Source organism: Brachyistius frenatus, unplaced genomic scaffold, assembly GCF_029030835.1.
Source record: "Brachyistius frenatus isolate BFR_SWC_R1_liver_20210118 unplaced genomic scaffold, ASM2903083v1 Contig_26, whole genome shotgun sequence".
Classification (NCBI taxonomy): domain Eukaryota; kingdom Metazoa; phylum Chordata; class Actinopteri; family Embiotocidae; genus Brachyistius; species Brachyistius frenatus.
In genome coordinates, this window is record NW_027210625.1 from 516346 (window position 1) to 588434 (window position 72089).

General features: G+C 43.2%; 1 protein-coding gene across 1 annotated transcript; it reads right to left on the reverse strand.

Annotated features, from left to right (window-relative positions):
* Positions 1 to 28879: 28879 nt before the first annotated feature.
* Positions 28880 to 44200, reverse strand: slitrk6 (SLIT and NTRK-like family, member 6). Its single transcript, XM_069698129.1, is given in 3 exon segments — positions 28880 to 31260; positions 31262 to 32299; positions 43659 to 44200. Coding segments are annotated over 2 exon segments (2541 nt in total). The 5' UTR covers positions 32285 to 32299; positions 43659 to 44200; the 3' UTR covers positions 28880 to 29742.
* Between the last annotated feature and the right edge of the window lie 27889 nt (positions 44201 to 72089).

Genomic DNA, 72089 nt, shown 5'->3' on the forward strand with positions numbered 1-72089 from the left:
TTTAAAAATGTGCAGCTTGGATACAAAAACCAGCTGAAAACAGGTGTTTTACTGACTCGGCTTTCTGTTTTTTTTTTTTTTTTTCAAAAAAAAAAAAAAAAAAAAAAAAAAAAAAAAAAAAAAAAAAAAAAAAAAAAAAAAAAAAAAAAAAAAAAAAAAAAAAAAAAAAAAAAAAAAAAAAAAAAACACATCATCTCATAAACAAACCGACTGATAGCTGAACTGCTTTGGTTTCCTTCCCGACACACAACAGATGGCTTCAATGGGAAGACGTTTACATGACGAGGAAGCTCATTGTTTGCCTGTCTTCTGTCTCTATCTCAGAGCATTTGATCGTAAAATCCTTGATTCTCTTATTTTTTTTTCCGTGCTGCTCTCAACATGTCTTGACTTTTATTTGCTAAGAGTTTAAGTTGTATAACTTGCCTGCTCATGGGACGGAAATAACCTCATTGGCGGAGTGTAAACTCACTGGGTCAAGCTAAACAACCACATTTTTTCCAAGCTAAGTATCTCTCAGCTTGGAGCCAGTGAAACATGAATTGGGGCTGCGGTAATGTGACGCTTCTCATCTTCCTATTCTGGTCTCTTTTTTGCTTTTGAATGCATCAGTTATTTTGAAATTGATCCAGTGTTTTGTGTCTAAACACGACAATTGTCACATCAGGAAGGTCTCCAGGCAACATCACCTGACTCGACACCGACATTCATGAGGGAACCTCTCGTGGTAATCCGATCCAAATACCGAAGTCTGACGCAACACCTGCAATATCATCACTTTACTGTTTTTTAGAACTACAAACAGCCTTAGAAATTAACTTGACAAACAATCTCTGGCATCAAAAAAGACGCCCGCATTTACATTTGTTTAAATAATCAAGGTTAGGTCTGCTTCGTGCTTGGCTCACCCACCAGGCGAGTCATCGTTCTGCTGAACGCGTGTATAGGAATCATCTTTTGAAAAAAAAAAAATAAAGAAAAAAGAAGCTTGCAGGAGTTCACATTTACATTAAACGATGGAAATTTATTCTCGAGAGCGGCCTGTGATAAAGCCATATGAAGGCTTTCGTATGAGGTTTTTCCACAACGACCATAAGTGGGTCATAGGATTATGGCAAAGTTTTTCACAAACAATTGTCTTCTTAATGCCTCAAATCTGGACTGCCCTGCAGGATTATATGAAGAAAAGAGGCACACGTTATAAACACAGGCGGTGAATAAACATATTTGGTCAAGATGGAGCCCTGCTTGAACCCATAGGAGCCACATTTCCTCCAGTCAGAGGCACTTCTGTAGGATGTTACACACATTTAAAAACTCTGGTTCAAGTTAAATGCTTTCTGTTTTTTGAACAGCTGTTTGTGGAGCTGTACTTTTCCACAACCCCGCCCCCGCTTGAATGCAGCGCCAAGGTCAAAGGTCATTAGCTCATATGTCACACCTTGACAGCCTCACTCTCTCGTTACGGCAACGAGATACCTGGGCCGCGTCCCCGTGGTCATCCTCCCATCAGCCCCCCCCAGACAAAACGCCTTTAGGTCAAAAGCAATCTGCTCGTCAAGAGCCAAGACATGAGCGGAAGTTCATCACCGTGGCCGCTTGCCAGTGATCAACCGTTTGAAGTTGCAACATGACCAAGTGCATTTGACGAATTTCAAAGGGTGTGAGGAAAGGTTTGTTTAAATATGTATTAGGAAAGTGGTGGCAGTGTGCCAGTGGTTTAATTTACCGCAGGAAAATACAGTATGTGGGAGATAGTCATCCTTGCATTGAAATGTGTTCATTATTTATATCAAACGATGCAACATTATAGAGCGGATGAATCAATGGTGTGTGTGTTCAAAGAGGAAGTGCAAACTAAAGCTACCTTTGAAGTGGGAAACGTCAAATAATGTATGTTTAAGGTACAATCCTTCATGTTTCAATGACATCAAATCCATCCATGTTAATGCCATTTATGGTCAATTTCTAGCCTTTCAATGTATTTCCAGTTAGCAATTATCTTTCCATATAATAGGTGTAATTGGTGGTGGCGGAGTTCGGTATTGTTGCCCTGGATTCTACCAATACTGAACTTGTCGTTACCATGGTATTCCTGGGTGTTGCACATATACTGTGTATCAAAATGAATGGATCACACCATGGGTGTCCTCTTGATGTTGCCAAGTCAACCATAACATGAGGTTATTTGACACTTTGTCTGTCCAGTACAGATAAGACAGATATTCCCCATTGTTCGCCTGCTTTCCTTGAAGTTTGGTGTAACCCCGGCAGTGATCGCAGATCAATGTCACTGTGACAAGCTTTGTGACAAGAGACCTCAGAGTGTGAATCTGCATGTACCGAGAGCCCTGCTCGAGTTGTTTTACAAGGTTAACAGTCCCACCTGAAACTACAAATGACAGGGACAAGTAGTTCAAGGACTCTCGTCAGCATCTGAGAATAAATGAAAAGCCTTGTCCCATATTCAGAAAGCCATCAGGGGACCGACGAGGTCAATAATATCGAGTGGGGAAACAGCGGTGTGCGGGCGAAGACAACGTGGCCTTTTATGCTTCACTGAAAAATTAAGAGGGTCGTTGACTTGTGCCAAATCTTTACACAGTTCTCTCGCTTGTGTTATGACTTTGTTTGTCATCTTCTGCAGCTCGGATGCCCTTTGCACCTCAATGTGTTCCACTGCAAGTGAGCTATGAACATAAACACTTCGAGGCAAGGATGTCCAGATGGAAAGCTGTATTCTCACTGCAAAACATGCTGCATGCTTGGAAGGGGAGAGGATCAGTTTGAGGGGGAAGGGGCCTCTTTGCATATTGTTAGGTACAAACTAAGTAATGCAAACTCTTCGGAGATGTGGGTTAAGCATGTGGAATAGCTCTTAAGAGCTTGGATTATGTGCAACCTAATCAGATTGACCTCATAATCTTGGACCTTAATTTACACTATCTTTGCCTCTAAAGTAGTCACCATTTGCATTTAAAAACACCGGCAGAATAGGGACACTAAAACTAGGAGTATCTAATTCTCTCTTCCATTCCCAAAGGGGAAGGATTGTTGCTCCAACCACTTGCAGCCACCCATCTTCACTCCCCTTAAATCACCCTCCTGTGCACCACTGTTTATCCTCTGGACAAAAACAGTTACCACACGCAGACTTTTTCCCCTAGCAGCTCATATTTAGATTGCCGTGACAGCCTACCTGAGCTATTTGGGCCATGGTAAACCTCGTCTCTGGCCCCGCGATTACTCCTCTGGCTCCAATAATCATCACAAGAGACTGTAGCCTCCTGCGACGGAGAAATTATTTACCCTTCCCTCAGCCGGCGTACAAACAGGACATGCTCGCTCGGAGTCACAAATAAAGCCAATTTGGATTCTGCGCTGCTTGTTTTCATCTTTCTATATTGTTTGTTGCATGACTGCTAGATAATACTCAAAATGAGAAAATCATGATTTGCATTTGGAACAGGCTTTGCAGGTAAAATCTGTTCCTGAGGCGAAGACTGTTATTTTTGGACTCATTGAACAGGATTTACCTCTCACCCAGGACCAAATGTTGATTTACCCTTGTTTTTATTGCTCAAATGAATATTTAAAGCAGCAGAATGACAATTACAAAACACAATTGAACAATAATAAAATCCAAGTGGGAAGATCACTTATGTCAAATAAACACTTCTACAACCGAGTATTTACACTTAACTCTGAAACGGGCACTGTGATTAAATTAAATTGTCTTTGTTTGCGTTTGTCATAGGATGAGTCAGCAATAAATGCTGGGCGGCAATTTTTTACTTCAATATGATTAGTTCTCATTGTAACAAGTAGTGGAAGGGTTTACGTTCTGTATTGCTGGAAGTTGGATTCATTAGGGTAAGAGGAGGGGTGGAAGCATGGCATCATCTCGGCTAAATGTTTCATTAAGGAAGCTCCTCGACGAGCGATCGATTACCAGATATGCACAAACAAATTCCACTTCAGAATAAGAGTCTCATGATATAAGGTGAGCTCAGATACATAGCTTTTCATTTGACCGCTAGCCTGTGTGTGCAGTCGGTAATATCCCTCCCCTAAAACAGCCACAGCACTGCGATGGAAACACACTGAGTGTGTGTGTGTTCAGATCGGCTTCTGACTCATCTCAGAACTCCACTTCTGTCATCTTCCTCCAGTCCCTTTCCTCCCGAGTCCTCTCGTCTCTCGTGTATTTATCCAGTAACAATAGATCTAGAAAGCACGGGGATATTTTTCATTGGAATTGAAACATTTCAAACGGCCACATGCGCCTCAGCTCCCTCTACGCTCAGCCAAATTTGCTTCTATTCATGCCTTTATTATTACATTTATTTTGTCGGGGATAATGTACGGAACACATTCAACTCATGCAAAGAGATTTTTTTTTTTTGGTGGGGCAAAATGTGCACCCACTTTGACAACCGCGTGTAACATTAAATGAAAAAGTAAATAAATAAATGAATGCACGATTGTGTTTCTCAACCACAATTATATTTGTGTCATTTGGCAGTTTTAGAATAGAATCGAATTTATAGAGGACATATTTTATAGTTAAACATCTCTTCCTCCCGATGTATTTATTAAATTTTAATAAGGGGGCCGAGTTAAGGAAATTAGGCCTCATTAAAGTCCGAACTGAAGCCTGGCGGCATTTTTCAAAAAGTGACTTGTCAGCCCATTTAAAGATGATTGTAAATCACATATTTTTGTGAGTTCTGCAATCCTCTTATTCGTGTTGCATGTGTGTCCAAATTAACACAAACTTAATCTGATGATTTCACGTTACAACCTGCTAACCAATAGCATGTTAAATAAGCCACAAACACGATTATTGATTGACTAAGACTGTTCAGAAGCGCACAATCAGTTGCATGATGATTTATGCTGCACAATCTCAATACGTGCAAGGTGATGATCTTCGGGGAAACAAAATATTTGAATAGCAAATAGGCTCTGCTGCTGCTGTTGGCGCACAGGGAGGAGGTGATGTTTTGACATGACTGAAAGCAGCACAAAAAGAAGACGACAAGGGAGGGGAGGTAAACAAGGTAAACAAGGTGGCCACTATTCAGCAGAGAGAGAGAAAAATACAGAGACTGTACATATACAATATGCAGGGATGGTGGAACAGGAAGGATGACGGTAGAATGCATCTGTTGAGGCATGGGCGCTGTACAGGAAGGAATAGAGGAATGAATATATGCATGGGAAAGGAGAGAGCAGCAAAAAAAAACAACAAGACTGTCTGTACAGCTTTGTGTTGTCTCCGTACGCAGAAAAGGGAGAACGGAAAAGCAAGAAACGGACTTAAGGTAGAGGATAACGATGAAAAGACAATAAAAGGCCGAAGGGGAAAAAAGTGAGCTGGAGTTTGCTCATTGTGTTTATAGGTCCCAGATGTCCGGAGGTAATTGTGCAGAGGGATTGCTCTGGAGACATCTGGTTGCGGAGTGCTCAGTATTCTGTCACACGAGACACACACCCACACACTCTCTCGCACAAATCCATCTCAAGAGCTCCACATAATCCCATTGGATGCGTTGCTTAAAGCAAGTAACCTGAGTTAATTTAAATCATTCAGGTTTTCTCCTCTCCGATGGAATCCACCGAAATGTAGGGGATTCTTTCGAGAGTTGGCGAGAATCCCCTTTAAAATTGACTTCTTATTCTTGAGGTCCAAAAGTTTCTTTATAAGGAGCGTAACTTTGATAGAAACTCTGAATTTATTAAGTAGAAATTACGATCTATACGGCTGCACTGTTTCAACAGGAAACGGGTAAAGAAAAGGATCAAGTGAACCAACTGTGTCTGACGGCTGAATTGAAACTTTTGGTTTTGATATGTTAGGTTGGATGCCCACCTTTGTTAGCTCTGTAAATAATAAAAAAATTTAAAAAAAGCACCAGTCTTTTTCTCCAGGCATCACTTTTGTCTACGGGCTCAGGTGGACTGGGATTTGGTTATCGAGACTGTTTGATGCTGTTGCCATGTTTTCCGTTTCTCTTGAAAAGTCTGCAGTGATGCTTGCAGTCCACCTTTAGGACCCAGACTTGAAGCTCTTTCTCTTCCAAATCCTTCGTCTTTCAAGTCTGCCGGTCCGTGTGCGCCTCTGGGAGGTGATGTCGAAATCCGCACACCTTTGAAACTATCCGAAATGTATGTATAATGCATTATTGAATTTTGGTTATCGTGACAACTCCGATTCCTTACATGCTGCGAAACTGTGTCTGCAGCTCCCCTTGAGGCCGACACATTCTGGCCCATTTGGTTCCGTTTTTCCCGCAATTAACCAATCACAAGTGATGAGCACCATTAGCTGCACCGCTACCTGTAATCCTAATTACATTTTTTAATTAAGGGCAGTCCAATTACCGCATTTACGGCCAACAGAGTGTGCATAGGTCACGCTGTCTGAGAAAGCCTGAAGCTTCTCCATCACAGCTTCCATCAAGTAAGTTGTGGGTGGTGCAACTGTTTGGTGTTCTGAGTAGTTTGCATTTTATTATCCAACCCGCCTCCGTCTGTTGTCATGTCAACCTTAGACCTGTCCATGTATAAATAAAAAAAGAAGTCGGCATCCAATAAAAAAGTGCTATTACTCATATCACCCTGTCTTGGTGTGATGGTTCTAAAATAGATGTTCTTTATATAGACAGATATCTCTGCAGCATCAGTAACTACAATACTAATGCAATGTGGAGAAATCCTGACAAAGCTTATGGCGAACACTTCTAGGAAGTCGAACTTGCCTTCCGGGCTGCCTTTTAAAAAGTGCTGCCTTAAAGGCATGAGGTACAAAGTGATAGTAGCTACAGGCTGCTAAACATGCAAGCAGTCTGTCATAGGCAGCACAATGCCATGTTTAAGCCTCGCAGGAAGCCGAGCTCGAGTTGGTAGCTGCCAGACAATACCAGATGTCTGACAGGAAGCAAAGCCATACAGGGTGCACTCTGTCAGGCAGTTAGATATGAATTTAGCCTCCCAGGCAGCCAGGGATACCAGATTGCCTTAAGAGTGCCATATGCCTGACAGAAAGCGAAAAATGCCACGGGGACAGGTTATTGAGTTATCTAGTATTTCATGGTTTTCTTTCTTTGCTAAGTGACCGGTGCTGTTGTGCTGCACTTCACTGTGATCTGTGGCTACTGTACCGTGTCGGTCCTTGGATTCTCTGCAGGCTGTACTCGTGATCAGTTGCTTTACTCCGAGTAGCTCACCAGAGCTTTTACTGTAAATGGTAAAGCTTATCAGTTCCTTCAAACCTTTACTATATTTGGAACTGGAGTCACATCCTGCACATCTGCTTTAAAGATGTGTTGGCAACCAGTTATCATTTGAAAGTAGTGCTTGATGAAAACAAGATTTAGAAAGCAGCCATTTCTACACATATTCTACAGAAGACACAGATAACCTGACTAAGGAACATCAATATGGGATCACGCTGCAGTTCATCATTTTTAGAACCGGTTTAGAAACATAAGTGTGTACTGACTCATTGCTATAAGGCTGTTATTTAGTGCCCATAGTAATTATGACAGGAGCAAAAGAGGAAGTCAGGTGACTTACAATAAGGAGTGGCAAAGTTTGTGTAGGGCGGAGGTCAGTGGTTAGATGGATGTTTGTTGAAAACTTAAGTCAACATTGACTTATTTTGAACTTCATGTGCAAGTTAATTTACATTTAAGGCCTTTACACAGTGGGGGTGACTTTTTTTTCCTCGTGCATTTAATGTATTTTATCGAACTGTTCTTTTTGTCACGAGTACTTCGAGTACAGAATGTGTTCACTGTGGGGATTTTTCATTCATAAGCTGCACTTGAAGCACATATGCGGAAATATGTGCTTTTCCTGAACGCAACCAAGTAGTTTTGGTGCCTCATCGTAACCAAACAGCCATCACTTCACAGCATCGTCCGAGTGCCCATTATCGTCACCATGACGACGAAGGTTCAGTATACTTTTAGCTTCCAACAGTTACATACGTCGTTTTGGAAAATGCCCTTTTCTGTTTTCAGGTACGAAGATGTGTTGGCCTTGTAGAAGGCGTTGAAAACCCTCGTGTCATTTTGGGAGTCGTTGAAAAAATGATTTTATCATGAGGACATGTCTCTTATCCTTAGAGCTCAAGGTCATCCATTTAACTGTACAGTTTTGAAGCTGTTATTGACTGGACATCAGGATATTTTTCTGTCCACATTTTTTTTTTTTTAAGTGGTCTCGTCTTTCAAGGAAGCGATGATTGGGAAGAAGGAATGGAAAGGGAAAAGGTACTTTTTGTCAATTCATGTTCCAGTTTTACAATCACACTTCTGTCGGCAGAAACATCTCAGACTAATGTTCAAACTCTGACGGGTTCCTCACATCATTTGTAGCTCTCGCTCTCCTCTTGTCGTTTTTCTTTAGCGGGTGACGCTTTTAAACCACCTCTCTTTGACAGACTGGACATCACACAGACAGCTTTCAAACTTCAACGATTCAGAGCCGGAGGACCGTTCAGTGCTTAGTGAGCAAAATGTCTTCCTCAGTTCTCCCAAACGAATCTTTCCTTCTGCAAATGCTCAACACAGAATATTGAAAACACACCTCTAACTTTTAAAAAATACTAGGAGAAGACTTTTTTTTTTTTTTTTTTTTTTAAATAAGACTTGAAAAACAATGTGGTTTGTAGATGCCTGCACAAAGAGGCTGTTGTGACGCTGGTGCAGCCGGGCGACCAGTAGTAACGGCCCACCCTGGAAAGTCATATCAAAAGAGCTTCAAAGAAACACACACAGACGCAAGAAAGAAGATTTAAAAATTAATTACTTTACATCTTATCTTTACATATTAGGCTGCTGCGATGATATCAGTTCTGCTGTAATGAAAAAGCATACAGTATCTTGTTCTTGATAGAATCCTTGTCGAGGGCAATTCAAGGAGGGGAGAAACTAATTGGGCATAGATATTAGAATCGTCTGTGGAATATAAACACGTTGGGACTCAAAATATTGACATTGCTCGCAAATTCAAAAGGATGATTCCGCTGATTGGACACCTTTTCCTGCTCTCCGAATATTCAAAATGCTCCAACGGTACAAACGGGAAATGACACAATTTCCTGAACAACGCGAGCCGTTCTGTTTACTTTCATGTCGGACGTTAATAATTCAAACTCCTGGAAGTTCCCAGACAGTCGGAGCCAATGTGTGTGTGTGTGTGTGTGTGTGTGCACACGTACATCAATGCCACCAGCACACCGTCTCCGCACGAGACGCCGAGAGGTGATGGAGGGAGACACCGTCCTGAAATATTGAACGTCTTCCTCCTTTTGTTGCCTGTGTCAGAGTTATAGGGAAGGACAGCGAGCGTGAGCTGGTCTTCCCGAGAAGTCGTGACTAAACTGGAAGAAACAGTGGAGGCAGACAAAACGCTCCCTCCCACCTCTGTAACCCGCTGTTCAGCCGAAAGGTACACAGTGTGAATGAGTCTTAAAATGGATTATGCACAGTGGACCTGGGAGCGCTTCAAGTTTGAGTGGAAAAACAAAATTATGTACTTTCTTTGATCTGAGGCACATTTAGGAGGCAAAAACGGATGTGTCACCCAGAATGTATTTTTACATTACAGTTGCTTGCTACTCGCTTGCAACGATCAAGCGACCACATCAAAAGGAAATACGGCGGGCTGCTGAAAAACTTTTATTTATTTATTTATTTTTTCTGTTGGTTGCTATTTTATGGTCCAGAGCTGTAACATTGGAACTCATCCTAATTTCAATTTATGAAGTTAGAAAATGAACTCTCACTGTGACATCACTTGTGCTTATAGGAAGCTGAAGACATCAGTTTCATCTTTTTTTTTCCTCACATCCTTCCTTTACTGTGCGCGCCTCTCCTCTTCATTCCTCTTGATCAGTGGAGCGGGAAATAGATCCCACGGAAACAGTGATGTAACCGAGTTATCTAATAGCCAATTGAAAACGGTCCAATTTACATCAAGTGCAACTTTATGTAAATGACCTTCGTGATGGCACACTCGGCGCCGTCAAACATCCTGGTGGCCGTACACCCGCAATCAGCTTTGCACTTCGTAGTGTCACATCGATATGGCTCACTGTGTCTGAGGAGGTGATGCACGCACACACGCACACACACACACACACACACACACACACACACACACACACACGTGCGAGCACAATTCTGACCATTCAGGCCGCGGGTTGTGACAAGGTGTCGAGACAGTGCTACTTGGCCAATGGCTCTCTGGTCCTTTGGGGATAACTGGGTGAAAAATACTGTGAGCAACTGTGTGTGTGTGTGTGTGTGTGTGTGTGTGTGTGTGTGTGTGTGTGTGTGTGTGTACACGTGTGTCCTTAACTTGTGGCACTTTTTAGCAACAGGGTGAGACAGTGGCTTGAGGACCATTACTGATATAGCCCGTGACAGCCATGGAACAACACAAGGTCATTATAGCCAAAATGCAGGCTTAATGATAGCTGGATGTACAGTAGAAAGAGTGAAGATTGCCGGATAGTAATGAGTTCTTTTAGAGTGTTATTTCACGACTGGAGCTGCTCTTTTTTTTTTTTTTTTTTTTTTTTTAAAAGCCAGAGATCTTGAGTCATTAACAGTTCGCCTTCGATGTTAATTCAATGCAGTTCAGTTAGATATTTCTGATTGAGTTGAAAGCGGTGAGCTGACTGAGGGCTCCCACCCCCCCACAGTCTCCTATTGCACTCAAAAGGAAACTAACTTCTAAAGGTGGCGGTTCCGGTGTCCCATTTCCTTATTTTTCGTATATTCACCGAGGCCACTTCCTTTCCCAGATTAAATTGTGCATTATGACGGTTGACAGCGCATTACTACCGTTTGTGTTTTTTTTTTTCTTCCCGAAGGAGCAGAACGTTTTGGGAAACGTTTGCAGATGTCGATTTGAAAAAAAAAACCAAAAAAAACCAAAACTAGTAGATTTATGCGTGTGGACATTTGGAATGGAAATCCAATCAGTTTAGCGTGTAAGCTAACTGTATAATTGGCAGTAACACTTACTTATCCGGCAAAATGCTTTCATCGTCTGCATCTGATATTCAAAGCTGTATTGGCCGCTGCTCGTTCAAAGGGTGTTTTGTTTACGTTTATGGAACATAAATGATCTTCCCAAGATCACACGAATGCTATTAGTGTAATTTGGTTACAGAAACGGATCTAAACTGAAAGCTGGAGAGTTGTTTTATTATTTAAACATAATGTACATGAACTCAGCCCGGATCCCTCAGATGCCTTCCCTCTCCCTTCGGGCTGTGTTGCTCTCCTCTCTGCAGTGTACAGCAGACCGGCTGAATCACGTGTTAACGGTCCGCTGCCATTTCTCCCGGCGATAAAGAGCACGTTTGGAAATCTCTATTGAGAAGCAGCACATCGTCGCTACGCTGGCGTGAAGCTTTGTTGTTGTTGTTGTTGTTGTTGTTGTTGTGGGCTCTCAGTGTGAACTGTTAAGCCGCAGTTAAACGCCCTGCTACGAGAAAACACATTCTGAAGCTCAAGTAATAGCACGATTTCGAACTTCATTGGGTTTTCTTTGAAAGGACAATCGCTACTTAAAATATAGAAATCAATGTACTTTTTGTTGTTGTTTGACGTAGATTGTAGAGCTCTTAGGTGAGGGGTGGGGGGGGTGGGCAGTTGAGCACAAATATGCTTAACAATAAAGACAGCGTTTCATAGAGAAAGTGAGAAAAAAACAAAGACTAATTCAACTGTGTGGTGGATGTGAAAACTAATTTAGTAAGGGAAAAAAAAAAATCACCCTGCAGAATAAAAACTAAAAAAAAAAAAAAAAAAAACTTGACAAAACCTCCAATTCTTCAAAAAAGAAAATACACAATAATTTAATGCACAAGACCTCAGAAATGAAAAACTAATTTGGGTTCCTTTTTAGTCACAGAAACACACCTTTATCTTTTGTTTAACACTGAACCAGAACCTGAAAACCTGTGATGGCAGCTGGCGAGTGGCCTCTAGCCATTATGGCAGATGGGAAAGCCACTGAACACGGTTATCTGCGAGGCCCGATCAATACCCACAACCAAATGTTTACTCCGGCAGGTGCTCGGTTTTCAGGCAGTCTGAACTAACTTTCCAACTTGGAGACGACAACAACAACAACAACAACAACAACAAAAAAGTAGTTTGTGTCGACTGTAATGCAGCGTGAAGAGCAGTGAAAGCATGACATACCAGAAAGTGTCCCCTGTAAAGACAATGTTGGTCATGCTCAGCGTCTTGAAGCCACACCGAGAATATTTAACACCTAAATGTGCCCCCGACGTTGTTTTATCCATGTGGAGCCTTGACATCTGCAGATCTTGTTTAAGTCAAAAAGCCCCTTCCTCTGGAGGGGGGAGGGGGGGGGGAGTCACTGAGGCCACACAGGCCGGGAGCCAGATGATCCGTCAGTTGATTGGAAGTGGGTGATGGTGGGTTGGGGCGAAGGGGGAATTATGTCCTCGGAAAACCCTCCTTCACAGGTCTAAGATAAATCTGGACAACAAGACTAATCTCCTCTTATGGATGTTTCAAGTCTTTAAATTAAGACTTCATATCGAAGAAGAACATCTTAAGGAAGGAGCTCACTGTCAAAGGAGTAATTGTCCTCTTTCCACCTCACTTTACTCTCTTTTAAAGGATCCTTTGTGGACGTCATTGATGAGTTATGACTTCCATCAATACGTGAGGCTTCATTTTACTCCTACTTTTCAGAATGTTCGTATTTCTGAATCTAAATCGTTCACCTCTGACGGTGGGATGCAGCCTTTCTGGGGAACAGAGCATGTGGAATGAAGGAAAAAAAAAAAAAAAAATCAATCATTGAGTTTGCAGGCTTATTTAAAGGATTTTTTTTCTGTCCCAGATATTGCGGCTTGTTTTCATCTCGTCAGAATAAGCTATTTCGCTGCCACTCAATTCTATACTTGAAACAACTTGAAAATCGTCGCGGCTCCAGCCAGGTAATCCATCATGGCAAACATGAAGCCTTAATTTGGGCTTTGTCGGAGTCTGCTTAATCGTTATTTCATTGTGCCACAGCCGAGCGTCCTCGTATCAGCGCTGCATTACGTTACACTCTGCTTACTGCCAATCACCTGACACCCACAGGGAAGGGATGGAGTGGAAGTCGCTCGCTGGGAATGAGCCCTCAAAACGTATCAACTTTGTCACGTCCATGTTTTCCCTTTTGAAGCCAGGACGGTACTCGAACTTTATCTTTAAAAATGGTAAACGACAACAACAGCAAAAAGAAGTTAATTAAATGTGGGTTTGTAGTGCAGGTTTTGTTTTTTTTTTTTTTCTTCTAGAAATTAGACTCGGCTTGCGTGAAACTGTTCACCTTCATGATGTGCACGCATGCTGTGATGGAAATTATTCAAATCTGGCATTACAGAACGAGTTTGTTGAAGCACCACTGAGCTGGCATTTACAGCTGCAGTTAAAGCACTTCATAATAAATAACTAAACTAACAAATCAAGTCTGTTCATGCAGTTTAACTTATTTGCTACTGGTGATATGTAATAACTAGCTAAAAGGAATAATAAAGTCGACTTTGGCCAAGTCTTACAAACTGCACAGTGGTTCTTTTTTTTCTCTTCTTCTAGCATCCGTTTGATGTTTCTGCTGCACATTCAGCATGTTCTGACTGAGTTCATACACTATAAATAAGATTATCATCACTGGATAAGTTCACATCTTTTGTGATCTTTGATATTTTTTTATTTTTTTATCTTGTAGGCCCGTGGCTTTTTGTTTGATGTGAACACTGCTAAGCTTAACCACAAACAATGTCTCTGTTATGAAGCCAAAACTGATTGGGGAGAGCATTAAAAAATGACCACAAATTATGTGCATATTATGAGTTTTCGCAGAACAAGGGGGTGAATCAACAAACAGAGTAATGAATACAAATCATAAATCAAATGATGTTTGTGCAAAATTTGAGTATGTACTAGTTTCAAAATGGGATTTCTAGGGTGAATTTAGTGACCAAGATGCAATAACAACAAAGACCGCTGTGCCTCTGACAATACCAATCATGTTGCAAGCTTTTTCATAATTTACCACACGTTTAAGAATCATATCGAAGTACAGCAGTTTGTCTCAGTATGTCTGAACACCTGTATGCATTTACAGTATGTGTGCAAGGTTGGTCCAAGTTATTCCTTTGAACTGAACTCTATCATTGACAACACTTGATAAGCATACAGTAGTGAGTGGGCCCATTTACACACGTAATAGAAATAGACAGCAACACCTGCGACTGAGCTGTTGCGTAAGCCTGTATGAAGCCAGTTCATAGACATTAAAAAAAAAAAAAAAAAAAAAAATTAAATAGCAGCACTCCTGTTGTGTGACAACTAAAAAAAAAAAAAAAAAAAAAATGGTGGCTGGGTTGTAAAATAAGCACAGCCTCAGAGAAGTAACATTAGAGCCAGGACACCGCGGCTCACACACTTTGCAATTGCATTAAATCTTTCATTTCATAGTTTGGCACTGAGCACTGCAGCTCTTAATTGTATATTACATTGCAGCTGGCATCCCTCTCTCTTCATCTCACTGCCTAACTGTGTATTGAGGGCAAGGTGAGGAAACCGGGTAATACCAATATTTCATTCATTTGTCTGTAATTGACAGCTGACTTTTTCATGCACCTCGTGCAAAGTTTTGTAGCCCTTGAAAGACAAAACCAAGAGTCCTTACTGTACATGAATATCACAGCTTTCTGTGGAGACCCGAATGATGTGAAAACTCCATCGGTGTTATTAAAGTAATCCTATGCATAACCTTGCAGTAGCTCATTATCCTGACACGAAAGGGAATGGGGCTTGTCACTGTATTCCATATTTTATCCATGATTTAGCACAAAGCTACCCTCAAGTCACAGTGACTGCTCCCTACCTGTAGCCTGCGTTATGTACAATAAACTTTAAATTTATGTAATCCTCCTCATGCCTTTGTGCTGAACTGCAAAGTCCTTGAGGAACATGATAAAGACAAAAAAAAACAAGTAATGGCATTTTTGCATGTTGTACACCGCGCTGGAAAACACCCATTAAGGGCGAATATCCCTTTTCCTCAAAGTCATTACCCACGGACAACTTTATATTCCGTGCAATATCTTGGTTATTGGGATGTAAGGCCAGACACTTTTATGAGGTCGTCTATCACTTTTGTCCACAATCAAACTGCTTAAAGAAGCATTTGGCTGGTGAAGCTCTGAAGACTCATTTAAAGTTCTCTAGCTTCTTGAGGTTAGTTCCTGCTGTGTTCCCAGAGTCCTTTGTTCCCCAGACTAATACAGAACTTAAAGGGAGCATGGCAAAGCCATCTTTGTTTGTTTTTTTTGGAGCCGGAAGTGACCATATTTGGGAAGAGTGACGGGGGGGGGGACATAAGACCCAGGGAATATAGACTTATGTTTAAAACCCTGATTTGTTCATTTAGCTGTAAATTTAAGATTGCCTTTTTATTGATAGGAGCTAAATCAGCTTCAGACCAACCACGGGGGGAAAAAAAAACACAGAAAAACACAGCTAAGATCCTCCCTTGCCCAAAATAAATATATCAAATATAACACAAAAAACCCCACCTCCTGGGAGTTAATGAAACAGACCAACCTGTTTTCTGTCTTCCAAACCCTTGTATAGCGTGTCACCGTCTGTCTGTGGCCAATCAGAGAAGGCCTCCAGAATTAGTGCCACTTTGACCCAGGTGGAATCAATCTCTGCTCGTGAAGAGCAGCACGCTTCTCAGCTGTACTTTCACACCAATGTGAACTAAATTCAGCTTCTCACAAGGTACAACAAACAAACAAATAACATCACGCCACAAAGACATATTGAAGGGGTAGTAGCAGTTTCTTAAGGGGTCAGGCAGGTTAAAACAACAACAAAAATGTAATAACCTGTATGGGCAGAACAGAACTGAGCACAAGTCAACAAGGATTTCCCATCACAAGCTCTCCACTCAAATTAATGTTTATAAAATGAGGACGCTACATATTAGGAATGAAGGATGATGGCTTCATGATACTTAGAAAATGTTTGTGTGCAACAAAACATGTCAAAGTTTGCCAGTTTGATAGTTATTCTGTTCCAGTTATGTTCCTACTTTCTCTACCACTGGCAGCTCAACACTATATGAAGTTTGTCTTCAGGGCAACTCTCTTTGATTTGCACCAAAAATAGCAGCTGCTATTGTCATTTCAGGTACGCCCGTGAAAATTAACCCTGTTGGCACAGCTGACACCTTTTACGTCATCATTCCTGAGAAAATACGTCAAACAAATATGTTGCTGGGCCGGCGTCGACCCCGGAAAAAAAAAAACACCTCGCTTCTCATGATCTGAGTACGGCATGAACAGAATGTTATTGTCAGCTTTGTTCACCCTGCTTGTTTGTGCGCTATGCGGTGGTTCTCGGCCACAGGATTCACACACTGAAATCCACCAGTGAAGTCGGCCTGTGCAAATGAAAGCGTGCACGCCTCCTCCTCCAGCGTGAGGTTCATATTTTTCCGAGGCAAATATCCAAAAGTGCACAAAGCGGAAGAGCTTGGGAAACATTAAATAAGAAGTGGGACAGCAACAAAAGGTCACCCTTCTCGTTTGTGTCCGCAGGTACCGGCACCCCTGTGTCGCATGTTACAAACAGACCGGTGCCTGCTGACAAAAAGAAGCATAATGTTTGAGAAAAAGAAAAGAGAAGCCCTCTATGTTTACAAGTACACTCTCTACAAGTGATCGACAGCAAAGAGCTAAGAGGACATACTTTAGATGGCTGAGTGAGTTTGGTGTCTTGATGCACAAAGGAAAAAAAAAAAAAAAACAAGCTGGAACCAAATAAGAGGGAAGAGAGACCGGAAGAAGCACCGCAGTCACATCTGTATTATCTTGTCGAGTATTTGGGGATCTGCTCTGCGACATAAGCCGACTGTATCAAAGAGATTTAATCTTTTGCAGATTCGCACCTCTCGTCTAACTTTCCAAGGGGTGGTGCACGCAGCATGATCAGAATCCCGTTAAGTCGGCGGAGGCTCTGGCTCATTTATGTAGGTGCTGCAAGGCGGCTAAAAATAGCCCAGAGAGCTGATAGAGCCGAAGAGGTTGCCTGTGAGGGTGCTGGTGGAGCTCGAGGAGCACGGGACAGATAATGGCATGTCGCCGCATTTTGTGTTAAGATGGAAGGCGGAGGATGAAGAGGGATGCCGTGTGGGAGCGGGGTGGGGGTGGGGAGAGGGCGGGGGGGGGGGAAGGAGACATGGGGAAATGGTGGCGGAAGTAGCGGGATTGAGAGTATGAAAAGGCGGAGGGGAAGGGAGAGGTGAGGTGAGGAGAATCGGGGGAGAATCCGGCGAAGAGAGAGGGAAGAAGAGGCCGAACTCCAGGGGTTCGCAGCCTCTTTTCTCTAAACTGACAGCAGGCTCGAGCTCCTGCCGAGAAGAAGTCTGTGTATCTCTTTCAAAAAAAAAATCCCTGTACTCTTGCACACCTTTAGTGTGTGTGTGTGTGTGTGTGTGTGTGTGTGTGTGTGTGTGTGTGTGTGTGTGTGTGTTGTGGGAGAGGGGGGTGGGACTCCTGCTGAAGTGCGTGACCCGGCTCCCAGCGGATATGACTGGAGCTGGAACCCACTAGCACCAGGGTGGATGACAATGCAGTCAAAAGCCTGAACAGTGTCCTGCTCACCCCTTGAACACATCACATATATATATACCGCTAAAAAGAAGGGGGAAAAAAATGCTCAAAGGGATTTTGGGCATGATTCATCATGTCGGTTACACTCACATTTGTGTGTTGGTGTGTGCAGCGCTGGGGAGGGAGAGGCGTCTGCATGCAAAGCGTGCGAAGTTCACACGTGTCCGTCGGACCGGTTGCGGAGGTGGCATAGTTCTGAATTTACATCAATTATCAATCAACAGCGGCTGAAGTTTTGACTGAGAGTACGTGCATGACCACGTCGCCATGAGACGCGCCGATTCACAGGAACGCTCCCTCAGCCTCGGCCAAGCGGGTTCATTCGTGAATGCGGGCGTGTGGGAGTGTGTGACGACGTCATCGGGAACAAATTAGCGGGGGGCTACGTACAGACCGACACACACACACACACACACACACGCATTCAAACAGACACAGATACACGTAAGCCTCCATCACCACCCCCACTATAGGCAGCCATGTGCACTGGCCCATGTAGCGTTAAGTCCGGGCGATCATTCCTAAGCGAGCCGAGGCGCACATGCGAGTGTGTGTGTAGTTTCATATGTGCATTCTGTGGTACGCAAATCTGCAGCATGCACGTGCGTCTGAGTTTCAGCTGAGCAACAGCATCATAAACCAAACCAACGATGTCCCTCGAGTTCCTGATTGTGTTTATATTTGTGTGTGTGTGTGTGTGTGTGTGTGTGTGTGGGTGGGTGTTCCCTCCATCCGGAGCCACCAGCATTTACTGTGCTTGCCTGAAGACGCTTGACATTTATTACAGGTGTAAGACTAACAATCACAGCGCGGTATAAAACTTGTCTTTGATTACATCCTGCTGAAACCCCCTCGGTGGAGTGGAAATGAAAAATAAAATGGAATACGAGCGTGCGTTCTCGTCAAAGGACTCAAATGGAACAACTTGCGCCGTCATATTTTATGTACCGCTGCTTAAAACTAGCGCTAATTAGGGATTTATTATATTTTTTTACTAAGTGGAATATGGATTGTAAAACCACAGTAGGAATAAATATTTAATATGGGCCAGATCTTTGCAAAGGGGAAAAAAAGGCTATAAAAAAAAATGTTTGCCCGTGTTCCTTTTCCGTGTGGAGAAATGTGCGTGCGTGAGTTTAAAAAAAAATGTGCCTCCTCTGTAAGCTTTTGCAGCCTCTATACCACACAGGCCTATGGGTGAAAAATGACTTAATTGTTTTGACTTCTAACGTCAAGAATACAACTGCAGGAACGCATGGAGCCTAAAGCGAAGGATGCTCAAATATTCTTGTATGGATTTAAAAACCTTGCCGAAGTCAAAAAAAGATTGAAAAAAAAAAAAAAAGAGGCAAATTCGGCATTGCACTGCTGCGCTCTCTCTCAAGATGGATGAAAGTGGTTCAAGTTCAAAGATGGCAGGTGAAAGCTAGGGCTGGCTGTTGTAGCAGATATTGTAGACTATATAACTTATTTGTAAAAAAAAACAAAAACCTAAGGCTTGAAAAAATAACTGGAACATTGTGGGAAACATGTTTCATAATTAAAAGGAGTAGCCCATACGTTCACTTTTATGTCAGTTGTACAGAAATAAAAGTTGTTGTTTTTTTCTCCTGTTAAATCCAATATTTTCCTTTTCTTTGAGAGCAATCCGCTTCTCTTAAATCCACAAGATTAAGCACAGGCTCTAATTCCAAATAAGAGGCTTCAAAAATCCACATAAGAGACTTTGGGGATTTCACCAGGGGACGGTCCTAAGCCCCAAACACAGTGGAAGTGTGTCTCTAAGACGGAGACAGCGGGGAACTCCGGACCGTTGGGGGATGTGGCTCATTGAGTCACGTCTGATTCATGGGCTGGATGCACTTTAGGGACAGGTCTGTTGATTTCCACCAGAAACCTTTGAATCGTTCACTTTTCTGAAAACATAAACATGCATTTTAACTAGCAGGCGCATTTTGGAGACTGGGAATCAGACAGCAGCTTACTGCCAGATTTAACAGATTATGATGACACGCAGCAGCTTTGTTGCACCACATCAACGTTTTAGTGCTTATCTTAATTGTTGATCATTTTATAGCTGATTTAACACACCCATTTACCGTATATCTGTTAATACAACACATTTGAATCACATTTTATCATAATATCCAACTCGGGGCTGGCTCAAGACTTTTGGGGGCACAAATTAGGCCTCACATTGGCCCACACAGAAATCAATAGTTCCCTCATTAGTGTTAAATCTTGCAACATTTGAGATTTTGAAATGTCAGCTTGGACTGGATGGTAATTAATGCAGAAATGTTTGATTCCCACGAGACAAATTGAAACAACTTCGGTTTTCCCTTCATTATTTTCCTCCAACATCGTCACCAGCTCAAACTTTGAATCCATAAGCCTGCAAGAAGCATCTGCGCTTTGGTGGAACGGGCGCATCAAGCTGTTGCCTCCAAACCGAGGCCTGCCTAAGTCCTTTGGTGGCCCCCAAAAGCCCAAACAAAACATGTAGCGATAATCTGACAGACACTTTTTACTTGTATATTTGGAAACCTTTCAGCAGCCCTGGGACAAAAAAACAACAACCCTATGATGTGGGTCTTCTTTCAAAGAAAAGGAATCTGTTGCCCAGATGTGCAGAAATGCTTTTTATGGCTGCCAGTTGTCACCCTACAGCAAAGCTTTAGCATCTGTTGGTTTGTATAACTTTGTGTCTTGTCCCATCACAACACATTTCAGTTTCTACGGCTGATATTCTTTTTATGGAGGGAAAAAAAAACAGTTTGATTTGACATCTTTTAAACACAACAATTGGCTACATTTTGAGTCAGAGTCAGCAATAACGGATTCACCACCATATCTATCCAAACCGGTGTAGACTATCGCCATATTTACCCTGCATAACGTTTGGTAATCTCGTCTTAATCTCCCTTTCAGATAAACATTTTAATAAAAGTCCCTCAGGCTAAACGTCACACCATTTCATGAAAGTGGATGTCAAAATAGGACTAACTGCTTCCTGGTGACATGACATATGATTACTAAAGGAAGACGGTTGTGGCCTGGTGGCCCTTAAGGCAGCATGTCATAATGAGTCTAGCGCACTCGCTCCACTATTAACAGTGAGTGTTGCACTTTGTTTCAGGTCCATCGTAGTAGTGGCAAGACATTCTGAGGAGTTCATGAGTCAGGTCAAATTTACAGCCATGCCTTTATAATTACAAATAGCAGTTAAAGGCAACAGGTTTATCCATGCACACGGCACATTGCAAACAGGAAAACAGACTCCTAAGCCTAATCTTCTCATGCATTGTCCACAGTACTGTGTTTACCCTCCTCTTATTTAGCTTTCAGATTTGTGCATTTCAGAATATATTTTCTGCCTCAGTTTTTCCTTGCCACTTTACTTAAAATCCCCCTTTTGATCACTGCCTCTCGTTCCGCGCACCTCTTGTCTCAGAATTCTTCAAAAGGACCAAAAAGGAGAACATTCGTACATTTGTGATTTCAGCAAAAACTTTGTCATTTCTGAAGTGCAGATGCTTTGCAGCACACTCGAAAACATCACGCTGTGCAAAGAAACACACCGATTGATGCTGGTATTAATTTCATAATGCCCCCTCTCCCCGACCCCCCCACTTCTCTCCCCTTTCCCCCCTCCCCTCCCACACAAACACACTTCTGTCGGTCTTTACGTCCACACCTTAGAGAATACACAACTAAGGGAACGTTTATGTGCACTGAGCGGTGCATTCGGAGATCATTTGGAGAGTAGACGTTTAAAGTTTACTTCTCTAATTGATATGACTTAGATGTGCTTCTGGAGCTCAGAGACAAAGGAGCGGGAGAAAGGGAAAGTTAGATGAAGTTAAAATGAGGCAAACAGACGAAAACAAAACACAAAAAAAAAAAGAGAAGAAGAGAGAAATAAGTAACAAGCTCACATCTCATCTCTTTGTGCTTTGCATGACAGCTCTTTGAGGAAGAAAAAGGAGATAGCTGGGAGCCAGTGCAGTGGTAGCACTGATGTTGGCACACCATGAAACATTTAATTGCACCATCATTCAGTGGAGGAAGGAACCGATGGCTCGTTCGGCTCCGTCTTCTCAAGCCATGAAAACCTATAAGTGATCCTGTTCAATGTTCCGAGTGGGGCCGGGCGAGGCCACTTTTCGAAATGGGTCATTAGGTTGGAATATTATTAGAAACACTTTGGGCTACGATCTCATATTTCTGCAGGGTGATCACACGAGGAAATTTTGTCCTAATGCAGGAAACGCGAGTGTGACTTGTGACTCCGTCCCGGTCTTGGAGGGCGTTGCATTCGTGTCATGCCCGACGGTGCTGCTTCTCTACAAGCTCGCAGTGTGTTTCTAAGACATAGCAAACACTATTCTCTTAAAAGGACATGCAAACACGCTGTATACATATTAAATCTGCACGAACGGGCTTTTCCTCGCCTATAAAAAGTTCAATTTATTGACCCCATAGAGAGGGAACGCAGTAAGTCACTTCTGGGATGAGGTTCATTGAGCTTGAGTAATTATCTTTTTCTCATATTCCTACTATTGTATGAACAAAGGCGAACTCGTATGTAGACTCTCCCGTGTGTTGCACCTGTGTCAGTTGCTGTCTTCTATCTGAACCGTGCTCAGGTTATTTTCTGCTCGGGGCAATTTGTCAACAAGCCAGAAATGTACAGTGCGGATGTGAAGAGTTCAGGTCCAGTAGAAAGGACATCTATCTCTCTGACTGAATTCATAACAAGCATTTAATGTGTCAAATTTTGATTTAAGCGGTGGCCATGTGACATCACTGTAACATGGAAATTGGCACAGTCATGCACCCCTGAGTGGTACGCAAACAGTCTGCAGCTGCAAGTGATGCCCTCACATGGGAATACAAAAATTAAAAATATAAAACCATCGTCGCGCAATAAACTGCGCAAACACATTCACGACGTATCCAGGCACGAGTCTTACCAGACTGCCACAAGGTAAAGGGAAGCGAGACGATTTCACGTGATACTTTCTTCTCTTTCAAAGTCTTGCTTTGACTTATTGGGTCATGCATAGACATAAAATGATCTGTCTTGGATATTTTACATTCGAGATATCTAAATAAGTCTCAGTCGACTGAGGTGGCCAAAACCACAAAACATGTAACGTACACCCGTGAATCAACTGAATAACAATCTGACAACAGTTGTGGCTCTTATACTGTCAATCAAAGTAAAAGAAAACCTCAAACACTCAAACACATTTCTAAAGGTCTTGACACACCGGCGGCCTGACGGGGAAGACACGAAAATACAAAACTCTTCATACAGGCAGGCAGCTGATCTGAGAAAGAACGAGTTTTGGTTCTGACCTCATGATACAGGTGAGCCGACCGACCGAAGCTGGGAGACCTGCCTGCTCCATGGAAGTTGTGGTAGTGGTCTGCAAATCACTCTGAATGTGAGCTTCAGGTGCAACAGCTTAATTCAAATTCCCCACAGCTGAAACCAGGGACGTCACCGCACCTGAAATTCATCGTCAAAGGTTGATTCCTTTACTTGCAGTGCCAAAGCTCAGAAAAATCAACCCGTCGCTTTTTACCCCTGCATGTTTAAAGAGTTATAAACAGTGGATTTAAAGGCAAGTTTTTAAGGGCTTTTACTAACCAGACATCATCTCCTAAAACATGTACATAATAAACGTAGTCTTAACGATTTTAGGCTATTCATCTTCGCCAGGAGACTCACTTTAATTCTACCCTCATGTCAGTGTTTAAAATTCAAATACATTATGTTCACATTTTTTTCTACTCAGTATCACTGCTGTGTACATTCATATTAACCGTAGTGGCTTTATTTGGCCCCTCGGTGTTGCTCCTGGGGGTTATTTGCGTCATACCATATCCTCTATTGGGTCACAGGGGTTTTTGCGTCTTAACAATCCATCTCATAGATCAAAATGTACGTACCTCCATCTTCATCACCTCCTCCATGATCTGTAAGGATTTAATAATGTTAATTCATTCGATATAATGCCTTTTCTTTGAATGTACTGGACTTCATTAGAGACTAACTGTTTTCCAATTGATCTAAGATGAAAAAGGTCATTTCAAGGGAACAGAACAAATCAATGCCATTCATAATACCCTATCTATTCCTGTCCCTGCCCCAATGTTACCCACTGTTTAATCCATCAAGTGGTTACGATCTCAATCACATTGTACATTCTCCTTCATTACTCTCCATCCATTTTCACTGTGCTGTATGTGATACCTCATAAAATGCTGCACGCAAGCCAAGAAACCCTTCCTTCGATACTTCTGCTTTTATATGTCGTCAATCTGGGATGTGCAACACATTCCAGGAGCTATTTGACAACGAAGTGCTGCACTTTACCATTTTCTGGGGTGGACGGCACCCACTCTCACCCTGCTTGGTTGGTTTTAGGCTTCAACTCATTCATTGGTTTTTGAAGTGGGATTTTGAGGCCTCAATTCTTGCATTTTCGTCAAACCTATCTTGGTTTTTAGGAGCCAGAACTGACCATATTTGAACGTCCTGGGGAGGAGTGAGGACACTAACCCCCCCCCGCCCACCAACAACAGAAACCTGACTACACCCCAGGCATGTTAATCAAACCAGGCACGTACCCAAACATACCTCTCTTTGAGGCCTAATGTGTAATTAATGATGGGATTATTTTCAGAAGACTGAACATAAGGAGTGATTTTAGTGTATGACATGACTTATATTAACTTTATATTTCATGAGGGAAGTTGATGCCTTTTAAATGGGAGCCAATTGTTGTTGTTTTTTAGCCATGGGGGGCCATCAGCGATATTGCACTTTAAAGCACTTCCGCAAAGACTTTCTATTACAGAGCTGAATTCTATGTCTATTTTTATATAAAGTCCATAGCTGGTTCCTGGTCCAGATCGTGATTTCCCATCCCAGAATGCCAGAGGACATGTCTGAACTTCCAGCAATGACATTTGCATGTTAAGAACGTAGTCAGAAAAGCATTTAGACGAGGACAAACTGAATTGGCTGCATTGCATTGTGGGTGGTGGAGAAACTATAGTTTCTGCACAGCAAAATGGTGGCATTAGAACGAGTGTGACACAGCAGCATTAGCACTGAAAACACCTCAGTGTAAAGCAACAGTCTGCAACAAACAAACCACGAAACTGATCCAGGACATTCAAAAATATATTGTCAGTGGACGGTTTTAGTGTTCGCAATGAGGGATTTTGTTTTCTTCTTTTCACACAGTTTATATCCCCCACACCTGAGAGGCTGCTCGCAACAAAAGATTCAGCACAATACATCCCATGACTAAACACTTGTGATGTTCGGATTTGAAATTGGGTCACCGGCTCGGTTGTCTTTAAACTGTGAGCCAGGCGAACAACAGGATCGGGGTTCAATGTCCGCGGCTTCATAGCGAGCTGCTCCGCTTGGCAGACGGTATCATAAGATCGCCCTCGGGGTAAAGCTCTGCAACCCACAACAGTTCAGTCAGGAAGTGGGGGCGTGCTGAGAGACAAAGTCGCCACTTATAATGGCGCCTCATTCACGCTTGTATTTCCTGAATGCCCCACACAGCATGTGGATTGTCACTTCAGTGCCTTTTAATACCGCCTTTGATTTGTTATGCCCTTCTTATTTCACCTGCCGGAGATTGAATACATTAGAAACCCCTCTGGCAGCGATTACAGCATCAATCGCCGTTTTAATGGACAAATCTTTCTGCTCCGACGTGCTCAATCGCCATCATTTTATACATAAACATGAGCATTTTACGCACGTCTGCCTGCCGTTGTCCCGGTGCATGCTGGGATAGCCCCCCACCCCTCCTGGCATGACCCTGAGTTCTAAAAACAAGCCAGTAAAGAAAAATGGACGGTTGGTCTGATCGATGGACGTGGAGCTCATTCCAAATCGTGCCCCAATAATTAAAGTGACCACATGTCGATTCAAATGATAAAAGATGTCATGGAGGGAATTTGAAAGCTCCTCACGTCAGCTCGTAATATCGCCGCGGAGATGTTTCAGCAGATACCGCTCTACAAGAAAAGACAAATCCCCAGATAAAATGTACTTACATGTCATAAAAAAGTTTTCATAATGAGAAGTTGAGCTTCATGAGGTCATTTGCAGCCCACATTTATGCCTACAGGGATTTTAGTTGTGACACTTAAGCTTAGAAGTGTCTTCATTGCAGCATCACAACTCTTCAGTAAAGTCTCTACACACTTCTCCCACCCTGCAGGAACGGGACCTAATTCCCAACTTTCGTCCAACATCTTATCACCTCTCGCATGTGTTCGCCCCTTTTTTTGGGGGGTGGGAGGGTGGGGGTGAGCTCCTCCGGCAATTATATCTGATTATATGTGGGATTGTTCTGCACTTCGACCACTCACTGTTCATTAAATGTCAGCAGAAATTAAAGGCGAGGAGAGAAAGCAATGCCGCAGCCTGAAGAATGGAACGCGAGACATCAATTGACTGCCGCTCGCTACAAAAGGAACCCGGTGAATCTCTAAGAGACGAACGAGCGATCGATACTGTTGCCCAGAAGAGATGTTCTGTTGTTGTGCTCTCAGATATGAATATTAATGTATTGTGGCCGCAGGGACGATGGAACAGATAGAGCATTTTATAAATAATAACTGGGTGAGATGATATTGATTTTTTTTCATATCTCTCTTTGGAAGCGCTTTGCTAAAAGAGCTAATACATCGTCTGCAGAACAAATGAGATACTCCACTAAGTTCCCTTTACTGCCTGTATCAATAGAGGAAACATAAAACACTAACATTTCAATTATAAGCGTATTATTTGGCATATGAAAAGCATTATTTGTTCATTTTCTGCTATCTGACCAGGAAGTCTATGTGGTTACATTTGAGATCACGAGATGTGATTCCTTGTCGGCCGTGACGCAAAACAAACATAGGCAGAGTTCAAAATGAATTGTAAACAGTCACAGCTGGTTGCTGGTGTGTTGTTGGAGCTCATGTCGGCATCTGTTTGCCTCCCTGAGTCGAGCTTATGTGTGTAAGTAATGCATTTTATGTCTAACTTTCACCACTGGTTGAGCATTATGGGTTTTTTTTCCGGTTTATTGTGAATTTCTGCAGCTGTTTCCACATAATTGCTCTCCATATGATGACGGTTAGTGCATCAGTGCGTGGACGACTATCTCTTTGCAGGATCTAAACATGAACATCCACAGTCATTAGAGGTAAGTCAGCTTATAGCGAACAAGAGGTGCTCAGCCCCTAATGTACCACCATTTTCATAATTGTTGTGCAAATTTATGCAGCGAAACCTCCTCACATCACCTACTCGATGGGAGGAACCTGTGACTGGAATATGAGGTCCTTAACATAATCTTGTTCTCAGGTGCACGGGAAAGTCAGGAGAAGAAAATGTGTATAATGTCGGGGAAAACGAGGCGAGGCAGCTCTACGTATCACACAAGTCTAAATCAAATGTTGCTATTTCAAAAGGTACAAAAACTTGACAGGTGGACTGGTCGTTCTCACTCGAGTGAGCACAAATTACAGAAAACTCCGCACCAAATATTCAATTTCTGAATCCCAGCTCGGGATTTTAGCTGATTAAACGGTTGCAACTATAACATTATAGCTGTCTGACATACGTTATATGCTGCATTACCCCTTCTTTGAGTTGTGGTTCTTTACTTCTGCAGTGCTGCTGCGTGACGCTATCTCGATGAGCTTTACTTCATAAATGAATCCATTTATTTGAAGTTGGCCCCTGAAGTAAAGAATCTCTCTGAACACAGTTATGCTCTGCTAATGTCTCACCTTTGGAGGGGTGTATTGCTTATGAGTCTCACAGGATCAAGCTGCAGAAGATAATTTGTCTTCCCTGCTGTGTGTGTGCGCTGGTCGTTTGCCTCTTTGAGTTTGCCTACCTTAAAAAAAAAAAAACGTGTGCGTGTATACAAATTGTATAAACGTGTATTTATTGTATAAATGTGTATCCGGATGGGGAGGCGGGCGCTGCACTTCAGGCGGCAATCAAACCGCAAGGTTGCGCGTGTGTTCTTGCAAAAGGAACTTCAGATACATCAATTATGATGGAAAATGGAGGAATTAGAGAGGGTCCACTGTTTTCCCCGGAGAGAGAGAGAGAGAAAATGAAAGTCATGCAGAAAAGCATGGCTGGTGAAAAAGCCTGCAGCCACTGTTGTGTGATTAAGGGCTATGTTTGAGCCTTCACGGGGGGGCTAAATTATTCACACAGCAGGGAAAGAACCAAACATTGTTTAAACAAGAACATCCATGCTCATATATATATATCTATATATATATCTATATATATATGCACTGATAACAGATTAAGAGAACACTTTTTTTTTTTTTTTTTTTCAGCCTGGAAACCCGCTGTCACAATTAGTGGTGATACTGCACTGAAGAGGCAGTATGTATAAAGGTATATCTCTCTGCACATCAGTTAGCCATCAATTACTTTCTAACTTGTGTGTAATATTGCAATTCTTTATTTCCTGTTTCAGTTACAACTTCTGTTTATATTCTGTACAGCACTGAAGGCACACAAAAACCAAAAGATATCATGGAACAGAAGTATATACAAAATATACAGAATAAATAATTCAATCTAGTAGAAAAGCTACAGAGTGTGTGCTTACATGAACTGTTTCAAATCTGAACGAGTTTCCGAGAGCATCGACGTATGAGTGTGTTGTAATAAATCCTGAATGACGGCAATGTCCACATTGGATGTCAGTTGCCAACTGTCCATTGCTTTTTACTATGAAGTCCGTCGTCAGGTTGTCCGTGTGTGAAAACTGGAGCTTCGCTTTTGGATAAATGTCGCCCGTCAGTCACCAGTAATGTTCTAACGGGTCGATAAGCCCCGCCTCCAATCAGTTCTAAAACAGTTCGAGACTCTCACGATGCCAGCACGAGGAAGGAGCGATGCAGTTGAATGTGTTGTCAGACGCAAAAAGAGTGGCATCAAGCACAGCCTCACACACATACACACCCGCACAAGCGCACACTGAATGATCACGCACATTAGTGGCTCATTTCTTCTCCGAAATAATAAAAGAAAATATGAACAAAATGTTTCAGTAGGACTCTTGATTGTCATGCACCATCTAATGGCATTTGATTAGTGCAATGCATTTTTTTTTTTTTTTTTACAAGATTACAGTTGTGTATATACTGTACTTGAAGTGCTCTATTTACTGATAAAGAGAAAAACAAAACATCTTTGTGAATATTATCAGCTTGTATAAAATAAATAAAGTTGCTGTGACTGCAGCTGTTGGATCAATGGAGTGACAGCGGGACAAGCGGTGGAGCCGCGCTCCCTATCACTGTTTTCCAATGTACAGTTGGCAAATTTGTGATGACTACGGCACAATGAGCATTGGGGGTTGCAGCGGTCCAGCTGGCTTATGTTGCTAGAGGGTGTAATCAGGTCATACCCCGGGTCAGGATAGACTGATTAAACAGCAATTCTGGGTCGAGTGCTGATTGAAATTCACTAACTTCTTTCCAAACATCTGCTTTATCCGGTCAGGATATCGGGTTAGTGGGTTGGGGGGAGGGGGTCGGGGTGTGTGGGTGTGCTGCGTGGATCAATTAATTTGGCTGCAGTAACACCGTGGAAATGTAATCAATCGCAAAAAAAAAAAAAAAAAAAAAAAAAGCTAATTGAGTAGACTTGGAAGCCGGGGCTCCTCGACAGACTGCGACAGCTTCTTCGAGTCACATTTGGCCAAATATTTTACACCTTTCACCAGCTACATAACATGGCTGTTGACAGATGAAAGGTCATGGAAGGATAACCCAGATACATTCTGTGCTACAGTTCAACTTAAAGAGATGTGCCCGTAATATATATGTATATATATTTGTTTTTTCACACTGTGGAAAGTACAAGAGGGCAAACAGGACAAGGCACTTGGTTCAAACATGATATATGAAGCTGTCTTTTCTCTTTGAGCTCAGTTAAATGCAGTTTGATGCTCCAGAACCTCCAAGTAGTCTGGCTCAGTATGCAGGTTAGCTTTAAGTTCAAAGTACTCATTCTTAGTTTGCTCCAGCATGACCTTGCGTGGTCTCGAGTACATTATCGCCTCCATTAGCTTTAACTCCTCCTGGTGTCCCGGCACCTGCATGTCCACAGCGGACTGGAGTTGCGGCATGTTTTTCCGAAGGTACTCCGTTATTCCGAGCTGCTGCAGCTCCTTCTCCCGCTCCAGAATGTTCCTGTACAAAGAGTTGGGGTTCCCGAGAGTGACGAACTCCGCCGGGCACTCTCCGGTCATGGGACGGAACTTGGAGCCGGGGTTCCCCGTGAGAGGGGAGGTGTTCTCCTTCTCCATGATACTCCGACAGACGTGGTGTTTGGTGCTGGGGTCGTCCAGGCTGTAATCCAAATCTGCGTCGTGCTCCTTGTGCTGGGAGCAGTAGGTGGGGTTGCGACAGATCTGCACGATGGGACTGTGGGACCTCTCCTCGTACAGAGAGGCCGACCCCGTCCTTTGCGTCAGAGTGTGGTGGGTAGTTTTCTGCCCGTACATGCTGTAATGCAGGTGAATGGGGGAGCTGCCGCTGGTGTTTTCTCTCGGTTGCTCTTCTGCTGCTTTTCTCTTTGCCCTGCGGCGCCGGCGATGCACCACGAACACGACCAACCCGGCGGAGCAGAATATAATCATGAGGACGAAAACAAGAAGGCTTAAGATGAGCACAGAGAGCGGGATAGTGTCAGTGAGTGAGAGGAACAAATTCCTCTTGTCGCTGTCGGGCCCCAGTGTGGTCGTCACACTCTCCTCCCCACCTGGGGGAATAGGGTAGTAGGTCCCTAAACCGGGACAGAGCACGTCATGATGAAGGCTCCTTAGCTCAGTCTGCATCGCTTTCTTTGGGGTGTGACACAAAATGGAGCCCACCACTGTGTCCTTCCTCAGTTTCTCCACCCATTGTCTGAGGCTGAGCAAGTCACAGCTGCAGTCCCACGGGTTGTCCTCTAAATAAATCTGCTCCAGCGAGATAAGTTGATCAAGCACGTTGCTCACTGGCAGGTGCATAAGCAGATTTTTCCTCAGGTTTAATTTGGTGAGGGGAACGTTGCGAAATATCTGCGCTGGAAGAGAGCTGAGCAGGTTGTTATTTAATGACAACAGCTTCAGGTTTGGCAGGGGATTAAATGTGCCTGGAGCAATCTCTTTGATAAGGTTGTATTCCAGATACAGGTATTCAAGGTTGTGGAGTCCCACAAACATCGTTGAGAAGAGTTTTTCGATTCTGTTGCCATTCAAATAGAGTTTTTTCAAACTGCTCAGGCTGAGGAAAGTTTCGTTATCGATGTAATCAATTCTGTTGTTCGCCAAGTTGAGTAATTCTAAAGTATCGTATGTGACAAAATCATACTTCAACAGTTTCTGAATCATATTTCCAGTCATGACTAGTTTAGTTGGGCTATGTTGAAGTATTCCGATATCTGAGATCTTTTGAATTCCCGCGGTCCTGACAATGCATCAAAAAGCCAGCCACAGGGTGATTGTGACAGGAACAGTGCTCCACACAAGGACTGCCGGGAATGTGAGATGGTGTCGGCGCCCTGGCGTCATCTTTGGCGTTAATCAGCTTGGGAATCTGAGACACTTTCGATGAGGGAGTAACAACCATATCCAGTGACTTGGAGGGCTCCTCCAGATTAATGTCGGCATGGGACGGGCAGAGGATGTCCCGCTTGACTTTAGCCAGAATGGTCCCCTTGAGGTGATGCGGAGTGCTGCAAACCACGTCCCCGATCGCCGACTGGGCCCTCATGTTCTCCATCCAGATTTTTAGATGTAAAATATCGCAGTCACAGACCCACTCGTTGTCCTCCAGGAGAAGTTCCATTATCCGTCCGATGTGCTCCAAAAAGCCCACATAAGGCAGTGTCTGGAGCTTGTTGCCGCGCAAGTCCAGGTGAGTGAGGGGCACAAACCGGAAAATGTTGTTGGGTAAAAACTCGATGGAATTATCATTGAGGATGAGGACCTTGAGGCGGATCAGTTTGTTGAAGGCCCCCGGTTCAATGACCCGGATAAAATTTGTGTCAGCTTGGAGAAACTCTAAATTCACCAGGCCCTGAAAAGTGTCCTCTTTCAGAGTGACGAGGAAATTGCTATTTATGTGGAGTTTTTTCAGGGACCCGAGAGTGCTGAAGACCCCGGGCTCCAGCTCTTGTATGCTATTACCCCCAATGTGCAGCGAAAGGGCATTCTTAAGCCCTTCCATTTCCTCGGCACGCAGCTCGACCAAGTCATTCTTGTAAAGGTTCAGGTGGAAGGGTACACCTGACGGGACTTTGATTTGGGAGATTTTGCTGATGTTTCTCTGCTCGCAGTTAAGATGAAGGATGCCATCTTTCCCCTCGCAGGAGCACAAGGAGTCACAAGATTCACTAATAGAGGATGATGCCTCTGAGGGATGGATATCTTGGGATCGGGCCGCGGTGAGGAACAAGCCGATGAAAATGATACGGGCCAGCATTTCGGTCTGAGGTATCTGTGGAGAAAGGACAGAAGCGTGGGCAGAGGGAGGAGGGGAGAAAAAAAGAAAAGGCATTAACTTGTTTTAGTTCAAATGCATCGTGCTAAACACAGACTCTATTATTCTAGATGACGCAATCCCAGTGATTCAAATGTCACACAAGTTTCATGTGTTAAAATACACCAACTTTGGTTGTTGTACGTGTAAAAGTGTAATAGTGTAAAATGTCATTCATGAGTGCATTACATGCATGAAGAGAAGACACTCATCTTAGATGAAAGTGGAGTGTCCAATTGTCTTTAAATAGTGAAAATGCATGAAAAATATATAGCTTATATATAATAAATATAGCTTCATGCCCACCATTCTACAAACCTTATATTCTGTGGAAATAGTACTGTTTTAAATACATCCTCGCAAAGCTATCAGTCAGATGTGCTCTTTTGATTTATCCCTGTGTGGCATTTCTTTAATCTATGTTGTATTGTGTCCTATGTAGCAGCTAATGGGAATCCTGATTATCCATACAAAGCGTCTTTTTACTCAGATTCCTACTGTCCATCTGGACACTACATTTTACCAATTCGTAAATACATTTCACAGGGCGAGCAATAAGAATAAGTAAGAGCGTCTTCTTCCAGTGACTCACAGAGGGATAATGGTACTTTTTTTTTTTTTTAAATGGCTCTCGTTTGACTGATTTCTCTTGGCTTCATATGCAGACTCATGTGAACAAAAGAGTGAGTCATGCAAATGCAGAAGTCAGTTCAGTCCATGTCAAAGTAACATTTATAACAGGCATTTAACATAAAGGACTGAAAAGCTATGTCTTCACTGTGAAACCAGCCCACATGAGAGTGAACTGAAAGTGAACCAATCATAAACCGAGCATATATTCATCAGTCTCATCTCTTACACTGGTAATCTGCTTATGTTTTTCTACTGAACCAAAGGATCTGGTAGCAGCATTGTCCAACCCGGCTCTAAAGAAGATAATTCCGACTCCACTGGAAGCAGAAATTAGGTTGAACGACAAGCGAAACGCCTATCTGTGATTTTAATGATGAGCAGCCTCGGCACCACATCGAGATCCATTACATTAACTTGACTAAAATCACAGTGGATTAAAGGCTGGATCTCTCTCGGGGAGGGGGGGGGGACTGGTTGGAGAAGTGTAGGCATTTTTCCGAGATCAAGGATCATCTCGATATTTGACGTTACCGCACACGATTCTTCAAAGAGGTGAGATGTGGGAAGATGACAGCTGTTCTTGTTAACCATCCGCATCTGGAAGGCTTCATTTGAGCAAGACTGGGCAAGTCTAGTTCAGCCAATACGGCCCGTGTTAGTCAGAGACTGAAACCTCTGACTCATAATCCTTCTATAAATGGTATCTGATTCTCTTTTGACATACATCTAAACAATACTTTCTCCCTATTGAAAGTCATTGAGATGTGGGGCACTTTGTCTGGGGGTGTTTGGACATGAGCGTGCCTTAAAAATCAGGTAGTGTGGCACAAAATGTGTGTTGGAATATGACCGGAGATCAAACACAGTGTCCATCTAAATTATGTCACTCGACACCAATGTATATATTAATGCATTTGCTGGCTATAGACAGATGAGTGGTGGAGCGAAGTCGCATGAAATTCTGACTAGCCCACATCTCCACATGCGCGTTACCTGAGAAGACAACACAACCTTTGAGATAAGATCGCCGCTCCACATTTAGTTTTCAGAAGCATTCTCTGAAGTTAGAACTTAACTCTAACCTTCTCGTTCTCTGTTTGACTCTTTTAATGTCCCTCGAAGCGTATTTTTGTTTTTGTGCCGTCGGGTAAACTCGAAATTGATGAAAAGCAAGGCAACACTATCTTCAGCATCTGTAAGGCATTCAGGCATACACCCTGAGGTCACTGTAAACATTCCTGTCACAACTGATGCACTCACACTCCTCACACCACAGAAAAAATATTACAGAAAATTCAACTGAATATGAAACGCTAATCATTACATGAATAAAATAATCTTGAACTCACTTCTCTGACCAAAATAAAAATAAATAAATCACGATAAATATCGTAGACAATCTACCTACAGAGAGAAGTAAAAGTTCAAAATAAGTGCACTAATCATGTCTCGGCCCCTCCCTTACTAATTTCTCCAGGGGATTACTATAACATCTGACAGAAAACACCAGAAAAATGTGTTGCATGTCGTTGCCTCCAGGGACATCTGGTGCTGAGTCGGCCTGCACAGCGGGACAACAACAATAGGGAGACCTGCCACTGATAAAATCTCTCAGAATGACAAGTAACTCATGTGGATCATTTACAAAAAAATGGTATTTGCATACACAAAATAGGTGTAAGCACATGAAGATGATCTCAAATATATAAAAAGTGATAAAAAAAAAAAAAAAAAGTCACGTTAACAGAACTTGGAACAGGCTTGGACATCACATTTGTGAAGTCTTTCAAACATCACAGCAAGATACGAAATTGTTATTTTCACCCAACAAACGAAATCAGGATATGTCACTCTCTCTGAGATCCATCTATTTATCAGTGAAAAATAATATGTGGTAAAATATGATGACACATCTAATTTGTCAAACCTGTCACACATGTATTGTGTGGACAGTGATAACATGGCCGTTTTCTTTTCGGAAATTATCGCTTGTAGAGGAGACTGGTGGTGGTCATGGTACCCGAGGCACTCACCTTTGTGAACCTGATTGCTTGTCGGACCATATGAAACGACAAAAACAAAAAACTATTAAGAGATGTTTATCGCATACTGCATGACAACGCTGCAGTGAGCTGATACGGAGAGGCAAAAGCCTGATGCACTCTTTCTTCTGTATTTCAAACAGACTTCTCTAACTGATCCATTTTTTCAGGCAATCAATGTTGCATGGAACTCAGCGTGAAGGGCGCGGCGAGATGAAACACTCTTCCGGTGCCCGTCTTCCGCTGCACTCTCTTTTACAGATTCAAATGTGCAACTCTTGCCGTTCAGACAATTCAATTAGAGATCCACTGAGGCCCTATGAGATCTCTCCTCATGCATGTGAGTGAGGCCAACTCATCCTCTGACATCAAATGACATGAGAATTTAAAAAAAAAAGAAAAAGAAGAGGTGTGCGGAGCTGAGGAGGGCAGGACAGCGAAGGGGAAAGGGAAGAAAAAAATGCGATGATGGAGTATTCATCACACATTGAGCCCCTCGACGGCAACATACACACTCGGCTTTGTCCACGACAAACCCAGGAAAAGAAAGCACAGTATTTGGGTCCGTTGTGAGTTGTATTATTCCGGTGCATTGAAGAGCTCCATAATATCATGGAACACCCATCAGCTTGAGTCCAATGCCGCATCGTCATGTCACAGTAACAAGGCCTCCTCTATGTCATTCTAGCCAACACTCCCAACACCCAGACAAGTCATGAATACACATGTTCATATGCCTCAGAGACACACTGCTCGAAAGAATATGGCTCATTCTTCCGCAGTCACTCATGATCAATGCACTCAATTTACTTCCAGGAAGATGATATTTACGGCCAATCGAATCGGCTGTCGAACATCACATGAACTAGATGGACAACAGATGAGGCTGCGCAGAACTGTTGTGTTCGACTTCAAGTTCACTCTCGGGTCAGAGGTGAGGCTCAGCTACAAGTTCTGCAGATATCAATAATTCAGTGTTTTCGGGAAGGTAAGCAAACATCGAGACAGGAAGTTTGGTTGCACGACTGAAATCACCTCGCGTGCTTACCATTCCTACATGATTTTGTTTTCTCTCCTTCCTCGGCTGTCTACCTGCGTACCACCGACCGGCTTAATTAGGCGTGATACACTGCTCTAACTGTCACGACTTGTCAGTGTAGTGTGAATAAGCAGCGGAGCTACAGAAACCCTTGCTGATGAACTCGGCAAACACATCGTGCTTCCCGTCTATTCTGTTTTCGACATGATTGGTCAAAACATGGAGTTTTAAAGTTGCATTTACACTGAGCATGCCGTCTTTACCGAGGAACCACTATGCCCTTGCTTTCTAAGGATGTTGCACGCTTCGTGGACCTGGCGGTCACAGCACTGCAATACCACTTTTTTTTTGTTTTTTATCAACTATTCATTTGTCACAGTTTGCAGTGAATTGACACGCATACGCAATATATAGACACAATAACACAACACAAACCTGGATGGCGCTGTACCGAGTAACGCGCACGTCATCCAGTTGACAGTTTTGAATATTATTTTTAGATAATATGAACGCAGCTACAGTCGTGTTCTGTCCCCGTCTCTGTCAAAGGAAGTAAAGCATGCCAGAGACACAAATAGCCCATAAGGCAGGAGCCTAATTCATTTTTTTCTGTAGCATGAGGCAACTTGATGTATAAGTCTGAAAGGCTTGTTATCCCTAGTGGCACCCGACAGTTGGAGCCTTTCTCCCAACTCCGTTAAGACTGACACAAGTCACTCCACAAGCACATTGTGGAGATGTCTTGTGGATATTGCATAATATTTGTGGGCTGTTAACTTGTTAACAACAACAACAACAACAAAAGCTTCAGTCACCTCAGGTCTGAACACTTTATGACCTCGGTTCTCATTGCTAGGCTACCTGCAGTCATGGTGATTAATGGATCTCGACAACAAGGAGGTTGCAAGAGTACATTTTAATTCAGTGAGGTCTGCGGTTCCCTGACAGAACCGTATAAATAATGTTGGTGTTTTATAAGCATGTATAAAAGCGAAAATGTAACTGTAATCTGGAGTAACATAACACGGATCAAATACCATGAGCAGGGAGATTTTTTTTTTTTATGCGTTAGGTTTCTATACCCAATATATTTGTTTTAGCAAACTTGCGTGCTTTTAACTGTTAAATCAAACCGCGCATTCTCCACTTGGAAGCTGTAGCAACCCACGGCTCCTCCGCCGACTTCTCCCCGTTCTAAAACAAAGATCTGTTTGGCTGTGTTGGAAGCACACCTCCCTGGTGATCAGGGGAATCGAAGCTTGTGCCCTGCCGGCTGCTGCAAGGATTGCATCTTCAGAAACATCATCCGTGATCAGCTGTGTGCCTCTTCTCGTGTCGTGCAGTGCTCCAAACAGCTGGCAGCTGATCACACGGCAACGCATAAGCAGAGGGGCATGGCACACCGATAGAGACCTCACACATCCATGCGACCACAAACCCATGCAACTGTACGGCTCCACTTATTCGCTACCTTGTGTGCTTGCGTTCCTCATTTGCTCGTTCTCTGCTGGTGGGCTTTCATTTCTGATCGAGAACATATGCACGATAGAACTAATAATAGAAGCACAAAGGATGCGTGGGGGGGGGGGGGCGGTTCGGCTCCCTTGGCAAGCGTGATTTAGCAGGCTTGCATTTCAAATGGTCTGTTTAACTAATGCGCAGTAATTAGTTCTCCAGAAATGAGCAGGCGGATTACACCAGTGTAGAGTGGCATCAAGGTATGTTTTGTAAGGAGACCCATCTGCACCAAACAGATGTATATATATATATATTTTTTATCTCTGTGTACTTTACTGTGCCTTTAAAAAGGGACAGTTTCTGTTCAGGAGTGACTCACCAGCAGGTCTGGCAACCTGGAAATAAATTGGTGTCTGGAAAGTCTGGTTAAAAATATATATAATCTAGTACTAATACAGAAAGGACTTCTGAAAAGTTGAGTTTATTAGTTGTTGAGAAATATACAGCTAGTAATTTCATGCCTCATCTAAAATTAAGATGTTTTACATAGTCATACGTTTCAGTCTTTATCTGTTCTCATCTGTTTCAATTGCCCATTTAAAAAGAAGTACCCAACCCTTCGCTAAAAGGCCACAGGGTAATGGTAATGACAGTCTTATGATTCACTCCATAAATAGCTGTAGATCTGCTATCTGATACGGAAACTTCAGTCTCCAAGGAGCCACATGTTATAGGTAGACAGACCTGCTTACTGAGGATCAAACAAAGAAAAAGGGCACCACCTAGAACACCATGTCGTACCAGTGCGACAGGACGGATAGGTTAATGACACCAAGTTCCCACTCAGTCAAATGTCAAATTCCCTGACTTTCACTGACTAAATAGCTGAAATTCCACGACCTGCAATGAACAGAAAACAGGCTACTGTTGTGCTGAGCAAACAAGAAACAACAACGTTTCTGTTAAAAAAAAAAAAAAAAAAAAAAAAAAATGGGCTGAAAAATGCACCTGTTTGCGAGGATATTGAAAATAGTTAAATACATGTCAAAATACTGGTTGCGGATGCAAAGAATTCATCTGACAATAACCGTAAATAGCTGGCAGTCTGATCAGCGACATTTTCAATTTCTGTCAAACATACACGTCGACAATAACTAGCTCACGTTTGCAGCTGCAAACATGGAAAATATTACACTTTGATAAATGGCAACTCAAATTTCAACGTGCAAACAAAATTCCCTGATATTCCATGACTTGGCCCCAACTGACTTCATTTTGCTTTGAAATAGCAAAGGAAACTAGAAAAGAAGTAATGTTGGCTATCTGAAAAAAAAATATGAGTTGTTGCATCAACATAAATGTCTACTGTTGTCTAAATACTCGTATCACCTTCTAATACAACTACAAATACATGAAATTAGAGCCACACATACTAAATACAACTCAAGTACATCTCTCACGTGGCATATTACATATTGTGGCATCCTAACTGTACTGTACTGTATGCTTACAATTCTTCAACAGAGCTCTTCTGAGTTTACTAATTGGACTAAGTAGACAATAAAGTCATAAGCATTTTTTTTTTTTTTTTTTATAACCACATCTGCGAGTGGCTGTAATCATTAGTAACAGCTGAACGGTGTCTCGTGAAGTGATAGTTCATCAAGAAGGCGACTAAAAAAAACAACACACTTTTGAAAAGTTCTGCGTGGCATCTGTAATTGCACTGCCGACATTGACGATGATTACTGTCCAAAGTGACTGCACATTTTATACAAGGAGGTGCGCATGCTAAGCCCACGCCTGTTCATGACAAAAATGGAAAAGATCAAATAAATACACAGCAACGGCGCCCCGGCTTTAAGCCCTGTGGATTAGCTTTCAGCAAACCAAGCAAAAACATACCCAAATTTCCCCCTCGGCGCTTGTGTTCCAGAGAGAAAGTAATAACAGGACAGAAGATTAGTACAAAGTCACAGACTATCTCTTACTGTTTGGGAAACGTGCATTGGCAAGTTTTACCTCTGACAGAAAATCACTGGTTGGATCATGTATACCTCCTATCCCACCTCTCTCTCTCTCTCTCTCGTTTTCTCTCTCATGCGGCCGAATTTATTCACTAGGCACTTCCATAATTCATTCCTGTGTCATACTGGGGATCAGTATGAGTTGCTTTATGATGCAGAGCCAGTAAAACCAAAAACTCCCCCCCATTGGACACTTCGGAGCAGACTGATGCGCATTTGTGCCTGAAGGAAATCCAGAGGAAGGCTGATGGAAATAACAAGACTCATTGGAAAAGGCAGAGCTTCTGGACTGATGAGTGGGAAACATGTGAACAGAGGACTCGAACACAGCTCCATTCAGAAGATAAAAATACTGAGTTAGACTGATAGATAGAAGGCTAAAAAAAAAAAAAAAATGGGTATATTTTTACATGAAAGTCTCGCCTGGACACCTTCGACAGCAATTCTAATTCAAATTTAGCCCAAGGTGGCTTGTTTTCTGCATGTACCGTTTCTTTTTTTTCTTAGATCAGGTACTGTGGCTGAGTTAATTGAGTGTCTGATGACTTAACAACTACAGAGACTTGAGCTGACCTGGACCGTCCGACTGAACAAGACCTTTCAAGACCAATTAAGTAGGAATGCCACAGCGGGCAGTTGCAGAGGCTGGACAGCATCCTAAGATCTTGTTCAAACCTGTTATGAGAACACAGAAAACTCCAAAGTCAAATAAAAAAATTTTTTTTAAAAAAGAAGCCTGAACGCCACCCTTAAGTCCGTATTTGTACTCGGAGTCAGATAAAATGCCTCGAACCGTAACAGAAACGGGAGATTAAATGCATTTACAGACAACACGGCTTGTGTACTGTGCGGCTGGCATAAGAAATGTGTGCATATCACACGTGACACCGGTGCAACAGAAGGGAGTGTTGCATTTCAAACAAAAGCAGCGGGGTGTTTATTGTCCTAAATAATCTGCTCACTGAGCATTTCATCAGAATGCTAACCACAGCCCGTCGTACTTGAGCGACTTCCCAAGCAGCAGGTTTTTCAATATTCATAAAGCATTCAGCTGGATGGATAGATAGATAGATAGATAAGGTAGGAGCTTCAACACCTGTCATGAATGTTTTAAAAACAAAAAACAGACAGAACCATGGAAAATGTGCCTTTAAAGCATTAACCAGTAGCAAATCTACAAAGTTCCCAAATCGATGGTGCTGAAAATGGTTTTAAGAGCTGTTCCAACATTTGGACTGAAGCTCCTAATATTTTTTTTTAAGTAAGGAACACCAGTGCTCCTCTCGTGGAGAAAACAAAGTGAGGAGCCCTGGGACAACTCTATTGACTCGCCAGGCTCCAATAAGACATCCATTGGCCTGAAGCTCCCACCTTTTATATTCCTCTTGACAGAGAGTTTTATAGCAAGACCTCGCGAAAGAAGCTATTTTCCTCCAGGTGGTTGAGACAACAGCAATTCAACAAAGGAGTGGCTGGGCTCAGACGGGCGACAGCTCATTTAAATGACACAGAATGCCTTGCCCGACTGTAAGAAGAACTGTAACAGGATACAAAAAGTCCTACCTGCTAATTATTCTAAGTTACACAGCAAGACGTGAAGCAGAAAATACCAAGAACCTGGCTAACGGCAGGGGGGAGTCGTCTTTCTTTCCTCCTTGTATCCCGACTCCCTTGGAGGTCACCGACCAACAGTTGCGTGCATCTACTTATACTTAAAGTCAGGCTGCCTCTCGCTCGGGGGAGGTGGGGGGGGGGGCTGAAACAGAGAATGAGAAGGGGGACTGGGACATAGAGAATCGCGAGATAGTGAGGCTTGTTGCGTCCAGCTAGGGGTTGTTTCATTTCAGCCTGACATGGTATAGCAGATTAGAGGCCTCCCCTTGCACTCTATTGCTTTGGCATGCGCGCGTCAGTGTGTGTGTGTGTGTGTGTGTGTGTGTGTGTGTGTGTGTGTGTGTGTGTGTGCGTGCGTGCGTGTGTGTGTGTTCCCCCAGCCTTGTTTGCGGACAGCGTACTCGCCCTGACCGTCTATCAACTTCCCTGAGCGCCCTGCAGCGTTCCCAGGCACCAATTACGGCGGGACTTGTCCCTTCTCCCCGCGCATTGGAAGTGATGTGGCTTGCCCTGCAGGGTCGACACCACCACTACACCCACATATCTGCAGAGATCCTTGCCAGCGCCCGCGGCCCTCCACCGCAATCCTGGAGAAATGATAATTATGACATCCGCCCACTCAAGAGGCAATAGATAGTTCAACTCCCCTGCCCCTTGTTCCAGCCCTTTCTTTCTTTTTGACTGATTCAATATTCTGTGGGCTCGTGCTGCCTACCTCCTCCGTGTCTTCGAGGAGCAGGAGGCACTCCGATATATCTGCAGGATGTCTCTGTCTGAAAATAGTGTGCATTAGTAAACTTTCACATTTCCGCCTCCCCCCTGACCTGCAGCTCTGTCCCTGAGCTGATGGACTAAATGTGCACACAGCTCACACACCTTGCCAGGCCTAATTTTCCTTTGGCTACTTTACACATGAAAACACCTATTCAAACACATATCTGGGTGTCCCCTAATGAAAACGGTTTGTTCAGTGGGGGATTGACCAGGACTGCGTCGCCTGATATCCACGTGTAAACAGCAGATCACTTTTTTTTTGGAGCCACAATTCCCTGTGGATGGGTGATTATTGGAGCCACTGGTCCTACAAAGCAGGCGAAAAAAAAAAAAAAGAAAGCCTGGTGCCAATCCTTGTGAATGCAAATGGTGACACAGATCTTTCAACAAAAAGATTACTGGAAGAGCAGCATCAAAATAAACCAAAAAAAAAATCATCCTGAGCTTTGAATAATTTGTTAAACTGGCCCACATAGATTCTTCAAAAACCACCAATCAATAATGAATATGAAATGATATAGGCACATAGGGTTAAAGCAGTTTATACATGCATGGTATTCAGTGCTTACCACCACACCATATGATTATTAGCCATTGATTCAAGCAACAAATTGGGACCCAGACTCAATTATGCAATTCTGAATTTGAAGCTGATTAGACCCTACTTTCCTCATGAACTTGCCCTTGAATAAAACTCAAACCTCTAATTGAGAACATAGAAAATAAAAATAAAAAGTAGCCCTAAAGGACAAAGTACTACCTGATTCAAATTGGGAATAATTGGGAGTTCACGTTTATCTAATCGGCCGTGATGTACCGTGGAGCCAGGAATGGCAGCAGTACTGTACAGCACTTAATGAGGGCGACCGTAGCAGAGAAATGACGCCTCCTGATTGGCTGAGCTGAGAGGAGTCACGACGCAGTCTCAATTAAAACACACCTGTGACCTGGGATTATAAATATTCAAAAGCCACAGCTATATTTAGCCATATTTAACCAATGCCAGAGAAAGAGGAAACTGATAAATGAAGGATCTATTCTCATGCAGAGCTCTACTATAATTTTACTGGGAGAAAAAAAACCAAACAAAGATTTAAAGCCAAGTTCAAATTTTTTTTTTGGAACTTGTTTTTATGGTAACAGGAGGCAGCGTGTAGGCACACCAGTCAGGATTACCATACGGCAGCACAGCGCCGTAGGATACAGTAGCTGCGTGTGGCAGAGAGCCAGGTGTGCTCGAGGTAATGGAGCCCCCCCCCCCAGGAAAACTCACTGGTCCTTCTCTGTTCCCCTCCTGTCAAGTCCGACCACTTTTTAAAAAAAAATATATATATAGCTCCTTATCTCCTCATAAACACATGTAAATACATCGGCCCTGTCTTTTCTGTTAATTTATCGCCAATTGCATTTTGTACAGTGCACCTTTTTTTTTTTTTTTTTTTAAGGGGGGGGGGTAAAGGTGGAGATGTGAACTGTACTGTAACATACTTTAGCGAGTTAGAACCTGTCCATAATGGACAGTTTGGATTCCTTATCACTTGGGCTGTTGGGAAAAAAAAAAAAGAAGCAGAATGAAGTCCCCATAAAGCCCCATCTGGTCGGGAAAAAAAAAAAAAAAAAAAAAAAGAAGTAATTATTAAATCATAAAGCATATTACATTTTTTTTTTTTTTTTTTTTTTTTTAAACATACACACATCAATTCTTACAGACTCTGCCTCATATGTCTTACCGGCTAAAACTGAAGATAAAAGAGGAAGCCAGGTCCAAATTTCACCGTGTTCGGTCCATCAGTAAAATGCGGTGGAACCGACGCATCGGAGAGATAAGAGGGGAAGCAGTTTCTCTCAGGTCCACCACGCTCCTTAAACAAACCAGAACAACAACAAAAAAAGGAAGAAAAAAAAAAACTTCACAGGATCCGTCAATCCCCTTGCTTCCACAGTCTTCCCCCCCCCCTCAGCTGTCACGCACTAATTATCCCGACGCACTAAGTCGGTGGTCGCATTGAGGGTTTTCGCTCCGGGTCCCGGGATGAGCGCAAGCCAGCCTCCCCACAATTAATTCTGACTTAAGTTGCGGGTTCGAAGCAAACACAACACAAAAACAAACAAGTGTTGGGATTGAAACGAGGCTATTCTTTCATTTTTTTTGTTTGTTTGTTTGTTTTTGTTGTTGTTGCACAGGCCACTTCAAATCACGAAAGCGAGCACGCTGCCCTGCTCCTGCGCCGCGCCGCGCGCTCTGTGTAGTTAACCCAAATCTGCGATATATTGGAGTTGCTCGGTCATTTGCATGCCGTGGAGGGGAGACTACGTTGGAAGGAAAGCGGCGTCAAGCCTCCTGCAATGCACATCGGGAGATCTGGAAGGAGACTTTCAGAATAAAAGCCCGGGGCTACAGCTCTCGATAGATTTTTTGTTGTTGTTTTTTTTGGGTCGCACGCGTATTTTTACGCAATTCCTGCGCAAAACATACGACATTATTTGAACCATAATCAACCAATTACAACACGTTCTGCATTTCATTGCGGCGCTGTTTCATCACTCTCCTACATCTCTTTTATCCGATTTTATTTACAAGGAAAAATCATGCAATTTCCGGTATTTTTCATTCTTACTGGGAAGCTCTGTAGCAGTTTTACGAAGCTCCTCCTCTTGGAGATTCTTGCAATATATGGAGGAGACAAAAATCGTCATCTAATGGGTATTAAATAGCATTGTTGCTGCACCAAAAACCAATGGATGAATGTAATTATATTTAATAGGCATAAAAAGGTCATGCAAAACAGATTAATAGACCAATACGCTTAATAATAGTCCAGCATTCACAAGCTATTTATAAAGACATGCGTCACAACAGAATCAGTCTCGTGGGAGAAAATAAGAGAAGTGTCTTTGCACAGTGGCACCCTGAATACACCTTTCATCACGCAGGAGTTCAAGTGATTCGGTGTCCTTGGACTAGACTCGGAAGTGCTACCAGTTCCAGCTGAGTTGTGGCTCAGTCTGACCTCCGGTCTCCCTGCCACGCTGAAACTAATAAAGTATATCATCATTATTCAAGCTCGTGCTCCGATGTGGTGACTCCAAATTTTAAAAAAAAATAAAGTTTTGATAGATCAAACCGCAGTATGTAACCTTGGGATAACGCCTGATTCATCTGCGTCTAAACCCTCCCCGGTTGTAATTCTCTGCGGCTTACTGGCTGATCACTCTCAGATGTGGCTGCGAATGTGTCCCTCACTTTGTGTTTTTTTTTTTTTTTACGCTTAAAGCCAAGTGGGTTTGTCACAGGATTAGGGTAAATGTACTCCCGTCTGAAACATCAGAGAGCGGCGCGAGTCTGATGCTCGACCTCACCGGTGACCCAACCCAGATAGATCTTCTCAAAAGAGGGGGTCGGAGGATTGGAGGAAGCAGCAGTGAATTAAAGTGAAAAATTACAACCTTGAAAAGACATGAGTGCTTGTAATGGAGAGTTTAGTCCTGAAATTGATTCCTGTGAGTTATTGTAGAACTTGCAGAAAGCAGATTCCAGCATTTAGACCAAATAAAAATCAATATTTAACAGTCCGTTAATGGAGGTGATTGTGAGGGAAGGCTGTGTATTGAAAATAGTTATGCAAAGTCACTCTTCAAATAACTCCCCGACCTAGTGTCTCATTTTCTTTCAGAATAAATACACTGCATCCTTTCAGAGGCGCCTTGTTGAAAAATGCTCTTTAACTACTTTCTAGCGCGCCTTTGAAAACCACAAAGCCATTAAGCACCTCTCTGTGTGCTGTTCCAACAAGCCCGGCTGCTTTACCACAAGGACGTTAACTAATACCAAGTAAAGTATGGCAATAACACTCGTGTATTTGTTCTTTGTGGACTAAACAAAGGAGCAGACTGGGTGTTGATGGAGTTTCGCACAAGTGCTCCACGTGTTAAAATGATTTACTCCATTTTTCATTGATCTGTTGTTTGATCACAGAACGAGGCGCCATTTGTTCATAATCAAACAAAACGTGAGCCCCGCCGATGTGCAGACGGGATGATCGAAAGATCAGGTTGAATTAAACGCAACTTTTACCCAGCTACCGTGGAAATGCGGAACCAGCCGGAGGAGCGAAAGAGGAAACCGAGGCTGCAAGAAACACAAGGCCGACATGAATAACTTTATTCAAATCTATGTTTACAATTCAAATGTCACCTCACTCGTGTTACACACTTCACGTTGTAGCTCGATGGTGGAATTTGTGTGCTTTTTTCGTGTGAGGATATGATTGAGGCCACAAACAGTGGGCGCACAAAACAAAAGAGGTTCACACTGACAGCAATTAGTACAGTCGTTTCTTTCTCTAATGCACACGTACAGTGGAGACTGTCAACACCGTTGTTCAAACTGAATTAATTCCATTTATGTGGGCTGTTTAAAAAAAAAAAAATCTTTGAATGTTTTTTTTATATTTTTTTTTACCACGGGACCCCCAAGATGTTCCCGCTGTATCTCGCAGGTTTTAAGATACCGAGCCAAGCGCTGGAGGCGGCAGTGAATGCGTCCCGGTTTAACATTTTGCATACTGAAAACCCAATCGTTTAAAAAAAAAATAATAAAAAAAAATGAATAAATAAAAGCGAACCCCCCCCCCCTCCCCGCTTTCTCCCAGGGCTCCGATGGTAATGAACGCGACGTTACCTCTATATACCGACAGCAGACATTGTATCAAGGCAATTACATGCTTCCCACTGGACTGATGGAGAAAAAGATGGGGGAGTACGTGAGCCGAAAGGGCGCCCGGGGACTCTGGGTAGAGTGGGATTAGCCAACTGCAACAGCAGGCCTTGATCTGACTGTTTAAATGTTGGACAGAATATGTGTGTTTTATTTGGAAGGTGTTCAATTTACAATACAGCAATGCAGCTTCAGTTATTTGGTGCGTATCTGGTTTTGTTAGTTTCTTAGTTGTGACTGTTCTTATGCATAATTCAAGAGCTCTCGAGTCACTGTTTTCTGAGGCAACTCTTGTATTTTCTGAAAGCTGAGTGTCCTCTGAAGAAGGTCCCTTTGCTAAACAGGATTTTTTTTTTTTTTTACATAATATTTTGCATAATGGCTCTGTAACAATATGCGCAATTATCATCAATGTGTTCCACAGCTGTTTGCTTTCTTTTTCCCCCCCCTCCATCGATGTCGTATTTTCTGCTGCATTTTAGGAAACCACAACAAAACAAACAAACAAACAAACAAACAAAATCCTACAGTACAAGTGTTCTTGACCTTTTTAGGACCATGAAGGCGTGCAGATTCTGCAACACTTTTAGGGCCATATCTTCCCTGCTCCTACTTTTAATACTTCTGATGTCACTGCCAGTAATCTTCACGGAATGAACGCGATACCCCAAGAAGCCAGGAGTAAAAAAAAAAACAACAAAAAAAAGAAGCTGCGTGATGACATCCGAATGACAGGGCAACTTTTTACTTGTCTGCAAGGAGAATCTTGGAATGGCAGATCCTCTTGCATTTGTGGGTTTTTTTTTGGGTCCTGGCCCAAGGAGCTGGCCCACCCACAGTCCTACATGTCACATTTTGTGTGCTGCAGTATTAGATGTCTAACATGCTTTGCATCAGGAGAAGAAAAGACCTCGCCGGGGCCCAGACTGGGCAATTTTTTTTTTTTGTCTCCTTCTAAAAAGGAGACCCATCAAACACAAGCCTTCCAACCACAAACTTTACAAGCCCATCGAGTGCTTTACGCTCCTCACCTCCAGCTCTCAATAACTGGACAAGTAAGTGAGAGTCCACAGGCAAGAGCTGCTGTGTGGGATTGAAGTCAATAAATGCAGCATGCAGTTGGAGGTCAAAATATCCACATTACAATTTTAAAAAATATATATTGCTGTAAATGGGAGTTATTTGCACTCTTTTGCACTTATTCAAATGAAAAGTTGTTCTACTTTTTCTCGAAAAAGCTGGATTTTTTTATTATCCAATTCCACTCTGTCTGACAGTATTATATTGTATATTATATATTGTGCAGCGTCTTCTTTCACCTTTTCACACACCATTCAGATGTTCGCAATGAATCGGCATGTGAGTCACGTTTCGCTTGCTGACATTTCCACTGCACCACCTGTTAGATCTATTGTAGAGTGCTTCAGGCCGTATCGTGCTTTAACTATATTCCACGCAACAATTGTGCTTACATTTTTTTTTATCCCTAGAGAGATAACACAAAGGTTCACCGCATGACCGACTGACGTGCAATGGCTTTTGTTGTTTCAGTCATTGTGATTGAGACAACGGTGATCGGGTCAAACGGAAGATCGACTGCAGACGGCTCTGCACGATGTACGAGACAGCCGAGGCTTTGTTCAGATTGGACAATGTTGTCTTTACCGTCGACCTCCGCCGGAAACGGAACGTTTTAGCAACCTCCTCGTGGTATTTCAGGTGCTTCCAACTTTTAGTTCCATGTTTGAGGAGGCACATTTTGCGCAATTCCACTGCGTCGCTGACAGTTTGAGCAAAGATTTGGGCGTGCTGTGCGAGGAACGTGCCGTAGCTTTGAGTCGTTAAGCTCAGGCACAAATGAGAACGAGCTACAGGTGTGGTTGGGTCACTTGTACACCTCATCCGGGTGTTTCAAATGGGCGTACATTCTCAAATATTCTTTCTTAGCCTTTCTTAGGCTTAACGCTTCACCAATTCACTGCACTTTTAACACACTGGAGCAGAAAATAAACAAAGGATAATGACATTTAAAAAAAAAAAAATTCCCGGAGATTATGAGTATCTGTTTTCCTTCGTGGAGCAACTGAGTGCCCCAGAGTGCACCTCTGGTCAAACTAGTTCCCTCCTATGCCCTTGTTGTCAGCCTGATTGCTACTTTGGCAATCAGGCTGGTCACTTCCCAAGGCCACATCTTCTTAGATTAACACAAAAGATGTTATGATGCGATTTTGATGTTAAATCCCCCTAAAAAAAAAAAAAAAAAGAAGAAAGTAACTCAGAGGCTGTTTCCTCACAATTGCTGTAGCAGCCGGGGTGCCTCCCGCACAGACTTTGAGCCACTTAAATAAGGTTAGTCTTGATACTTTTAGTAATAATGCCGGTTGTCTGTTATCACCCAGCCGCTGCGAGCATGAAGCACCAGCCGATGGAGTGTCAAATCACCCGGGGACACATGGATGGCTTTCATTTCTGTTATCACCCGTCCTTTCAAAAAAAAAAAAAAAAAAAAAAAAAGAAGTGCCATCTTGAAAGATATCAAAACCACAACAAGTCCCGCACAGACCTATACAATATGTGGCAGGGTGGAGAAGGTAGGTCAGAGGCAGAGGTGAAGCTCGGCGTGGCTCCCTTCGGCTGTAAAACAACTCGGATGACATTTACATTTCGGTTCGTACTCTAACAGCTGTCAGTCAATACGAAAGCATCGAGACGTCGAGGCAAACTCACGTGCAACTTGGTTGACATTTACACAGGCTACTGCTTAAACCGCACAACGACAGGCGCTTTCATCGCGTCACGTGGCGGCGCTGTTGCCTTTTGTTGGCACAGTGACTTCGCAAGAGTCACGACAAAAGAGTGCTCCCTCGATCCGAGTTTCAAACCCTGCCTTTTTGACAAACACGCGGCGGTGTGACGAGAGGAGCGCGCCAATTTTCTTCTTTGACTCAGGTCCAGGCTTGCAGGATATTTGGCGTCTGTGGCGGTCCAACCTGTCCTTACGGCGTTGCGCAATAAAGGGTGATCATCTTTTCAGCCAATACTAAACGCAAGGTGCGCGTGTGCTGTTTAAAGTCGCGTCAAGACATGAGGAGGTGAGAAAATTTGGTTCTTGGGCCTTCATTTTTGTGCAAATCATCAAGCTACGACATGCTTTCCCCTCATTAGCAGGTTTGTTTTGCACCTCGTTGCACTCCCCGTGGTTAGCAATGATTTATTCTTTGTGATGAGACACTTTTCACACTTTAGTTGTTTCAGTAACCACCAAAAGACAAGGATTTCAAAGACGGTGGCGCATCGCTGCAGGTCATTGAACCTTAACCGCTTGGCGAATAACAGGAATTAGCAACTTGTTTCCTTGTTCATGCTTTTAATCACCTTTCTGCTCCAGCGTGTCTATTATAGACGTCGCCGAAGGCTTCAAAGTTCAAAGTTTTGGCCTTTCTTAAAAAAAAAACACCACGCACATCTCTGGCATGCTACTTCAGACAGCTTCACAGCTTCATTCATTCATTCATTCATTCGGGCAGGGCTTTGTTATTTTCACCGTGAGTGTGTGTGTGTCTTGGTTTTCAATATGACTTTTACACCGTTAGTGACAAGAGGGCGAAAGGTGAGCACACGGCGGCCGGATGCAAAGGCACAGCAGGACCGGGGAACGCGGCGGGCGTCGGATTCGACCCCGCTCCCCTCGGGTCAACAGATTTCAAGTGTGTGACGTCAGCGTATTGTATGAGCTCTGACAGGAAAGGACGGGAAAGCACGAGTGTGGCGTTGTGTTGTTGTTGTTTTTTTGTGCGAGCTAAAAGTGGAACGTGCCGCGGCGTTACAAAAAACAACGAAAGCGAAGCTCCACTCCCCCGACAACGTCACTCGTGTGGCCCGAAAGACTCGGTCGAGACAATCCCCTTTGTGAAATTCACCGAAAACAACGAGATTTGGAACGCTTTGGTCCACTGCAATAACACGTTCGGTCTCTCACACACACACACTGAGGCAAAAGTTGGCCACGTGGGACTCCAACACCTTACAACGGGGCTTAATGGGGCACGCCCGCGCCGTGTCACGCCAGGGCGCATGGGAAATGCGGCGGAATGAAAGACCTGCCGCTATTACAGCGCATCACGGTTTACTTGCGGGAGAAATTAGCTTCGGCATTAAAGCAGCAGGGTGCAAATTACTTCCTCACGTGTGAAGATGCAAATGTGGAAAATGTCTCAGAACCTGGTGTCTTTTTTTTTTTTTTTAAAGCAACACAAGTCTGATTAATTGTAACCTTTGATCAATGCCAGCAAACCCCAACATGCCACCATTAGACCCGCTCAAACATAAACCCTCCGCATAAAAAAAAAAAAAAAATACTCAACGCGTGAACGCCTTCTGTCCTTGAGAAGACGAGCTAACTCGTCTCGTGCCGTCCGAAACCCCATTGATCCGCCATTGAGCCAAGATCCTATTAGTAATCCGATCTCGTTTGTCACGCGGTGCCCTTCCCCTCAGCATCATGCCTCCTTTACCTGCGCCGGGTGAGTCATGAGTGCAATTGTGACGGACGCCGATAACCTTGTACTTTTCCATCCTCGCGAACACCTGTTTGCTCTCCGGAGCTGTTCATCCGACACCGCTCCAGTCGTCCTCGCGCGAGAGACCCCGGCGAATCCTGCGAACCGATACAAAAGGGTGACTACCTGGACAACATCCTGTTTATTGTTCACCCGGGGCGAATCTTAATTAAAACCCAACGCGGCTTTTGTGTTTCCGGCACAAAAGAGGGCGCCGCCATTGTAGCCAGGAAGCTGGGGGAAGCCACCTCTGCTTTTGTCCCCGTGACTCTTCGTCGTCCCGTACCGGCCGGTGAACGGCGGGAGCCGCTTCCAGGTGACACAGCCGAGTCCGTGGGCCCGTCCTGACCCCGGGAGCGCGGCTGACGTAAAATGCTGGTGAAAGAGGACAGCTTGTTTCACTGATGAAGTCGCTTTGAGAGAGATCGGAAGGGCCTCGGGGCGCTCTGCCACATGGTCCCTCGGTCTATTGCTCTCTGATTTCTGTTTTTATTTCGCTCGCGGTGGCTGTCACTCAGCACGCCCCCCCCCCCCCGACCCCCTCTCTCTCTCTGCTCCTGTCCTGATGACTAGCCTATATTTTGCACGAGGAAACATGCGGACCGTTTGGGTCACTGTGTAATTGGTGGCCATTTTGGTTCAGTGGTCTCAGCGGCAGACAGAAGTGAGCTGCAGTGTTGTATTCATAGCTGACGCACGCGCATACATTGACAAATACATACACAGTATTAAGGCTTTGCATATATTTGCAAGTCTAAGTTGTTGATCGAACATGACATTTATGGCTTTTAATACCTTCAAAGCTCAGAGGGTAAAATAAGAAGAGTGTAATTTGTCAGCACAAATTAACAGCTGCATATTCTCCCCCCCCCCCCATTTTGTAAATGATCAGAGGGAGCAAATGTTATTTCCACTGTTTCCCACAAACACGTTCAATTTCAACAAACCACTGCAGGCTGGAGGGAGACGTGTGTTGTCATTTGTTATCTTATGTGTCCCTCTGCTGGTGATTTGGTATAACTACACTTGAATCGCAGCTTTAGTGTCTGCGGCACAGGTGTTTTACACTTTTAGTGATCGGCAGTCTCAGGACACAGGTGTTTTCACTAACTAATGAACAGTGAAAATGCACCCAGTTAATTAAGGATCACCAAAGTAAAGATATTCTATATAAGAACATTTAGGAGCATGTAAGTGCAAATATTTGTATTATATACATATATATATATATATATAGAAGGTGTGACTAAGAACCAAAGGGCTTCTGTTGAAACTCTGATTGAGGTCTGACAGTTTGATATACAGAGCAGGTGTACCTGATATGTGACGCGATTAAGTGAAAGTATATAATGGGTTCTAGCAGGTGGAAAATGCTCAGTTAATTGCGTGTTTCTCGACCACTTATGCTGCAGTGTTTGTACTGGAGTGACTCTGTACGTGTGTCCATCATTTTCTTATTCAAATACTGTTCTGCAGAAGGGGGGGGAACAGTACTGTATAAATATAACTGCTTTGTGGACTAAAAGCAGCATTGTTTTTTTTTTTTAATCTCAAAAAATGACTTTACATTCATCACATTTCTAAACTGAAGGCAATTAAAAGTGGTGGTAAAGTGACAACCTGTCATTAATCATATTTTGCTTACCCTACATAGCACCTGCTGTTTTCTGTGAACAACAGCAAAAGGAGCTGCACACTTAACATCAACATTTTAAAAATGTCAGAATATGTATTCACAGATATATGGTTGTATAGACGGCAATCTATATTTATTTGAAAGATTTTTCATACTTTTTGTTCATTTTAATAGGTGTCATACATTTTATAATATTATTTATGCTTTTATGGCAATTTAGAGCAATATGGTAGGTAGGTAGGTAGGTAGGTATTTACTTTATTAATCCCCGAGGGGAAATTTTTTTCAATATGTCTTACAGTTTGGGAGAATTTAACGTCCTTCAAGATGCAAATGTCCCCTGACTCCGATTTTTGCCCAAAAATTTGGTAAAATTTGAATAAAACGCAGGCTTCAAACGACAAGTAAAGAGATTTCAGGTGGGTTTACTTCAGGGCGAAGTTGTCCGTGAAAACTTGTTTACACTGAGCTGACCTGTCCACGCCCTCTCTGACCCAGTCAGACAGACTCTATCTGCTGCCTCCAATGTCAGGATTTTACTCTGATGGTATTTACCAACTATGTTGGAACCAAGTCTTATCCCGCAGCGTCATCTTATCTTCGTAAAAGGGGAGCAGTCGAAATCAATCCCAAAAATAACTCAACGCATGTGTGGTAATTATCGGCTGCGCAGTAATAAGACATTCTACGCAGGTGAATATTCTGATTCAAGCACTGCATGTTTGTGCTTTCGTTTAAGCAGAAATGCACGGTGTTTACGGAGTGTAAGCTCATTGGACAAAAGCAGAAGCCCCGAATTTCTGGCGCATAGACGCGCACACACACACACACACACACACACACACACACACACACACACACACACACACACACACACACACCTTCTCTGGGCCTCAGCTGCAGGTTGCCCTCCACTGGCAATTACTTTCATCCACAGACTGTGACCAGGATCTGTTACCCTTGGGTTTGGGGCACACACATATATATATATATATATACACACACACACACACACACACACACACACACACACACACACACACACACACACACACACACACACACACACACACACACACCACTAACCTGCTGAATGCTGATTCTGGGCTTGTGCCTGTGCAGCTTTGGTTCTGACTATGGTCCTGATCCCTTCCTACACAGCGGCAATCCTCCTAAATGCACCCTGATGGCTGCGTGGTCGCCAGTCCCTGTCCGACCATGCTGGTCAAACACATAAAGACGCCTACACACACACACACACACACACACACACACACACACACACACACACACACACACACACACACACACACACACACACACACACACACAGACAGACAGAGATGGACATGCACACAGCCCACTCAGGTTGGCCGAGACCAAGCTTTTATTGGCCCCAGAAACAGATATACAGGAATGAGTTGATAAAGCCAGCGTGCACCCACAGATCAGTAAATGCATTCATATACAAAAGACTCGCACATGGAAACTAACCTGCATGAGCCTTGAAGACAATTAAAGGAAAAAACAAATAGCGAATGAGGACCTCGGGGAGTGGGGATTAGGACGGCAGTGTTTGGCTCCCAGGATTAGTTCAGGGGTGCAGGGTGCTTTAAAAGCAGCCGATAAGCTCTCCAACAACGAAAGGTCACTCCCCAAACAGATTGAGTGCTTAGCAAGGATGAGAGGAGATCTTACTGGCAGCCAGGTAGAGCTCAGGAAAGAGAAAGTGGGAGTCATGGCACACTCGTCCATACTGTATATACACAGCGTGTCTGAATTGAGGTGGTTTATTCGGCTCTCTCAGGCTTTAGAATAAAAAATGACCTCCTGAGATTGAAGGAAAGAAACCCGTGAAATCTCTTTTGAAAACTCAAAGTCATGACCTCCCTGCGCTGAGCTGTATTTTTGAGAAAACCATCAAGTGGACCAAGAGTTATACATCGAAGGCAAAAGCAATGTTTGTCATCCTTAAAGTACGGAAATATGTCACATTAAAAACCTGAGCAGCAATGCTGTAGCGTGCAGTGAGTTAAACTGGGATTTTGCATGCGTCTGTTGGTACTAGGTGTCTGTGCCGTAGCTGTCAGGGTTCGCTTACTCTGCCAGATTTTTTTGTTGTTGTCTGTAGTAATTAACAGGGATTTACATCAACACGGAAATCAAAACATCCGTTTTGAAGTTACACAACAGACACTATGGATTAAACTAACTGTCAACCTCCAGGGCTGAAAAGTGAAGCCAACGCAGAAGAGCCAAAAACTGACCTCTCGAGGCTGGTCTGCAGAAATGAGTCCATCCCCGCGGTCCCTCACGCTCAACTTTATTTGTCAACATGTTTTTGGATGAGCCGGGAAGAAGGTGGTGTCAGGTGCTGCCAAAATGGCGATGGCCGGAGCCGACCGGAGCTGAGATTCAAAACTGCTCTTCAGGAACGGCGGCTACATCCAGTTTTTTTTATTTTTTTTTATACACAGTTTACGGATTCAATCTAACGCGGAGAGGACTTTTAACATCCAAAACACGTGTTTGTATATGTTTAGTTTAAGATTCCACTCCATGAAATATTCATGTCATCAGCAGTCAAACTTCACACGTACATGCTGTCGTGCATTTCAATTTGACTTCCGCAGCAGAAGTAACAGCTGGCAGCACCTGCCGAGCCGCCTTCCCGCCCGGACCCCCGCTGCGATTCAGCTCAAGATGCCCACCGGGTTTGTAACAACCGGCCTTGTTGAGCGCCAGAGACAAGGTCGTTTAAGTGATAATGAAATCGTCTCATTACCGTAATGAGACACATTTATAATGAAGGTGATTTGCCCAAAACACCGTGTGCACACACACACACACACACACACACACACACAGGTACATGCAAAGTTGACAGATGCATGGAGATTAAGACATGCACAAACACACACACACACAAACAAGGCTATCCACATTGGAGACAGGCGTGCGCACTTTGAACACACACAAAAAAAAGTCTGCCCCCTAATTACCCAGCAAGCAAAACATAATGCACAACCTCTGTTTTGAGGAGAGCACCGGAGTCACCAGCGTTTCCGCCGCCACGGTACCCAGTCAGAGAGGAGCTCTTTATAGCTGCTGTGTATCTTTGTATTAGTTTATCTGTTTACTTTCAGCCACCACCTCAAAGCTAATTACGCTGCGATGAAGTCTTCGGCTGTCAACGGCAACACGGGCTGCGGTTTGACTCTGGGTATTACCGTGTGGAGCGGGAGCGACAAATATCTTCATAATTGCCTGGGATGTGGGATGCGTTTGCGTTTCTTGTTTTAGCAGTTTCATGTTTTACAGCATTATTATGAATATATTGAGGAATTAAACCACAGTAAACTCCTGCTAGGCAACTGTATATGTTGTAGTATTCAAATAAGAACAGTTGTTGGTGTTCTTTGATTGTTCTGCAACCTCTCCATCCATTTTTTTTTTTTAATGTGGAATGACCACATCATTGAGTCGAGTGCCCAAACTTAGAGGTGGGTCTCCGGGGTCGTACACCGTGCAAATGGTGTCCCAAATAAATAAATAATTGATTTATGTTGCATGAACCTTGGATTTTTACAAGACTGTAAGTTATTGGGACTTCCACTGTGGTGTAACCTCCACGTACCTGCCAACCAGTCTCGCTCAGCTGCAGTTACGACGCGGTTTAAAGGGGTTTGTGGTTTGGAGCGAAGAGGGATTACCCGAAGGTGACACTTTGCAACCAATTGCTTACGTCAAACTCGATTCGGTGCTCTTCTTTGCATGAAATCAAAGCATCGGTCCAACCTAGTTGTGACGGATTAGATTGGATTCAAAGTCTGGACCACGCTCAAATGACTTTGGGCTGCTGTGCCATGTGCAAGCAGCAGCCGTGTCATTAGTAATTTTAAAAACACATCTCACAATAGCATGGACAAAGATGTGTTTTTTTTTTCTTCATTAAAATCCCAATCTTTCCTTTAAAAAAAAAAAAAAAACACATCAAATAGAAATGAAATATCTCGATTTGAAGCTGCAGTAACAAGCTAAAAATGGAGGCGAATTCAAGGTTAGGGACAGTTAAATTGTCCCTGAAAATAACATTAGAAAGAGGTGCGGCCTTTGTTCCTGAATCTGCATGATAGTAAATAGGAATGTCGTTATTAGGTGCAGTAAAACCCACCATAAATACATCTCGACAAGCTATTGAACTTGCAAAACTGTACTTTCCCCCAAACTGGCAAATTAAATCTGCCAATTATCACTGTGGGCTGAAATAATTGCTTTTCCTTCAAAAAAAAAAGAAAAAAAAAGATCCGTGGAATCCGACAGTATTTTCTTGTTATTACTCCAGACATCCGCCTTTGATTCAAGCCGGGCACTTCTTTCAAGGGAACTGCTAAAAAGCAGTGAATGTGTGACGCAAACAGCGTGGTTACGTCATCATTGTCAGAAGTTGTCGGAAAACACGGGCGGTGAAGGTATATCCACGACGAGGAGGAGGGTGACACGAGGCTGAGGTCTGCGGATGTGATTTGTGCCCGTCAATTCGCGAGCGGGCCTGGCGTAATTTCCCTTTTCACCCAGCTCAAGCCACGTCCGCCTCCTCCTCGTGTGAAAGCTTACTCTGAGCAGCGGTGATGTCACACTTTCTGGGAACCCGAAGGGCGCTCCGCAAGACTTTGCGCAGATTTGCAGACCGACTCCCTCGCGTCAACGGACCACCCCATCTATCTCAGACTTTACGGATTCACTCAAAAGCTTACTCTTAAGGGTACACTTCATTTGCCCGCCTCTCTTGAGTAAAACCCCAAAATAAATATGTTTTTTTTTTATTTTTTTTAAATTTTGTAGGAGTGTTCCTCAAGCTGCGGGATTGATTTCTGGACACAAGAGGGCACTAGTGGCTCTCCAAAACACCCCCTGAAAAGCCAAGTCAATCTTGCTGCATTGCCCCCTGGTGTAAGTAGCCTATTCTCTGGTGCTTGTTCATATATAAATAGTCCCCCAAGGTGAACATCCTATAAATTGCCTGTCCGTGAGCAGGAGGGATCACAATTAGGTCTGTCATTGAGACTGAAACCGACTGAAACCTTATGTCAGTCCATAAGGCAGGCGACCCTGTATCTTTTGCTGCCGTGCATTTATTTTTTCCTGTTTGTGTCTTTACCCTACAACAGAGGGGGCACATCAACGCCATAACTCATTCCGGGCTCATAATGGCCACGGATGGCCCTCCATCACTCACCGACCGGCCCTATTAGCTTGTCGAGGCGCGCCGGAGAGACAACTCTTTGAAGAGACATGCATCTCGCCGGTCATGGTTGTCTCGCTCGTATCTGTTGCGTCTCGCAAAGCATGTCGGACGAGTAGACGTGGGGCTGTCTTGTGCCGAGTCACAGGGCGAGGAGATGAAAGCTGAGTGGAGGCCCCGCGAAAGCGTGCACACACACACACACACACACACACACACACACACACACACACACACACACACACGCACACACACATACAAAGCTGCCGAACAAGTCAGCATCCATGACAGATGCAACAGAGTGAATGATAGGAAGGACTAAGAGGTACAGTCCGTGCTTGAGAGCATGATGTGTGTGTTCCAGCATGTGTCCCGCATCCCTCTTTGCATTTGTCCTCGCGTATGTCTCTATATTGGATGTAGGCATTCCTCCGTATGCATTTCTACCTCGGTGTGTGTGTGTGTGTGTGTGGACATTTCTACTGTAAGTGCTTGTGCTGTGTGTGTGTGTGTGTGTGTGTGTGTGTGTGTGTGTGTGTGTGTGTGTGTGTGCGCGCGCACTCCCTGCAGATTGCTGCTCATCTGTGGTTTATTCATCCCTGTGGATAGCAAGGGTGTACACGCTGAAAGGATACATCAATCATTGGACGGGGGGGGGGGGGGGTTAAAATAGATAGGCTTGGTCGAATACAGATGTGTCTCTTAACTCTGAATACATTTGCAAAGATGTCTGTGCGAGAAGAAGAAGAACAAAAAAAAAAGAAAAAAGAAAAAGGAATGCGTAAAACAGCGAAAGAAAGAAAACGTGTGTCCCAAATCCACGGGGCTCGTCACAGCCCGAAAACAAGTCGGGCTCTCTCCGCCCCGCCACCTTCTAAATCCCACACACTGAGAGGCTCCTGCTGTCCATATCAATTAGCAGCATTTAGCTGGTCGCACCACTGTGCTACAGATGACTACATTTCCCACGTCTCAGCGAGGCAGATTGCCTCCCATTATTAATGGCACCGGTGGGGAAGAGATAGCTGCTGAGCACTACACTGTGAAACCTGCAGTTGAATTCATGCCATCAGAGTGCTGCAGAAAATCTCCTCCTCTCTGCAAAAGGTCAACGATTCAGATACGGGGGACATTTTTTTTTTACTCCGGCTGCTGCGCTTTTCTTTTCTTTTTTCTTTTTTTTTTTATTATCACGCATTTCATCAACTGCTTGGCTCAGTCACACAGCTGTCGGTGTTTTCTGCTTATAGGTGGTGATGTCAGCTGTCAAGTGAGATGAATAAAGGGAAGGAGAGCAGGAGGCGCAGAGCGCAAACACGCTGCAAGTATGCACACATGATCATAAGCGTGCACGCAAGTGGTGCTTCCACACTTGCGCACAGACATCACATACTGTTGATGGGCAGCGGAGGTGGGGGGGGGTGGGGGTGGGGGTGGTGGGGGTGCAGAGGAAGAGAGCCAAGGGTGAGTGATCGATCTTGGCATGGTGTTAATAGTTTCAATGATGGAAGGCATGACTCCTTCTTGTGTGTGTGTGTGTGTGTGTGTGTGTGTGTGTGTGTGTGTGTGTGTGTGTGTGTGTGTGTGTGTGTGTGCGCGCGCCCATGCCCGTGCGCGCCTCTCCCAAGCTTTATTGATCATGTGCCAGGGGCGGGGGTTAACGCTCAGCATTTTCAAGAGCCCGGGGCAGATGGCGGCCAAAGTCACTCCATGAAAAAGTGCTGCTGGCGGTGGGAGGGGTGTGTGTGTGTGTGTGTGTGTGTGTGTGTGTGGGTGGGTGGGTGGGTGGGTGTGGGGGGGGGATCTACAGATTTAATCCTTAAATCAAGAGAGAAGGGGTTAAATGTTACATGTCACCTTCATCTGAAGTGACTGGCGGAGTCAAGGAGCACTCACGCTGGGATTGCGGGTGTCTGTCACTCTTGAGCGGCGTTTGGAGCCGGGGAAAATGTCAGATACAGACATTGCCACTGATATGATCATATTTTTCATACGAAATTGAATTATGTTGTCAATACAGTTTAACTGACGGAACACTCAGGCGAGGTTTACTGTCAGATAGAAGCACAACAAGCAACAAGCCTCATTTCATCCAGCGACAATTCTAATAAAGTTTATTCAAGCAAGATGGCTGGTTAAGTTATTGATTATTTGGAATAAGAGGATGGAAGTGTTCGAGGGAAGAAAAGAGGTTTTGTTTTGCTTAATGTGACTTTTTTATTAGCACTCCCGTATCAATTGTTCTCCAGTAATGTTTACAGACGCGGTAGCACAGCCAAGAGTGGTCTTTTTAGACTGACTAGCCCAAAATATAGAGCTCCTCGGTCATGTACTTCCATCTCACAACCCCATTAATGACATCAAATATATTTCAACTGCTGCTGAGAAGCAGATGTCACCCAGGGGGTCAAAACATCCCACAAATATGTCGTCCACATTGGTTTGTTAGAATCAAGGCTTGATGTTAATTTACCTTGGAATATAATTGTAGATATGAACTGCATTATGGCATACTAAAAAGGAAAGCTAAACATCTCCCCAGTTGTTTGCATGGGGGTTGCGAAGTGTGTCCGCAAGTACAACGGTGTTACAAATAATGTATGGAGGGAAATGGGAAATTTGGGTGTCCTGTTTCTGTGTCCTCCAATTAAAGAGGGAATAATTGCCCAAAATAATAAAACTCTCCCTGTTTCTGAATATTGTTGCTTTTCCTATTTTAAATGGGGCAGTGTGCAGAAACACATCTGGGCATGTCCTTGGCCAGAACAAAATGCTGTATTGTCGCCCCCCCCCCCCCAACAGTTGCACCTCTTGATCAAATGGTAATTAGTGTTTTGTAACTTGATTGTCCTCCGTAGGTGACCCAGCCTTTTTTCCCCTCACAATAATCTCTTCCACGTTTCCCTCTCTTCTCTCCCTTTCTGCCTTTACAAGTGTTTTGCGCTGCTAAAAAAAAAAAAAAGTCATTTTCAAGACTTTTTTTTCCCAACTTTTGTCTCTGCTGGTTCTTGCCAATTGTCCTCCAATGCTAAACTACCAGGTAGGGGCTGGACAAGTGAGTCCTGAGAGCCAGAAAACACCTGCTCGAGTATATTTTGGGTCACTGGCACTGATCAATAACTCCACCGATGATGTGTTATGGTCATTTTGTGTTATGGGGCGGTATAAATCTCGCTCATTGCCCCTTTAAACGGAGTCAGTGAAGGAAGTTTAGTGAGGAGCATCAATACAGACGATGATTGCCGCGTCTCAATCGCACCCCAGGATTTATAACTCGCATCGCACAAGTGGCATTCTCGAGCCTGGGGGGAGGGGGGTGCAGCAAACCAAACTTCATTTTCTTCTTGGTTTTGTGTGTGTGTGTGTGTGTGTGTTGGGGAGGGGGGGGGTAGGGTGTTAATAAACCGCTGATTCAAGCAGCATGATTGCTGGCAGCATCCACCTCCACTTAACTTAACGGCCCTCATAAAATTAACAGTGGCAATAAAACACACACCGCGAAAGTATGTTTCTAATGACACCTGGAGCCCCGCAGGTCATTTGTGTAAGAAATTATACAGTAAAATATCATTGAAGCCAACAACCACACATACTCAGGGCGGTGGGAGGCTCAGCTCGAAGCACAGCAGGAAATTTGGGACATTTTTAAAGCCTGTTATTTCAAGTATTTGGTAAAACAGAAATCTGCTCCAAAAGGGGGAAAAAAAAAGGAAAAGTATTGTGATCTATTGCTTAACCAAAAATCTTCTTTTATAAAATGATTTCTTCTGTTGCTGAGTGTAAACAGACTTTCAAACCCTCAGTGCACTACATATGGATGCCAGTTTTGTTACAGTCACCCCCGTCACCGGTTTTGATACAGCTATTGACTAGTGTGTATTCCACAGTGCTTCCTGAAGATATAGCCGAGGCTGTAAATTGTATCTAGGCGCCACCTCGACAGTCAGAAAAAGCCATTACTCAAGGCAGAAGTCTCAATATGTTTCAGGAAACCCAGGAGGAACATGGAAATTGAAAAATCATCCGCACCGCACTGCAATGTGGAGTAAATGATCCTGTGCTTTGGTGAGAGGGAGAGGAAAAAAAAAAAAAAAATCGTATCTGTTGCTCCTCGTCTTGGGTGAGTCATTAAATCCCTCGGCCTGAAGGAACATATGTTTAGGGAGCAGAAGTTATATTTTCCATTTTTGGCCACATACAGTACAGTAATATTCCTTTCATGTGTCATGTATATCTATGAGAGCCGCAGCAGCCCGGACAATCACTGATATTTTTGGCAGCTGGAAGAATATAATCTAGGTCACAGTAATTATCAACCACAGTGTTAGCTCGCCACTACCAAAAAAAAACAACAACCTGCTACAATTAACCTACGTGCCCGTCGTGTAAATATATCGCAGGGTGATCACGGCACCACGCAGACATTCTGTGTCGAGGTTACAAATTACCTCTCGCAGTTTTAATACATGATCAGCAGGGACGGCATGTGACTCAAACTCTTCACTCTCGTTCTTCGGAGGACAGACCATGTGACATCATGAGTCACTTGTTACGGGGCCTCGAGGAAAGCAAAATGCCAGTTCTATTACCTTCATTTCCGCTCAAATACAAGCCGTCTTCATGACTTAATGGATGATCTGAAGATGAGTCATGAATGAGGTTTTTGCCCAGACAGCGATTTGCCTGGTTAAACCGTGTTGTACATCTATCAGTTTGTTAGTCCTCCATGTTTGTTCACTCTGGCTAATATAGCAAGTTCATGTTAAGTCAATTCGCAGGTCTGTTACTGTGAGAAACGAGACCGGGAGTCAAAAGCCACACTAGTGAGTGTTGTAAACATAATGCAGTGGGAGAAAAATAAGTGATTTCTGACGAAGGCTTCAGAAAGCTACAGTAATGCATGTCAAAGGAAGAAGGAAGCTGCACAGAAAGGATACGAGTTGGCAATGACCTTTTGAATGTCGGCATAGAAAAGCAACCATGTACAAGATAACATTTACTTAGAAACAATCTTATACCAGGCATACAAACACTACATTGAAAATACGTTTTGTGAAAAAGGTAGGTCAAGGTCTCTCTTCTGTACTTTGTTGATCCCGCTGTATTGTGCTGTGTGTGAATGCTGTAGATATGATGTCATGTCTCTTTCACGGAAGACTAACTAAATGCTAAACAACGGTTTTAATAAAATGACAGTAAGGCGTGAGAAACCATTGAATGAGGATGTAGCTTTTCCCCCGTGTGTACTTGGACAATCCAAAACAAACAGGCAAACACCATCAGGGAACAAATTGACCTTCCCTGCATGCTTTTTGCATTGTGCGAAACTGGAGCACCAAAACTCAACAACATGCAGACTTTGGCCATTTCAGACAGCATTGCCACAAAATTACTGCCCCCAAATTACTGTCATCATCCCTTATGATCACGTGTACAGTCGGGGAGAACGACTCCATTTTTAAATTGCAGTTTGTCGACTGACAGCAAGAGGGCATTAAAAGCTCGCGACACCAGCAGGAGAAACTGTGCCTCTCCTGGGGCTGGTTATGTCATCCACGCTCTCTCCTTCTCCCTCTCCCGGTGTCTGTGTTAAGCCACAGGAAGCTGAAATCTGTATATTTAAAGAGCGAAACAATAGCCTGAACTCTGGTTTTTTTTCATGCCGGTGCCCTATTTTCCCGCCTAGCCGCCCTTGTCGTCCGCCCACGCGCTGTACCACAACGCCTGACGCCATTGTCGTTGAAATCAGCGCGTAAGACGCCCGTTGTGCTGTCAAACACCGGCTTTTACAATTAACTTGGCAACGTCCGCCTGGCGGACGCATGCCAGAGGGGCTGATGTATCGGTGTTGCGAAACACATTCAGATGTACTGTAAGAACCCCCCGCCCGTCTTTGACTCTGCCTCGTCTCCACTCATGACTACGCAGCCTTCAGATTTCCTTCAGCGTGATGACTCAGGATTGGTGTGAGTTTATAATGAGAGGACGACGGTATTTCTGACATTAAAATCAATGTCTGACCTGTGCTCCTGTCTCGCTCAAAATATATATATATATCAACTTTTCTCCCTTTTTTTATATATATCTTTATTTAGAGTTCATGAATAACTGAAGAATTATTTTAGGAATATAAATGTCTGTTAAAACGTCTGTGAAAGGGTATCAGTTGATTCAAATATTGGATCTTATTTTAGGACTCAAGTCAAATCAGTAAATACAGATTTAAAGGAGGATGCTACTTGAGGGAGGAAAAAAAAGACATCTAACTTTAATGAGATTGGCAGGATACCATATAAAAGAGTATTACAACGCTTGCTGAGAGAGTGTGTGAAAACACAGAGCGAAGCTTGAGGGAGTGCTCCAGTTCTGTTCCTAAAAAACAAAACAAAAACAACAAAAAAATAGAGCAGCAGCATTGAGGAGGGGAGGGGAGTAGTATCGATTGGAGTGGGTGAAGTCAAGAATGAGATTTTATTGTTGTTGTTGTTCACAATCAGAAGAACAAAACTGCAGAATCTCAATCTATTGATTGCATGGGGGAGTGTAGCTATATATCACTATAGGTGCGAGGCTATTTCATCCTCTTGATTAAGACCCCCAGGGGTGAGGGTTTAAAGAGTGAAACTGTAATCACACTCCCTTTGAAGGCGAGGGTTATTTATATCTCCTCCTCTTCCTCTTCTTGGGGTTGTAACACCCTCTGTGCTCCTGTGTCTCCAGGGAGAAACTGGATGTTTGTCCAGCCAGTGAACCGCAACAAGATGGGAAGTAACAGGGATATCAGTAAAGGTTTTAGCAATGCTGTGATTATATGCAGAAAGCAAGATTTTGGCATTTGTTTTTGGTTTTTTACAGCAATATTGTACTTTTTGTATTTATAGTATGAATGTACCTCTTAATGGGCGTAGACCTTAGGTTCGTTTTGAAACTATTGGAGCAGCCATTAACCCCCCCCCCCATGTAACCAGAGTGCAATGCCCTGTTGGTTAAATAACTGCTGCAGATTTTGCAGAGTCCAGTTTCAAATCCAAGGCCGAAGCTTCCGGATCATAATCACAACAAAGACTAAATTGAGCCGGGCTAGCTTTATGTTATTGAAGTGCCTTTCGATGGTCATCCGATCTCGGCAAAAAAAAACAACTACAATGTCAGGGACTATTTGGATTAACAAAGTGAACAGGACTTGGTGGTAAGTGCTTTCCATTTTCACCTGATTGAGAATGATTGAGCTGTTCCTCCTTTCCCAAACTTTGTAAAACTCGAGTTTTCGTTTTTTCCCTTGTGACCTGCTGCTCTGATTAATGACTGAAAAAGCGAGTGCGCTACGGGAGCAATCACTTGCTTACCTGCTGAGTCGAATCCTTACGTCTCGCACCATCGATAATTTAATCGATTGCCTAATATTTCATAACCCGCCGTGGCACATAGACACTTCCAGCTGATAATACATTGTTTATCCTGAGGATAAGCCGGTATCATATTTTTGCTCATGATATAATTCGACTAGGCATGTACTGATAGGCTACATGAACAGCCATGATGAATATTTTTTGTCTTTTTTAATAGAACAGGTAGGCGACACAGTTGTTACCACCTCTTCAGGAAGGAACCTGATGAATTCTTTGCGCCCATTGCCCTTGAAAAAAGAGCCCAGCTGTATTAGTCAGTTTAGTCACATTAGATGAATATGCACAAAAGAGTAGACTTTGAAAAACAAGCTGATGAAATGGAATACAAATTCTGACAAAGAGGCTACCCAGATGGATAGAACAGAGACGCTAGATTCACTCAAATGACCCTGATGAGTGTTTCGAAAAGGGCAAAACATCCCCCAGACAATGGTTCCAAATGCTGGCAGCAATACTAGGAAATGATGAAGCAACAATCTTAAAACACTGGCACATTTTAACTTTAGATCCACGGCTGATTAATGAGTGTAAGGATGTCCCCAAGGAGTTGTACAAATGTCCTCCTAATCTGAGACAGACTTCTGTGGAGACTCATTTGATTCCTTTAAAAACTAATACATTATTTGCCAAACCTCCTTCAGGCAGCATTCAGAGCAGCTCATGTGCACAGTGCTATTTTGATTTCACTTAAATCTGCCAAGTAACTCATAAAATAAGAGATAATAAGCAAAACTATTTCTTTCTCCCTCCAGTATGCCATTTATTTGATCAAGTTCCAATTCGGCCTTGCTAGAAAAGACAAAGAGATCATAAAACCACCAATCAGAACAAATGTGCTGTAACCTGGCTTCTGTACATTTTAGGATGCCAATACATCCTCAAAACAGGGGTTTCTTCTGTTGCCTGATTATTCCAATAATTACCTGACATTTCAAGAACTAAGGTAAAACTGGAACCTGAGAACCTTTCGCATTTCGGATCGAAAACTGTATTGGTGTTCTATGATATCGAACTGGATCTCTTTGGGTTTTTGTTTGATTTTGGACAAAACTTGACATTTAAATGTATTTACTTAGACAATTGGTTGCAAAAGCCTTCAGCAAATGAACTGTTATTCAAAATGTTCATGAGCTGCAGCCTTGTCTTATTTACTCTAAAGTCAAATGGATCTTGTCTTTCATCTGTAAAAGTCCATTCAATCACAACAAAGTGATATTACACATTCAATACAGATGATACACCAACAATGGTGGCTCACTTTTTCTCATAAAATTCATGAAAACTACACTTATATATTGGTACTTAAGTCCAAGTTTGCAGCAAAACTAACACTTTTTCATACTCTTCATGTGTGATTGACTGACAATTAGAAAACAAATGGTGCAGAAGTCCACAGTATATTATTTTCAATACAATATATTGCTTTTATATTCTTTATTAAAAGCTTAGAAGCCATACTGGGACTTTTTTTTTTGTATTATCTCATCTATTCATTTTTTCTGTGTTTACAAAGAAGAGATCAAAAATACGCCTCATCAAAGTGGAACCTTTCTTAATGGAAACCTTATCAAAATAAAACCATCACAAATTGCCTGCGTTAGGCTCACTTAGACTCAAAGTGATGGCGGTAGATGTAAACCTTGTAAACAAAACAGATTAATTATGGCTGATTAAAATGTCTGAAGGATTAAAACATTAAAATGAATTGGTAACATGAGCTGGCATTGTTAAAGATACCCTGAGGAGGCTTCACTATGAACAAACAGTTTTATTTACATTCAAAAATGTATCACAAAAGATTTCTCTGTATCCTCAAGGCCGTGTATGTTGAATGCAGTTTGTCACAATGTTCCGAGGCTTTTTTTTTTCCTTCAACACTTCAGTCCGGTTTTGCTGAGAGGGCTGTAGTTTTTTCCGCCTACTGCAGTTGACAAATAGTAGAAAAGCATTGCTCTGTTCCATAAGCCTCTCCTCACTTCAACAACGGGGGTGAGCCGTCGCACCAAGACAACATTAACGGTGAAAATAGAGTATTAGGTATTGCTCAGATACATTTGGTGTGAGGGTCATTTCAATCCAGCAGGGTCAGCCATCCTATTACCCTATTGTTGACTTTATGTTGACATTGGTTAGAGATTTTCTGGACTGGGTTCAACCATTTAAAATAGTGATGAAACTTAGTTTCGCATGTGCACCTCTGCTCCTATGTAAAATACTTTTGGAAAACTTACAACTGGCCTCAATTTGGTCTCAAAATTATAGATAATAAAAATCACCCTGCAAAAGTATTTAGTGTTATCATGCAGATCCAAGAGGGATACAGGCCCTCAGTTATGGATATTAATGATATGGAAATGCTTATCATCAAAAAAACATGATGCATTATACAAGATTGTTAAGGACAATATATATATGTATTTTTTTTTTTATTTTTTTTTTTAGAAAATTCATAAAATAACAGACGATTCTGTATCTGACTGTAGGTAAAAATGCACATCACTGCAAACAACTGGGGTTTCATTTCATTTTCTTTTAAAGTTTCCATGTTGTATAAATCTAGAATTCCATTTCTGTTTCGATTATACAGCAGGTCTGACACAGAAGGAAAATCCACGTGAAACTTCTCATCTGAATGTGTTTGAGGCGCCTTATTCAAAATGTCAGGCTGTTTCTTCAAACATGGAGGTGTTTCTCCCAGCACAACTACACGTGCTGCCAAAAACTATTGACACATGCGATATGTATAAAAACACGCTGCATATGCAAATGCCTTTGTGTGTGTGTGTGTGCATGAGCATGCTTATATGCAACATTTTTATGTACATAGGTATAAATGGTGCACGTATGTGGGTGCTAAATGTGTGCTTATTTTAGTCATGTTGATTGAGGGCATTGCTGTGATCCTCAGCTGTGCGGTGCTGACAGGAACATAATGTAATAATTTGCCAGTATCATATAGCTACTCAAATATCATCTATACTCCCTCTCAAGGCACACTGCTGAGGTGGAACAGAGTAGAGGCTATGACTTGGCACACCGCCTCTGTGACTCCTGCTGGGGGCCCTGAGCAGCCTCCGTCGCCCGTCACCACCCCGTGTGTGTGTGTGCGTGTGTGTGTGTGTGTGTGTGTGTGTGTGTGTGTGTGTGTATCTGCGCAATTGTACGACCAAAAAAAGAGTTTGAGCGGATTGCGAACGTGCGTGCATGAGTGTGAGTGCGCGCATGTGTGTGTCACTGTGCCCAAAGCAGAGCGGAATATGGCTCATAGGAGAGCGAGCCGAGAGCTGTCACATGAGGGAAGGCAGCCACGGCCGCTCGCCCTCCTTCCTTGTACATTAAAAAAAAAAAAAAAAAAAGAAGAAGCTCAGAGATGGCGGGGCTTGCAGGCCTGCCCACGTGTTTTCTGTCACCTCATTCATTCATTTTCCATCCATCTGATTTATATTGCATGGGGTTTAGAAGACCACGGCACAGCAGGATTCAAAAGGCACTGTTCTTGTGTTCTGACAGACTTTTCACCACTCCTCCACCCACCCACCCACCGCCCTCGTTTTCCACTCCAACACCGACCGCTGGTCGCCGAATGCAAAAATCGGACTATTCTTCCAAGTTATGCTGCGTCTTATTCTCGCCTCGTCTCTCTTTTCACCATCCTATCAGTTAACTCCCCGCTTGAGTCCTCATTTAGCGATCGCCTCACTTGTGTTTTTTTCTTCTTTCGCAGCTTTGTGACTGCGGCTAAATAGGAGCCTCGCAGGGCCTTAAAAACAGCCAGGCGAGGCAAGAATCAAAAGCAGTGCCCTGACAGAGATGTTAAAAACACCTCCCCTGTGTAGCACTCTTTCACTTTTCCCCCTCTAAAATCACTGCATGATGTCATAATCAATGACATTAGCTGAATCAAACAGCCTCGTGCTGCAGATGTGACGGTTCACGACTGCGGGATAAACTAACTCCTCGGCTCTGAAATGCCACTGAACGCCAGCTTCAAAAGATAGTCGCTTTTGAAGTGGCATGAAGGGTTGGTAAGCTGTTGCAAGCACAGACAAGTAAAGGATTTGTGAGTTGCAATCCATAAGAGGGGCAGACACGGGTAGGAGGGTAACTACTTGATTGCATGAGTGGCATTTTGTCCCAGTGATCTTGTGACCCGAGTAAAACATACTCCCCCCCCAAAAAAAAAAAAAGAAAAAGGAGAAGTGAAACATTATGGGGGAGTTCAGTCAGGTCCTCGGCTGAGGGCTGACAATCCATCTTGGTGATGTCAAGAGATAAAAACTGCAAGCTGCCCTGTTGGTGATGAATAGAAGCTCGGATCTGTAGAATCACCACAATGCTGCTCTCAGCTTTGCACTGAAATAAGCTTCATATCATCGTGTTCTGAACCAGATCTGAACCAGAAAATGCGCCTTTATCAGTGGAAAATCACCCTGGGTGCTGCCACGGTGTCGACACAGTTCATCTTCCCTTTATTGTCAGTGGAGGATAAAATTGCTATACCCAGAGGTGGACTTGCACCTTAGGCATGCACATTAAGTTTTTATCATCGTTTTAAGGATAGATGTATAGATACTCAGCTGTCACAGTGCAGAGGAAGTTCAGAACAAGCCTCACAAAACCAAACTGAACACATCAGCTGCGATTTATTTATCATACGGCTGCTTTTCTGTACATCCAGAGCCTGAAAAATGTGCTAAGTGCTTAATGTCAAACAGATGAAATATACCATTTCCCGTTCTGCTTAATTCTCATGTGGATAATGGTGGCCGTCCGTGGGCATAAATCTCACCCTTTAGGAGATTAACTGAAGATGGGGAATGGCATAAATAATGTTTTTTCAAGCAACAAGATGAATGGCCTAAATAAAACAGTCATGCCCCACAAAAAAAAAAAAAAAAAAATGCAATAACTTCTGTGCCTAAGTAGCACTTCTCGGCTACTTTCTATGTTTGCTTGCCCTGAATACAAATGGAAAGGTATGCAGCCCATATGTTTACTCCTCAGACTTCTGACTACCTTGTAAGACTGTATGGTTGTTTGAAAGCGTTCAAATTTAGTGTGAGATCAGAGGGAATGTCGTTCGGCTTCATATCCGAGATGTGTCGCTTTCCTACTTCTTTGAGCAGCTCGCTATAAATGAACATCTACCGCCACATCATTAGCCAGTGGAGACAAAAGTCGAACTGGTAATTTGCATTGTCAGATCTGAGAGTAGCTCCAAATTATTAAGAAACCAGAAGAGATAGCTGCAGCATCAGGCAGGACACTGCAACATTTGTGGGGAAACATCGGTACATTATTTCTCATTTGGAACTGACAGTTCGACTAGTTGGATAAATTTGTGATAAACGGATACGGTGAGCCCAGAAAACTCAGCATTCATTTGCAGTTGCGACGTTTTGTTTGTGGCATACTGAGAGACTCGCTAAGCACTCTGTGACATCTTGGGACTTTTCTGGGTTTTATAATTATTTCTTCTCAGGCAATACTCTTTGAAAAAAACGCACTCGGTTTACCCTCATTAGTCCAAATCCTTTATTTACGTCGTTTTATATTCAAGGGTAAAGTGAAAAGCTCTTACAGATGCAACGTTGCAAGCTTTTAATGGCTTCCAAATTTGGTGACTTTTCGAACCTGTGGGAACTTCACATGTAGTCTTTAACACTGGTCTGCTTCTGTTTATGGCTGTGAAGAGGAACACCTGGAGACAGATGGACCAAACACGATTTCTCAGTGAAATTTAAATAATAATAATAATAAAAAAATGGCGTTCACGCTATGAAACTATAGAATCCTCTACAATTTATGGGAGAGTTCAGTGTTTCTATGTCAAGTGACATTGAGAATATAGTTGAAAGAAACATTTCAAATGGGCATATGAAATGGAAAGGGGCCCTTCTGGAACCATTAGCTCTTGCAATGTTTTTTTTGTTCCATATCTACTTACTTTACTCATGTCTACAGTGTCCCAGGTTTTTTAAAATATAGCGGTACCTCGCAAGGCACTTCAAAGTTCAGGTTTTGGGAAACTGACGGCTACAGGCCGTTCATTTGCAACAGTTGAAAAAGGCTATTAGAAACGTATTCCCCCCCCCCAAAAAAGAAGCCCAGTGACAGACCTCGTAATGATGAAGCATGCTGTGCTCACTGTGAAGCTTCTGGTTGAAATCAAACTTAAAATGCTCTCTTGGCTCTACGTGCAGGGAAGAAGAAAAAAAAATCTGCAAACTTAATGTAATGTGCTTTGATACGCAAATTTACATCGCCATTGATTCTCAAGAAAATCCCTCAGCATTATCCTCATTTCAGAGACATTTAAACTGAATTCATGGTCTCTATTCAAAACTGCATGTCGGACGGTTTCGGAAACCCCCACCCCCACACACCTTGTGGATGTTGGATAGTAAGATTGTGACTTTGCAAAACCGACGATCCAACATTCACAACCAATTCAAGTCGTGACTGGCCAGCCATGTGGACGTGATAGAGGAGCCTGGTCCGACTTCTTCGTCATACACTATATAAAAATCGGAAAAGTTAAAGCCAAGTGCCTTAAGGTACAATGCCACTGAGCACTGCCATAGGCTGGCTGCAG